Source organism: Talpa occidentalis, unplaced genomic scaffold (genome assembly GCF_014898055.3).
Source record: "Talpa occidentalis isolate TD23 unplaced genomic scaffold, MPIMG_talOcc4v2.1 talOcc4.9, whole genome shotgun sequence".
Classification (NCBI taxonomy): Eukaryota; Metazoa; Chordata; class Mammalia; order Eulipotyphla; family Talpidae; genus Talpa; species Talpa occidentalis.
In genome coordinates this window covers 96,285,424-96,357,512 of record NW_023605305.1, presented here as the reverse complement: position 1 = coordinate 96,357,512, position 72,089 = coordinate 96,285,424, and positions in this window count along the sequence as shown.

Below are 72,089 nucleotides of genomic sequence, written 5' to 3'. Positions count from 1 at the left end.
TGACTTAGAACACCCATCACCCTAGCCTGAAAGGAAGTCTAGTCTTCCTCTGGGGGTCCCAAATATTTTTTAATACTATTCAGGAAACCCCTACATATTCCTCAGCTTATACTGAGGGTTTGCCCCAGCATGTGTCCAATATTTAAATAGAAAAGGAAAATATGGGGTGATAATTTATTCTGACTATAATGAAAATGCTTCCTGGGCTAGGAGGCATGTATTTCTATAATTCCAGGGCTTCAGATAACACCTACCACATAGTAGATGCTCAGTAAAAAATTTGAAAAAATAAATACACTGAAACTTCCATTGGTTGTTGCAGTGAACTTTTTTCACATACTGAGTTACATGCTGGGGACTAGACAAACACATATAGACAATGAGAAACTTTCATCTCTCAATGGATATAGTGTAAAAATAAATAACTTTGAAGAACAAACTGTGATTTCATGGTAAGCAGTGAGTTTCCCAGCATGGTAGATTGTCAAGCAGACTACTGACCAAGGTTATAGAAGGAATTCCTGTTTTGGGAGAGATGCTGGGCTGAATGACCACTAAAGACTCTTCCAAATGTAAAATGATTTAATACACTCTAGATAATCTTGTCTTATTTATGAATAATAACAGCCAAACAGGTCACAGAAAAGTTCCAAAGGAGATATATTTACAAATGAAAAGCAAATGTTCTGTTGGAAACCAAATGTTTTATGATGTTCATAATTAATGAGATTTTTTGAGAAGCCTTCGGGATGATGATTTTGATAAGATAATTTTTAAAGAATGGAATTTAGAGAAGTATTAAATTTCAGAATGTACTTGTTCTTTAATTTAGTATACTTACCATATTCCAAATCCATATTTACAAACAAAATAGCCAATGACTGAATACAACTTGAAAGAAGCTTTGTCAAATCTTTTTTTTTTAAAGATTTATTTATTTATTTATTTATTTATTTATACATACATACATACATACATACATACAAGCACTGGGTACAGTCAGAAGCACGGGAGGGTGAGAGAATCACCAGAGCCAGAGCAGGGAGCAGAGCAGGCAGAAGGACGGAAGTACACTGCTGAGGGGAGCAGCGGGCGGCAGGAGAGGTCTGCGCACCATGTGGGACACTCCTCCGGTGGCTGGGGAGCATGTGGGGATTGAACCGGCGCTGCAGAGGCTGCGGGCAGCTTTGCAACCCAGCGCTCAACCACTGCGCCACGGGGTGGGGTGGGGGGCCTGTCAAATCTTTTTTTGTGAAAGCCCAAATGTTATGACATTGGTCACTATTTGGGAAACTTGATTTTAACACTTCAGGACAAAAATCTCAATTTGTTGGTCTTATAGACTTGGGCCTCAAAATTCATTCATTTCTTCCTTCATTCAAAAAGTTCCTAATTTGAAGGGGACAATAGTATGGTGAAGAGATTGGCCTGTATTGGTGAATGTAATTTAATATATATACATGTTAAGTTTCAGTTATGTACACCTGGAGCTTATATGATATTATAATACAGTGTTACTTCAATAAAAATAACCAAAAATATCCATTGTGGGCAAAGGAAAGAAAGACACAGTAACCATTCAGTGTAAGATGGTAGACTGAGCAATATAAATAATTCCAAAAGGAACATGAGATAATCTATGACCTATTTTAACAGCCTTTTTAAAAAGTTCACTTAATTACAAAATAATAATTAATCATTAAATTAAAAATTAAATAGAAATAGTAAAAAAATCACCCACAATCACATCCTTTAATACATAATTACTGTTAATATTTCCATGATTCCTCTTTAATGTTTTAATGCATGTAATTTTGATGTAATTGTAATGTTGCTATAGAAGCTGTTTTGAAATTGAAAATATTAGTATTTGGATGGACTGGTGGAAATTTCTCGGTTTGGAGTTTAAATCTGATGCCCTAGAGTTTTAATGTATGTGCCTTGGCTTTCCTTTGATATTTTTTTTTTTTAAGTAGAAGCAAAAAGCAAAATTTATTTAGGAACAGAATAAAACTTGGACACCCAGGGAGAGGTCTTGGGGAGGACAGAGTCCTTTGGAAGAGCAAGTGTGAAGGCAGACGGGATTGGGAAGGGTGGGTAGAAGGGGGTCTCCATCTTAAATGGGATCCAAGAACTGTTCGCTCGTCCCCCTCCTGGGGTGCACTGTGCAGGCCCTGTCCCAGGGATGGAGTATTTCACAGGCAGCAGTTTCTAAGCCCTGCCCCCTTCTATGGGATGTTGCCACAGAGTCAACCAGCTCTGCCCTTCCCTTGTGGGGGAGTAGGGATGCATTTCAGGGTAGTATTGCTTGTCCCCTTTAGGGGAATGACATTGTCATCCAGAAACCTGCCAATGAGGAATCACTGCTCCCCCACCTCTTGCTCTCCTCAGGCTTTTATCAGGCTCCCGGAAGGTTGGGGTGGGGGGGCTGCCATTCTCCCCTCTGGGCATTTCAGCTTTAACAAGTGTCTCCTGGGTTCCTGGGTAGAGTCGGCCATTTACTTTTCTTTAGGCACTGTCCTCCTTGCTCTAAATATCTGACAGCAGCAGTTTCCTTAATGACCCCATCTTAACTTGATACACCTGCAGAGACCCAGTGACAGAATACCCTCCCAGTCTCAGGTGTAAAAGATTGGGACCCTGACCTCTCTTTGAGAGGAACATGATTCAACTCCTAATATCTTGAGAGTTTAATTGCCAGACCTTTCAATCACATGAGATGATGATGATGATGATGATGATAAAAGTTCCTGAACTTTTAATTATATGGGATAACCACTTTTATATTTTGACCCAGGCAGGCAGTCATCCAGACAGGATGGATGGATGGATGGATGGATGGATGAGGAAGGGAGAAAAGGAGGAAGGGATAGAGGAAGGGAAGAAGAAAGCAACAGTCATTTGTAAATTTTAAATTTAGCTCTTTTGAACTGAAAAAAATTATAACATATAGGTTGTATTTAAACAACACCAAGGTAGATTTTAAAAGCTAGAACTATATAAATTTAATAGCCAGATTGCAAAACTAGATAACAGATTATTAGCTGGATTCCTTAATGGTCAGAACCTACTGTGTGGCCATTGGCTTTAAGAGCACTCATAATCTTAACCATAGCTAAATAATGATTTGGCTTCTGTTTGTTTAATGGCTGTCTTTCCTGCTGCTGGACTCTAAGTTCATTAATTGGAAGATGTTACTTTCTAAGATTCAATAAAAAATTATTAATCAATAATAAAAATACTAACTTGTACCCCAAACAAAAGTGTGGACATGGCCACTTTAGGAAGGAAAAGCAGAGAGAAATTATCTCAAAAAACTGGAGCTGAGCGCTTTGAGGCCACCATTTGTCATTGATCATTTGTCTCACGGTTCTTGTGGGTTCTGTCTTTCCCACGCACTGAGCTGGACACACTTAGAAGCTGCTCTGCCTGAAGATGCAGGCAGGTGATGGGTGAATGTGCTTGTGCCGTGGGAGGCAGGCCAGGGGCTCAGGTACAGGGCTCTGCTCTCCAGTGAGCCTTGAATGTCAAGTGTAAACTAGCCAACAAAAGAGGGTGTCCTAGGCGGAGAGGACAGGAGGATTAAAGCCAAGAGGTGTGAAAACTGTTGGGGTGCTTGGGATCCATCTCTATGTGTTCCCTAGAGCGGGTGTGTGGCTTGGTGGTTAGGGCATATTCCTAACCACAGCAGCCGTGTTTGGTGGCATTTGTTCCAGGTGACAATGTGCTTTCTCTGCCCCTCCCAGAATGTTCTCACGTGCTAGTTTCTACAAGAGAGGTTCTTCTGAGAACCCACTGTCCTTGTTTCCAGCTACTTCCTATAGCCAGGATCCCAAGAGAGCACCATGTTTCCATATTGATGAATCTCTTCTGGGTCTTTCCATTTTTTTTTTTTTTAAGATTGTATTTATTTATTTATACAAGCACTGGGTACAGTCAGAAGCGCGGGAGGGTGAGAGAATTCACCAGAGCCAGAGCGGGGAACAGAACAGGCAGACTGACAAAGAAGCACACTGCTGAGGGGAGCAACGGGCGGCAGAAGAGGTCTCGCGCCATGTGGTACCCTTGCCGGTGGCCAGGGATCAAACCGGCGCTGCAGAGGCTGCGGGCAGCTTCACAGCCTGGCACTCAACTGCTGCGCCACCAAGGGGAGGCCTTGGGTCTTTCCATTCTTTTGGAGATGGAAGGACTTATTCCCAAAGACCTGAAAACAGAGATGGAAACCCCAAGTCAGGTACCCAGGGCCAGGGAAAGGTCAGTGGTCTGAACCTTGGGGTTCCCAGAATCTCAGAAGTGAAAGGGGCCCATCTGGGCAAGTGATCAGCCTCAAGGACACTGATATCTGAAAACTCTTTGATTTCTAATTTTTTAAAAAGATTGCTTTATTTATGCATACAAGAGCTGGGGGTAGAGGCCAGAGGTGTGTGTGGGTGTGGGTGGGGTGGGTGAGAGGATTCACTAGAGACAGAGTGGGGAGCAGAACAGGAGAATGTACTGAACATTGCTGAGGGGAGCAACAGGGGTGACAGGAGAGGTCTGCTGTGCCATGTGGGTCACCTCCCTGGCCGGGGATTGAACTCGTGCTGCCGTTGCTGTGGATTGCTTCAGAGTGCTGATGCTTAACCCCTTGTACCTTCAGAGGCCCCTGAAAATTCTTTGGAAAAGCCTGCTTGCCCCCAGCTGACTTAAGGAGTAAGGAAGTCTGAGCCAGATTGGGGTGGTTTGTCTTTAGGGTGGATGGCACGCAGCAGGCCTGGGAGAGGCATACCTCAGCTCAACCTGTTGCTCAGGCTGCAAGCTGCCTTGTTTCCCCCCCAGGCTGGTCTGCCTCGTAAAGTGATGCCTGGGTGGGGTTTTATTCACAGGTGAAAAACAATAAGGCCTGACATTCCGTGAGAACATTCTGCTCTCTCTTGGGACATAAAGTCCTTTCTAACTAGGGTTTTATAACACGGCTACCACATAAACTGATTAGTGCCCCAATTTCTTGTTAAGGCTTCTGGGCAATTCCACATTCCAGATTGTTCTGCTTTCACCATCAGCTCAGGTTTCTGTCCCAGTGAACTTCTTGTCATTGCTTATTCTTACTGATGAGCTGCAGAAAGTGGATGATTCAAGGATATCAAACATTTAAAAAAAGCTAACTGGGGAAAGTGGGCACTTGAACTTCCTACCCAAAGACCCCATGCTCTAGTTTTCTCAAGAGTCAGGATGCAGAGAGAGGTTGCTCTGTTATTTATCTCACATCTATTTATATCTCCTTTCCCCTCCTAAGTGGACCCAGAGACTGAAAGGGCCCTTGAGGATGACTGAGCTTACCTCTACATTGCACATCTGAGCACACAGGCCATCAGGGGATTGACGGTTAGGTCTGAGCTCATACAGTCATTAAACAAAGGGGACCAGTCCAGGACTGGGCTTTTCTGACATCAGCTCAGTGCTCGACCCACACCACCCCATGTCACCTCCACCCCATGCCTGCCCTGGGTATATTATTGCATTCCCCTACCCTCCCTGGCTTTGTGGCCAGAGAACAGTAGTATTCTTTATGAAGCTGTTTCTTCAGAAAATTGTTGCCTGATCTTAGCTAAGGCTTATATGTTATAATACAGAATTATTTCAATAAGCAACAACAACAACAATAATCTATGGTGGGAAATTTATTTGCTTGGGATTGTGGAAATGTGTAACAACTAAGCAAGTTACCCTACATGATCTTTGCCTTTGGCTTCCAAGGAATTAGTTGGGGGGTACATATGTTATCAATCTGGACCTCAAAGAACAAAACAAAGAACAAAGCTGTCTGCAGGCTCTAGCAGAGCATGTCACAGAGGTTAGAATTCTCCCACTGATTATCATGTGGAACAGGGCGTCACCAGCAAACTGTCAAATCTTTGGATCTTTGTGGCTTAAATGGAAAAAACCACAAAGCCCATTTCTCCAAATGGGAAAGAAAATACAGGCTTTGCAGTTTCATGTAAGTCAAACCCACGAAATATCCTCTGTAGGACAAGCTACTATAGTGGCCACTGTTTGTGTCACCCATGGGATCCCTGTTGGACTGTACAAATGTTAACTCTTTTAATCCTCAGTCTCAAGTGGTAGACTTTACATTATTTCCAGTTTTAGGAGTGAGAAGTGGAAGACTCTGTTCTTTTCCCAGATCACACAGTTGCAAAGTGGCAGAGTCTGGAGTCACGCTGGCTGACTGTCGCCCTCCAGTCTGGAAACATCTGAACACAGCAGGGACTCCAGGCATGACGGCCTTTAAACTGCTGTCTCCTGCCAGATGTTGGGCTTCTGTTCCCCAAGTTCAGATTCCTGAAGTGAACAGCGAACACCCACCACTGTCTGCCCTCCTCTGTACCCACCCCACATCGTAGCTTCATGGTAGGGTAAAAAGCGAGCAGCAGCCCTGAGGCCTCTACCACCCACTGCATGTCTGGCATTGGGCGCAGCAGCTGTGAGGTTGGACTGGGCACTGGTGTGATGGGGCTGGCGGCACATGGGCTTAAGTTTCTGGTGCTGGGTTTGGAATGCAGCTGCTCTAGCCCCAGGGAGGGCAGAGGGATGCTATTTACCAACATTGAGTCTCTGGACTCATTCTTGTGACCTTTGAGAAATCACTCACCATGGGAATAAAAGTTTTGGAGAAGGCTTTTTTTTTTAATCCTCTGCACATGTCTAGGTCAAATTTATTACTGACAAATAAAACAAGCATACATTTCCCCTCTATAATCTTAAACAGATATTCCAGAAAGAGTTTTGTTCATGTATTTTAGGAGACTGCTTTTGTGTCAGGTTGATAGCAAATTGTGATATCCTGGTAGTGAAAGCCAAGCTTGTTGTTGAGCAATATCTGCCTAACTGTCAGATTTTTATTTTGTTATTATTTTTGTTTAACTTTCATCACACACTCTTCAGAAGAACTAAAGACACTCCTTTCCTAAGGGAGCTCATGGTCTAATGATGTCATTGGTACATCACTAGTTACCATTGTGGATATTTTGCAAATCCAAAAAATGTATAGGTTAATGCAAGCTTTAATCTCTATAAATAAACCTATAAGAAGAAAAGGAGAAGCTATAAACTGTCACAGAGTGTTATTATTCTTAGAGTTTGTTCTCTCTGGAAGGAAAAAGTTCTTATTTATTTTTTAATCATTCACAAAAAACCATTAAACATGATGGGGGAAGAGAGGGTTAACCCTATAGCACCACTTTATAAGCAGCAACGAACACTTGAAAATTATCAAACTTTCCTTTAAATTCAGTAACACTTTGGGTGCTCTTGTGGGTTCCTATGAGCTGGCAACTTGCTGGCCACTCATGGGCAACTGTGGCCTATTTGCTATCTGCAAATCACAGCAGAGCATTCCTTGACTACCTACGGCATATAGCCCATATCATGAGGCAGACTTGGGGACGCCTAGGCCACTGTTTACCTGATTATGTGACTATATCCAAGGCTGCTGGTTTCAGGATAACTGGTTTCGGGATAACTCTGCCTATGATAACATCAAATACTTTGCTGACGCAAATGTCTCTCTCTCTCTCTCTCCTTTTTTTTTTAAAGATTTATTTATTTATTTATTTATACATGCACTGGGTACAGTCAGAAGCGTGGGAGGGTGAGAGAATTGACCAGAGCCACAGCGGGGAGCAGAGCAGGCAGAAGGACCGAAGTACACTGCTGAGGGGAGCAGGGGGCGGCAGGAGAGGTCTACGCGCCATGTGGGACCCTCCTCTGGTGGCCGGGGAGTAGCCAAGGATCGAACCGGCGCTGCAGAGGCTGCGGGCAGCTTTGTAACCCAGCGCTCAACCGCTGCGCCACCGGGGAGGCCCCGCAAATGTCTCTTGAATATGGTCATGATGTCCCCTTCCCCGTCCCTCATAAAACTTTGTGCCCCATACCTATCCCACCCTCCAGACTTTATTTCTCAAATCATTACTAGCCTGCATGCTTTCAATAAATGGCACAAGAACTTCTGCTCAAGGAGCAGAGCCTTGCCTTGCAAACCTGCTCCACGTCTTCCCACCACAAAGTGGCAACGCAGTTCCTGTCGCAACATGCTCTGAATGCACAAGTGAGAAAGAAGTAAAGAGCTGCTAAGTGTGGAAGCTCCGCTTCACCACCGGTCTGGCTGCAGGATGCTGGGCTACACGAGGAGGCAAGCAAATGTTTAGGAGGTAACCGTCCAGCTGAGCCGACTCACAAGGGTCTCCCAGAGCATCTGGAAGCAGAAGTGTGTTGCTTCTTATCATCTGGATTAGCTTGAAACTGATCTGTGATTCAATGCAAGAGGAGCATCACCTCTTCCCCCTTTCATGATGCCCAAGGAAGCTGAAGTCTTAAGCCAGTTAAGCTCAGTGAGCCTCAATGTGCCTCTAGTCCTTACCTTCTCTTTCTTTTTCTTTTTTAATTGAGATAACTTGGTTCACAATGTTGTTTGTGTCTTAGAGGTATAGGATCTCCCGCTTCAGGGGTTGTTACCCCACCACGCCCACCATCAAATCACCCATGGACCCCCACCAGAGTTCATTGCATTCCCGCCTCACTTTGTCCTCACTCCTCCCTCTTTCTTATCCCACTCTGTTGGCTTTAGTCCTACAGTCAGATTTCTAGGGTTAGTTATTAGTTTGGCTTTATCTGCACCTTGTTTTTTTTTTTTTACCTTTATGTTCCCTATGTGATACTATCCGGCATGTGTTCTCTTTCTGACTTATTTCGCTTAGCATAACCCCCTTCAGCTGCATGCAACAAGGATATTTCCTTTCTGATGATTTGCTTTTTGTTCATTTGAAGATCAGCAGCTAAACATGGAAAAAGGAGAAGACTAGATCTAATTATTGTTAAGCTAGAAAACTGAACTTTTGAGAGAATATTTCTACTTTCAAATGTAAATTTGGAAATTTGCCTTTGGGATATACTAGTCATTGTGGAAGAAACAGTTTGGTAGCCCTTCTTCCATTATGTAGTCCAATATGGTAGCAGCTGACTTTGTGTCTCTGTTTCAGAACACCTAGAAAGTGACCTCTGCTCATTGTTATATCTCTAGCATCTGAAGCAGAGACTGTAGAAAAGAGTCAATAAATATTTGTAGGAATGAATGAAGAGGATCTGCCAGGATTAATGTAGGGGTGGGGAAATGTGTTTTTAGAGCCCTTCACTGGAGTTTGAAATGCACTTTTCTGTAGGAGAAAGGCCATATATAGTAATCGGAGTTATTGAAATGATCTCCTTGGCTCCATGTTTACTGTGGGCATTTATGACTTGACCTGAGGTCCTCATCTAGTCTGTGGTTTGGTTTCCATGAGAACATGCATCTGAGTCCCAAAAATTGGATTATAAGTGACCTTTGGAAATAAAAGCCAGTTTTAGTTGAGACATGCCTAAAACTTTGTTCAACTGTGGCTGTTTTTGCAATATATCCACAAATAAGGCATTGCTAGGAAACCCAAATGGCCTTTGTTCTTGTGGTTGGTTTCTAGCAGGAAGGGTGGTGTAGTATCAGGAATGTAGATTTGGATTTTACAGACCATGATGCAGTGATAACTTTTCCTTAAGTGGTCCAGGAAGACCAGAGAATCTTAAGTGGATCAGGGAGGGGTTGTTCTGGGAATGTTAATATCTCAGATGCTTTGGCTGACCATAAATAATGGGACCAGGAACATCACAGTGGGCCTCCAGCAATCACAATTTTCAGTGAGCTGCAGATAAACCAGAGTAAATTGGAGTATTGTCTCAGAAGATCATCAGGTTGAACATCAGCTCTGGGGGATGAATGGCTCATCACATGCAAGGTTGGCTGCAAACCAATGCAGGTTTCAGGGATATTCTCCATGTTGGCTCATTTGGACACCCCAACTTTCTCTCCTGGAGGCTGAGGTTGGTGTGGGCAGGAAGTCTCAGGTGGCACCTGGGTTGAAGCCAGGCTTGCTCTCTGCATAGAGACCCTGGAGACCAGGAGAAGAGGGGGGAACCTAAGATCCTCTGGCCATGAGATGGTGTCATTCCTCTGATGGAAGACCTGGTAGAGGCTTTGAGAGAGTTACACACTAACAGCTCAGGTATACTTCCTGGAGCATGAAAATGGGGCTGCAGGTCTTGGTATGGGACAAGGACAGTGGTGGAAGTAGAAATATGACATTAAGCAACAGAGAGATTAGTATTTGGAGAGGTTATATAATAGGAGCTCTCAGCCAGGATGTGCTGACTTCTGGAACAAAGGCTATATCAGTAGACACTGTGTCCCTTGTCAGTGGCTCTTCTGATTGTGTGCAATTGCAGTGACACTAAGTAGCCTCAGTAGGGGCAAGGAGAAAGCATGAAGGGCACTAATCAGCCTGAGCAGAAAGAATGGCACTGTGTTGACTGGACTCTCCTTTAGGTGTGGCAAAGATGCACACCTGTAGCACCAAGTTCATGTCCCACCAGCTCTGTCAGCCAAGTGCGCAGAGTGTGCCTCTTTCTCAAGAGAGCCAGTGAAAGTTCCAAGACTGATGGTCATTGGTCTAGTGCAGGTCATACTGTATGACTTGACCTTCATTTCCCAAACCTGAGGCAGATAACCATGCTCAACCTTTGGATTGAGATTTGGGACAGAAGTGGTTCCCCAGGGAAAACAGAGTTCTTATCACCTAAGAGGAAGGCATGAGTGCATACTTTCTGACTCTGAAATATGTGACTGGGTGGAAGTCAAAGCCAGAAGGAAGGAAGGACCAGTCACCTAAGACCTTCATGTGGCAGCTGATGTTCCTAGAAAGTGAAGGAGTTTTCCCTGACCTGTTCTAGAACATTTCTTAAGAAGTAAAATATGCTCAAACCCTTAAATCTGGAAAATAGCGGTGTGATTAACAAATGTGGGAACTGGAAATTGGGGGGAGGGTAGACAGGAGGCTAAAAGAAAATGCTCACATCCTCTCGACAAATATAGGCAGAATTACTTAGCAGAAAGGAGGAAATGAAGCAATAACTGAACTCACAACAATTTTTTTTTCCTGGTGAAAACTGAAAAAGCTGCTGCCTCTGCATTGATATATAACGAAATAAAAACCTAAGTAATGTCCATTATTTTGACTTAGTTAGATGACAGCAGCTTTTTAATTTTCTCCTTATCATTTTGATAGGAGTTAATTCTATATGGCGATTAGATGCTTCTCCATCAGGTAAAGTCTTTCTCGTTCTTCAATAGTAGCTTTTGGGGGAATACTTCATTCACATGGGAAGAGAGCCTTCTCTCCTTTTTATCAGCTTCTCTGCTTTTGTTAGATACCACCTGTCATGTTGCACAGTGACTTTTCGAAATTTTATATATATTTTACATCATTCTTCGTTTTTGTACAATGTATGTTTTCTCCTCTCAGGTGTAGTTCCTGTGAAATTCCCACCACCAAGTCACCCATGTCCCATCACCATAGTCCCCTGTGCTCTTCCCACCCCTGTTTTGATTCTTCTCCCTCCTCCTCCCCTGCAGAATGTCTCTGATTTATAGTTGCTTGTTGATTTTGATTTTTAATTTATTATAATTACTTTTTTTCCCTGATCCCTTATTTGGTTCCTCTACATTCCTCCTGTAAGTGAAACCATTTGATATTTTTCTTTTTCTGTCTAGCTTATTTCACTGAGCATAATCCCTTTCAGCTCCATCCATGTTGCTGTAAATTGCATGAGCTTATCTTTTTTGATTGAGAGTAATATTCCATTGTGTATATATACTACATCTTCTTGATCCAGTCATCTATTTTTGGGCATTTGGGTTGTTTCCATAGCTTCCCTATTGTAAACAGTGCTGCAATAAACATAGGATGCACTGTGACTTTTCATTTGTTTAAGAAGCCCTGTCAGGTAGAGTTGTGAGGTTTGAGATGCATCATTTGGCTCGTCAGCATCTCAAACGGGAATAATAGTTCCTTCCACAAAAGGGCACTGTGAGAATGAAATTAAATGAACTGATGGATGAAAAGCATTTAGTATGACATCTGGTGCATAGTGGGAGCTTGGTAAATATTCACACTTGAGTGTATATTCTTATAAAAATAATAGTAATTATTATTGATATGTCCTTTACTGGATGGTGAGCTCCTTGAGGAGGCACTGTTCTGAGGTCATAGTATGTGCTCTATGTATGTGGAAAGAAAAACAGAAAGAGAAAGGGTGGAAGATAAGGGAAGAGTAGAAGAAATGGAGGGAAGAGAAGGAGGGAATTATGGGAATGAAGCTGCTGGCTCAGCCAGATTTTGCCAGAAGCAATAGCCCATGTAGCCAGAACTAACCTACCCGGCTAGAAAGGTTTTTAGAAACTTTTGTTCTACAAATGAGAAAACAGGGATGAAGAAAGGTGAAGGAACCTGTGTCAGACCACAGTGTTGACTGAGGTGGCTCTGGAATACAGGTTCTCTCATGTTCTGAAATACAGCACACCTCACACCTCTGCTATCTTCTGGGTCAGTTTTTGTCCATTTTCACAAGCAGATGCCCCGGAGATCATATGGCTTGATAAACCTTGGCTGATCTCTGCCCCTTCCCTGCCATTTCTCATCTACCCCCAGATGGAGACTGAGGGATGTCTAAGCACTTAGTGGGAATTAGTTTTTAGAATCTTTTTGATGTCTCCTCTGTGAAAACTAGTCTTCAGGTAGTAACTTGGTCCTGATCTTCATCTAGTACTCCCCAAGGGACTAACCCCCAGTTACAACCATAGTATCTCTGGCTCTAATTGCCAGTGACGAGGCCATTAAAAAATCACTGTGTATGCTCTTCTTAGATGTGAGTTTGCCTGCAAGGATTGCTGCTTTCCTTGGGAAATGAATGCACTGAGTTGACTTAAGAGCCAAAACAGGGTATCTGCCACTCATACTGGGGGAATATCAGAAAAGAAACCCATTCCTGTGTTTGAGAGGATTTGGATTCTCCAACTGAGTCAAAACTAATAGGGGTACTTGAAGAGGATGTGAGAGTGAATTTGAGATGATAAGAGGACAAGCCCAGACATTCAAATGTATTTAAAAATTCAAATATATTTAAAAATATTTCATCACAGGCAGTGTACTCTCATGTATCATCCCAGGATACATTATTCCACCAGGGCATAGGCACTGGCCCTAATGGGTAATTCACATCTGGGGGGGAAGCAAACATTCTAATGAACAACTCTGTATTCCAGAAGCAGCTACTATGAGAGTTTCTATGATTTTTTTTTCTCATCAATAGCAGAGACTCTACTAGTTGGCATAATTAATGTTGAAAAGAGATTTCCTTTAATGAAATCAATGGCTTTTTAATAATCACAATGGATGCCACCAATGGGATTTCATTAGTGAGATTGCTAGTTGTTAAGATACACATATTGTCTAAAGTATTTGAGTAGCTCCATGCCCTTCCTTGAAAAAAGTACAAAAATAACTAGCCAGTCCTCTATTTCTTAGTGATACAATTCTGTGTTCAGATTTAAATCCAATGATTCTAATTGATTGATGCCTATTTAATTGAATTATGCTCCTAGAAATTTACCATATTTTTCTGAAATGATGATGTGATGTCAGGAGCTGTAAAGCCATGCCTTGATTATGTAGGACAAATATCAACATGCTAAGTATATTAGTTATCTGACATCCCCTAACAAATTACCTCAAAATTCAGTGATTTAAAGCAAATTATTTATTATGCCCCATGGTTTCTGTGAGCCAGGAATTTATGAGAGATTCTGGCTCATGAATTCAGATTCTGGTTTCTGGAATTTCTCGAGTTGTGATCACCTGTTGACTGGATCTGAAGGCTAGTCTTGGGCTGGAGGACTCATTAATCCCACCACCAGGCTCCCACTCTGAGACCTCATCTAATTCTACCTCCCAAAGACCTTACCTGAAAAATACCTTCACATTTGAGGTTAGGGGGTCAATGCAAATTGTGGGGGTGGATTGGGACACAAACATTCAGTACACAGCATACTTGGTAAAGAGATAGAAAACAGTTAGGTACTTGAAACAATCATTATGCTACTGAAATAATCAGCCTTGGGAACACTTCAGGATATATTCTTTAATCGAACAGTACATTTTCTTCATTTATTTATTTGGGTTTTCTATTATGGAGGCTAAATTATATTATTTTACATAAAAACTAGAGTAAGAGAACAGGGTTCAAATTCTCACAAAGTTACTTAGATGGCAAGTACCAAAGCACTTAATTACATCCATTAATCTACACATGTTTATCAATGACCTTCAATATGTCAATCAGGTACTATTTGAAATACTGGGATGCAATAGTGTATAAAATAGACAGAAATCTCTGTCATTATGTAGCTGACAATTGACTATTTGTTCTGTGGGTCCCTCTGTGTGTGAGAGTAGCAAGTGAGAAAACAGATAAATCATTGAAATGATGTGAAAGGTGAGGAGTGCTATGGAGAAAAATTAAGCAGGCAGAGAGGCTAGCGTGCCTGAGGAAGTCCTCACTGAGGGTGATGTTTGAATAAAGACTGGAAGGCAATGAGTAAGTAAAAGAATCATATGCAAAGTCCCATGTGGAGACAGACTGGTTTATATGAGGAGCATTAGGGAGACCAATGGAACTAGGCTACGGAGAAGAGTAGGGAATAAAGAAAGAAAGGTTGTGGTAGCTGAGAGCTAATTTTATCATGATAAAGGATGTGGTCTGAGCTTTTGGTGAGAGAGTTAATATGCTCTGACTTACATCTTGATGGGATCACTTTGGCAGCTGTGTTGAGAATTAGATTGAAAGGAGGCAAGGGTGGAAACAGGGAGGTTAGTTGGGAAACTATTGAATGAATTCAAAGGAACTATAATGAAAGTTTAGCAGCAGTGAAGGCTGTAAGAAGTAGTCAGATTCTGATGGATTAGAAGTGGGAAGGGAGAGAAAACAGAGGTGGCAAGAATGACTCCAAGGTTTGGGGCTTGAGCACCTCTGAGAATAGTATTTCAGGTTTTTGTTGCTGCACAACAAGCTGCTCCTTAACTTAGTGATGTAAACAATAGCAGCATTTATTTTGTTCACAAGGCTGCAATTTGGGCAGGCTCTGAGGGATCAGTTTGCTTCACTCACTCTACGTCAATTGAGGCAGATCCAAGGTTGGGGGCTGGAAGCATCTGAAAGTTTGTTCACTCACATGTGTAGAGGTTGATGCCAATTGTTGGTTGGGGTTGTGAATCCATATGTGGTCTTTCCATGTGGCTGCTTGGCTTCCTCACAACATGGTGGCTGGGTTCCAAGAGTCTGAGGGTGAGTGACCCCAGAAAGAGAGAAAGCCAAGTAGAAGGAATTTTATGACCATGCCATGGAAGCTCTTTACCATATTATATGCATAAGGGAGTTACTAACTCCTGAGTAAAATTCCCTTACAAGAGCAGTTATGAGCTTGAAGAAATAGACATTTTTTAATTATTCATGCTAGTCACAGTCTATAAAGTTACTTAGAACATTGACTTAATGATTACTAACCCATTGCTCCGAGGGCCAACACAGACTTAGATTCCGTGAACCTCTGGCTACAACAATATTGTCAACCCATCAGTACATATGCTTATTTTATTTTATTTTATGCTTATTTTATGTTTCTGTTTAATGATACCTTGTTTATCATGCGCTGTTGATTCATTGGCATTAAACTCACTGCCATCAGCACTGTAATGCATGTCTGAATGAAGTGGGTCTTATACCTGCATTTTCTCCATAAGGTAGTTTTTTTCTTGGGGTGAGTAATGCTAGACAACCCTTCAGCACTACACTTGGGAGCCATTTTAAACAATGACATCAATACCAGAAACACGAACATACAGAAACTATGACATTAATGACAATGAACAGGATGTTTACAGTAGGAGCTCTGAGACTAGAAGGTAGAGCCTCCTCTAGTTTGGCCTCCATTGTCTTGCTCAGCCTCAGCTGGGAATGAGTGACTCCAAATTTTTGCTGTTCTGTACATGTCTGCTATTAACCATGAAAAGAACTGAGAATGTCCAACCTGTGATCACAAATAAATTTTAGTAAGTAAGCAAATTTGCAAATACAGAATCTGTGAAAATCCAGAGGATGATTGTATGTAACTCAACTTAAACTGAGTGTAAGGGCTAAAGAACAATGATTTCATAGGTTTAAGGCTGTGCACATGCATTTGCAAGAGGTCATGTCTTCACCACATTTTAATGCTTTGGAGCTTAACGCCTAATATAAATTACTCTAAAATTATAGTCTGCTTTGATTTCATTAGCTTGAAATCAGATATTATTTGAAATGGCTTAACATTTCTGACTCTATCCTTTTTGCTCAGCAGCTTTTTCCTATATTCCCACTAATTGAATACTATGGACATTGAAGTCATTGAACAGTACAGAAGTTGTGGTTCCCATTTAACAATCTTGGGGAAGATAGGTTCCTGCAGCAAGAGGTTCAGAGTCTAATTTTCCTCTGCACCAAGTCCATAGCCAATTCCATCTAGAATCCCACCATAGTACAGAGGTGTTTCACAGCACAGATTTCCCCCAAATTATGATGAGGTTACATCCTGTTTAACTCATCTTAGATTGATAAGATTATAAATCAAAAATGTATTTAATGCACCCAATCTACCAAAAATCATAGCCTAGCCTGGCCTTAAACATGCTCAGAACATTTACATCAGGCAAAAATCACCTAGTACAAAACCCATTTTATAATAAGGTGTTGAATATTTCATGCAATTTCTTTTTTCTTTTTTTTTTTTTAAAGATTTATTTATTTATTCATACAAGCACTGGGTATAGTCAGAAGTGCGGGAGGGTGAGAGAATTCACCAGAGACAGAGCGGGGAACAGAACAGGCAGAATGAAGAAATACACTGCTGAGGGGAGCCGCAGGCATGGCAGGAGAGGTCTGCGCACCATGTGGGACCCTCACCGGTGGCTGGGGATCCAACCGGCGCTGCAGAGACTGTGGGCAGCCTTGCAGCCCAGCGCTCAACCGCTGCACCACGGGGGAGGCCCAATTTCTTGAATACTATTCTGAACACGAAGTGCAGTCTGCAGAGTGTCACTTGTTTACTCTCATGACCTTGTGGCTGCAGGGAGTCAAAGCTTCCTGCCACAGCCCAGCATCGTGTGTATCGTACTCAAAATTCAAAATACGATTTCTACTTAATGTGTATGACTTTTGTACCACCGTAAAGTGCAAAACTCATAAGCTGGATCATGCTAAGTCAGAGTGGCTGTACAGGCTTTCATTAGCTCATCAGTGGCAATTTGCAGATATTTCCTGGGAGATTCAAAAGCCCATGTATGGGCCAGGTAGGTGAAAATTGTTAAAAGTACAAACTAAATAACAAAGCAGCCCTGGAATATGGAGGAGAGGGCACTGAAGGAAAACAAAACAGATTTGGCTTTAAGGGAAAAAATATCCTGAACTTCTGGTTTTAATAAGTAATTTCCCAAATATCAAAATTAAGTTAAACTTAAAGAAGGTAAAAAATAAACTGAAATGTGAACCCCAATGTCCTTTAAAAGTGCCTTTATAATTTTACATGGAACATTTTTATTTTTTGTATAGTTAAGGAAAAGCAAATTCATCATCTTTTCTGGCAGCCTCCAAGTATTTGGTTTCTAATTCCTAAGGGAGTCATTTAGCTCACTCAAGAGTAACCAGGCTGCCCTGCAAACGCCCACTGCCTACTTGGAGCTGGAGAATTCCTCTGAGAGGCTCAACGGCCCCCTCAAGGGCATGGTTCTGACCGTCTCTGTTGGAGGCTGCTGCACTGCATGTCCAAGCTAGACCCAGGGCCTCCAGGGGAGAGAGCGGTGCCCCCTTGCCAGCAAGCTGATCAGCTTTCCCCTGCCTTTCTCTTTCCCTCAATTGTTGAGTTTTTCTGCCAAGATAATGTCCTGGCTTGTGCACATGCAGAAAGCAAGGCAGAAAATGACTCCACTTTGTTTTGCCTGGAAGTTAATCTGGAACTCTCAAAGGAGCAATTAACGTCTGGTGGAAGCAACACCCTCCAAATTCAGCAACCCCGCATTCTGGGGGCCAGACTGCCATTGACCTCAACTTTCCCAGACACAAAGGATTTTGGAAAAAAACGGAAACATAATCAGAAAACCCATCCATTTTTCTCAGATCACAGGGCCAGGCAGATGAAGGAGGAGGTCCCAAGGTTGATATGAACATGGCCTAGGATACTAGTTTTGAAGGAGCACTAAAACCCCACTGGAATAAATGGGAACAGCAATGTCAGTTAACACTGGTTTTCTCTTTGATTGTTCCTGTGGAAGTAAGCACTACCCTGCTGCAAACTTCACTGTGGGGTCTTCTCAGTGAAGCTTTCCCTTTTGTCACCACCACCCCACCATGATAGCAGGGGGCACTTCAGGCCGGATCTCAGTGCCCCTGCCCCTGTGTGTACAGGATGAGATTCAAGTTACATTTCTGTCAGCTAACCTGCGAAACCCAATAAAGCATGAGGATGCTATTCCTTGGGAATAAAGGGTTCATTTGATCCTTTGTTATCTAAATGATAGACTCCTTAGTATGCCTTACATTAAAGTGTGCTTAGGCAACTACCCATCTGAAGCCATTTTCTTATTATGATTATAAAGAAAGTATATAATTTTATTTGTAGAAGCTTCTCACTGCCGGGCCTCCCTGATGGCGCAAGGGGTTAAGACACAGTCCACATTGGCCAGGGAGGAACCCACATGGCACCGCAGACCTCTCCTCACTCTCTTTCTGCTCCCCTCAGCAGTGTACTTTAGTTGATCTGCCTGTTCTGCTCCCCACTCTGTCTCTGGTGAATCCTCTCACCTCCCACACCTCTGACCTGTACCCCAGCTCTTGTATGCATAAATAAATCTTTAAAAAAAAAAAGAAGCTTCTCACTCCCACCAGTCTCACTAATGGAGAGTGACATCAATAACTATCCTAGGGTTCCCTTGTTAGGAGAATAGATGCTCGTGGGTCCAGGTGCATATGCCAGTTGAGGAATAACAGCCACACACCAAATATGAGAGCAAGCAAGTGTGGATTTACTGAAGCAAGAGGAAAGAACTCCTGACAGCAGCAGGGGGGTTCCTAGGAAGGAAGCCCATTTACTCCAGCCCTATCTGTGACTATATACTGTCAGACTTCTGTTGCCCAATGTGCCTGATTATTAATTAGGCACTAGCTGGTCAGGAAGTTTAGTGCTGGTTGGTTTTCTGTTCCCTGATTATCCTGTAACTGGATCTTACTCTAGGTGGTGGCTAGCTCAGCAATATTTCAGTAAAACACTTCTATTTTCCTGGGAGCTGTTTTGTTCCTTCTGTTCATATATTGTTTAAAATCACTGTCCTGTGTCTCAGCCTTTCCTATTCCCCATGTCCTTCTGGTCTCAGTTCCTCTCACCTGTGTCTTGGTCTGGCCCTTCTTGTTTGACTGCCTGTTTAACAACTTCCTTTCCCTTTCTCAGGGGTCAGGGATGGGCCAGTGTGAACAGACCATCTGGTCTACCAAAGTCCAGTGTTCTGGCGAGTGCAGTCTTGTTCTCAAGCTAGGCTTCCCAGAGCAGTCAGTATAGATGAACAGGTCACTTTGTTTCAAGCCAACATGTGCCTAGGGAGGCAGCAGAGAGGTGGGTTTGTCAGGTGAGCTCTGGAGCCACTGCCTGGATTAGGACCCACTTCTCTTCTTTCACCTGCCATGCAGTTCTGGGCCAGTTCCTTGCTCCCTGCTCCTCAGCTTCACACCTGCAAACTGAGAAAAAAAAAGCTATCTTTTAGAGATGCTGTGAAGTGAAAATGAAATAGATTGTAAAGCACCTGTCAGTGTCCCAGCACACAAGTGCTTACAAATGTTAACTATTGTTGTGATTATACTATATATTATATTATATCATATCTATCATATCATATTATATTATGGTGATTATTAGTACTGAAGGTAATGACAGTGGTGGGGTGGGCAGTCCTGTGAGAGAAATAGCAGCACAAAGCTATCAAGAAGCAGTCAAACACATCCTTGACAGCTTAAGAAAGTGGGAATATGTGGGATTGTGTTCTTCCTTTTGAAAACTGTTTTTATCAAAATAGATTTTACTTTGCAAAGTTTGGGTGCCTATCGGGGAAACTCTCAATTATCTGGTAAATCCAAACAAATGAATTTCTTGGAAAAGGGAGGTGAAGCTCTGTATGTACCTTCAAGGTTCTGTGGATCTTGCAAGTTCCCTCTCTGGGACGCCACACTGTGCAGAGGCTTGGGTGGGGCAGGGGATCTGGAGGGGCCTTTGGTTCACCAGGCCCTCCTGGGGAGGCAGAGTAACAGGCTGCAGACACAGGGCTGTGGAAAACTTCCCTCCAGACCCTGGGGCTCCAGAAATGTGTTTTAGATCAGTGTTAATAGAGTCTGTTTCTAAAGCTCTTATTTCCTGTTATTTGGTTGCAAATTTTGCTGAGTCATTTGACTCATGAATTTTCTGAAACAGTATTGACATGACTGGGGGAAACTGTTGTGTATCCACAGCTTGACTGCTGGCATACATTTTTGAAACTCCAGTCAACCAATATTCACAGATATTAACTGGTATAAAAGTCTCATTGAGAGTTAAACAAAGTGTTTATTAGATGATTAAAATGAAATTTGAATCCAGGAAGCTGTCTGACAGATTTTATTCTGTGAGAACTGTTCAAGCAATTACAAATATGATTTTAGTTTATATAAATAGGAACAGTGAGTCATTGACATCAAAAATGTATTCCTGATGGTGGGGAATAACATTTCATTTAAGTTATTTTGAACTAAATATATGTTGATGCTATTTTTAAACAGAGGAGTGCAATGGGCTATCTTTTCTCCACTGCATTTTATGTCACATTTTTGTTGAAAATCAATTGACCATATACATGTGTGTTTATTTCTGAACTTTCTATTCAACTGATTTGTGCATCTTTATGCAAATTCCACACTTCCTGGAAGCAGTCATTTTGAATTATGTCTTAGCATCTAGTAGCATTAAATTTTCCAACTTGTGTTTCTTTCTAAAAGTTGAGTTATTTTCATGTTTCCTGGTCTGGTATGGGCTGACTGTTTAAGGGGTTATGTCTTTTACAAAGTGTACATGTTGAAGTCCTAATCCTCAGTATCTCAGAATGTGATTCTATTTGGAGATAGATCACTTAAGGAGGTAATTAGGTAAAATGAGGTGAGAGGATGGGCCATTCTGACAGGCATCCTTAGGAGAAGAGATTAGGAACACAGCACACAAAGGAAACAACATGGGAAGATACAGGGAAAAGTTGGTCATCTATAAGTCAGGGAGAGAAACCTCAGAAGAAGCAGCTCTGCTAACACATTGATTTTAGACTTCTAGTGTCCAGAAATATGAAAAAATTCTTTTCTGTGGTTAAAGCCACCTGGTCTGGGGTATTTATTATGGTAGTTCTAGTACACTAATACAAGATCTTTCACATTTCCACATGGGTTTTATAATCAGTCTGTCATTTTCTAAAAAGTGCCTGTTGAAATTTGGATTAGCTGTGCTGAGTCTTCTAATCCATGAACATGGTTTATCTCTCCATTCATTTAGTTTCCTTTGGTTTCTTTCATTAGTATTTTGTAACATTTGGTATACAGATACTATGTGGGTTTTTGTTTAGTGTATTTGTATTTTATCTTCTTTAGAATGATGACAAACAGTATTGTGTTTTTAATTTTGGACATCCCTATGTTTGCTATTACAGAAATGTGATTAATTTTTGTGTGTTTATCTTACAGCCTGTCTTCCTGAACCCCATTTATTCTAAGAACTTTTCTTTTTATAGATTCCTTGGGATTTTCTATGTAGATAATCATGTCGTCTGCAAAAAAAAAGGGACAGTTTTATTTCTTTCTCCCCAATCTTTGGAAATTTTACTTATTTTTCTTACCTTATTGTTGTATATAGAATTTCCAGAATGACATTAAGTAAGAATGATAACAACAGCTATATCCCTTATTCCCAGTCTTGGGAACAAAGAAAGAATTTGTCTTTCACTATTAAGTACAATCTAAAAATATAAGTTTTTCACAGATGCCCCATATCAAGATGAGGAAGTTCTATTTCTAGTTTGATGTGAATTTTTTTGGAATGTTTATTGGATTTTATCAAATTATTTTTGTTGTGCCAATTGATAAAGTATATTTTCTTTGGGAGTCTGTTAATATTAAGAATTGTACTGATTAGTCTTCAAATATTAAACCATCTGTTCTTGGAGTTTTCTTTATGGAAATGTTTTCAAACACAAATTTAATATCCAAGCCCACCTAGTGGGAGTACAACTGGTCGACCTTATAAATCCATACCAGTTGATGAGCATGTGATTTCATGAACACCACTGCCCTTGACTCCCAGTGTCCCTGCATTTCCTGTCTACCATTAGGAGGTAGGTTAGTCTCAATCTCTGTGACCTCATGATCCTCCCAGAAATTATATCAGAGGAACTGGGTGGCTGATAGCTACCCAGCCAGACAGGCCAGCAGACAGCATGCCCTCAGCTCTGCTGCAGAATCTTAGACACAGCTTTGTGCATCAGGCCCATACACTACCACTCCTCACCAAACCCAAACCCCAGTAGGCTTCTGTTTACAATGACCCTGGGGTCACTGTGACTTGAGTTTTTCAAGGCTGAAATTAGACAGCATGACAGACTGTTTCGTAAGTGTGTTTTAGTCTGCCCACATTTAGACCTTCTTATAAGAAAAGACCATTCAGTTGTTTCCTCCCTCTCTTTTGATTAACTTGTAAACAGCACATTGTGTGTTTTGCCAAGAGAGGAAAAAAAATTCCAAGCCCAGAGGATCTCTTCTCAACTTACTGCTCAGCACACAGTTTCTGAATAAGTTTCCAGGGGCCCAGACTGAGTCTACCAGTGAGATTACCCACAGTTATTCAGAAAGATTTGGAACTTGTGACTTTGATTTGAAAACTACCATTTCTCTCTCTTCCTATTTTGTATCCCATCACAAGGTGTGAAATGCTCATGGTGTGTGTGTGTGTGTGTGTGTGTGTGTCCATGCATGTTTGTATTTAAACTCAAGAGCGCATCTATTGTTTTGCCAGATGGTGAAATGTCATGATAAAAAGGAGCTTGTGGACAGGCAAGCCCCTGCCTCAGTGTATTGGATAAACTCAAATCCAAATGCTTCAATGTGATACAAGTGACAGCTACAGTAACCTACCCCCCAATTTTCCTTCCTACTCACATTCTTTTTTTTCTAAACTGAACATTTGTTTTTTAAAGATTTATTTGTTGATACAAGAACCGGGGTACAGGCCAGATTCTCAGGAGGGTGAGAGGATTCACCGAAGACAGAGCGGGAACAGAACAGGCAGACTGATGAAATACACTGCTGAGGGGAGCAGCAGACATGACAGGAGAGGTCTGCCGTGCCATGTGAGACCCTCGCTGGCCGGCTGGCTGGGATTGAACCAGCGCTGCAGAGGCTGCGGACAGCTTCACAGCATTGCGCTCAACCGCCTGCACCACCAGGGGAGGCCCCCTGCTCACATTCTTATTCTTTCTTCAATCATCTGCCAAATTGCTTCAAATTCTTACTTTTAGCAGCAGCACTATGTGCATGTCTCCAGGAATTCTGGTGGAAAAGGATGGCTGCTGTGGGCTGGACTTCTCATTAACCTGTTCGTTCCCATCCTGTCAGGAAGTACTTTTTCACATGGTATAGCAAAGAAACTAGACTCTAGAATAGAGATAGAATGGCACCTAAGATAGGCAAGTTTTGAGCAGAGGTGAAGCAAAAGGTCTCACAGGGGTCATCTTAGGAAGGAGGCTAGGGAGTGTGGAGCCCTGGAGAGCAGCTGTAAGGAGAGACAGTATGAACATGGTGGCAAATGTGTGAATATTCTGCCTTATCCCAAGCAGGCCCTTTCTGGAATGGGGCATGGAATATGCCTGCAACCTCCTGAGAGCAATGAAGTAAAGACTTCTCCCACCTGAGGCTGCTGTTCGGGAGCTGCTCCTTGTATATAGATGAAGCAAGAGAACCACAGAGACACCGCAGGGGCTTTGGAATGGCAGAAAGGGCACTGGGCTTGGAGCTAGATGAATTGCCTCCAGGTCCCATTCTGCCATCTATTAGCTAGCCTCAGTCTCCTCATCTAATGACATCCAGCTTCTCCGTCCTCCCCCTGGATAACCTCAGGCACTCCTGCAAATGCTTTCAGGAACAAGTTTAAAACATCTAATGGGACCAATTTTGAGTTTCTTGTTCCGAGGGTGAGATGGGTCCATGTATTTTCTTCTCTCCCTTTCAGACACCTACCTATTCACATGTCAGTAAAGGTGTGTGAAAAGGAATAAATCCACAGTGGTGCAGAATGCACCATCTAGGGAACTAGCAAGAGTTTTTAATACCTTTTTGGAAATAGAGAGCAAATGGGATTGAGTTGCCAAGTAAACCACAGTGGGTGGGGGACAGTATCAAGGTAGGGGGGAAAGCTACAATGGAGGGGCAGCCAGATTCCTGGGAAGGAAACCATCCTCCTGGGAGGTCTGAAAGGGCACCACACCCAGAACTGACAAAGTGGAAAGGAATAGAAAGTAGATTGGAGATGAGGATGATGATTGGCAGGGTGATCTCTAGATCCTCTGAGACAGTTGCTTACCCTCACTCCCACTACCTCCCCACCAGGGGCGCAGAGTGCAGGCCAGCATGATTACCTTCAGAGGCTAGTCTGTTCTTTAGTGGAATTCAACAGTTTACCTGCAGAGATCCTCATCTAAGGACCCTGAACTCCTTGAATGAGGGTTGACCTTTCAGAGAAATTTTCTTTGTTTTGCAGACTCCTACTTACCCATATGGCAGAAAGGGCAAGCAAGCTCTCTAGGCTTTGAGGAGGGAGTGTGGGGGCTATGGGGGGCATCCCATCAGCCTCATTTCTACCCCTGCAACCTGGAGTGAGCAGTGCATGTCCATGTACTCTACCTGTTGACATATACTCGAAAATGTGATGGGACAATCAAGCACAGCCAGAGTTCTTGAAAATGAAACATTTCAGTAAAGGGCTGGAAGACAAAATTGAAGATACATTCCAGATTGTTGAGCAGAAAGAGAGAGAGATGGAAATATAAGGGAAAAATTAAAAGACATGTAAGACGAATTCAGCAAGTCCAATATTATCTATTGGGAATTCCAGAAGCACAGACCACATGAAGGGAAAATATTATCAAAGGAAAGACAAGAATTCTCAGATTGGAATGGGTGACTGAGGATTGAGCAAAAAGAATTTTAAGATGGACCTGCATATGTTGTGATAAATTTAGAATACAAAATATAAAGAGAAGCATCTCAATACTTTCAGAGAGTAAAGATAGAATGTCATGAAATAATAAGAGTTAACCTGGCCTTGTTATCAGTAACATTTGTGTGTTTTTTTTTTTTTATTAAAGTAACACTGGTTTCAACACTGTATATGATTCAGAAGCACGGATAACACTTCCTTAGCTGGATGTTAGATATGATGCCCAGCACCCCAGCACCCACACTCCTCCACCAAGTGACTGGGGTCCACCCCATTTGCTCTCCACGTTCCCCTTCTGGTAGACTCAGTTCTACAGTCAGATTTCTAGTATTTTGTTTTGCTTCACTTTGTCACTTCTATTTTGTTTCTCTATATTTCACATATGAATGAAATCATCTGGTATTCATCTTTCTCGTTCTGACTTATTTTGCTTGGCATAATTCTCTCCACATCCATTCATGTTGTTGAAAATGACAATGGTTCATTTTTTTTTTTTTACCTTGTTAGTAATTTTGGATGCCAAAATAGTAACCTAGTGGAGCAAGATATTTGTGTTACCAAGGGAATTTAATTTTCCATTTAGAATTATTAACTCAACCAAAGAATAGAAACAGTTTTTCAGAACCACACAACTCAATTCTTCACTTGATATTTACACAATTGATTTTCAATTTTTAGAATTAATTTTGTTGCCTATCGACAAAGCTTTAAATGCTTATCCATTGCCTCAGTCTGTTCCAGCTGCTTTAACAAAATATCACAGACTGGGTAGCTTATAAATAACAAAAATTTATTTCTCACACTTTTGGAGCCTGGAAGTCTAAGGTCAGAGAACTCGCATGATTGGATTCTTGGGAAGACCCTTTTCTGGGTTGCAGATCCCCTGCCTACCACAAGGCAGAAAGGGCAAGAAAGCTCTCCAGGGTCTCTTTTACTCAGGCATTAATCCCATTCATGAGGTCCACCCTATGACCTAAGCATCTCTAAAGGCTCCAAAGCCATCACATTGCACATTAAGATTTCAACATACGAATCTGGGAGACACAGACATGCAGACCATATCACTGAAAGATTACGTGCGTAGTACTCTAGTAAGATAAGAGAGGAATCCAAGAAACAGGAAGTCATGGGATCCAAGAAATATTAGACATAACTTATGGGTGTAAAATTTAGAAGCGTGGCAGCAACACAGTGTCTAAAGGGAAGAGAATGAGGCAATAAAGGCCACCCAGAAATGAATGGTGTTTAAGAAATTAAGTGATCTTAGTGATATGGTAATTAGGATTTATGTGCCTGTCATCAAATTGTTAAAAGGAAGTAGAAACTCGAAAAAAAAGCAAAATGCAGAGGTAAAATCCTAATGCAAATAAGCAGCACACTAAAAAAGCCATGGTAGTGAGAAGAACAATAACAAGAAAAAGAGGATTCATTTGACTTTGACCTTTGAATCTCCTCTTTTGAGTGGCTCAGGATTATTTTCTTTCATCTTGACACTTCAGTAAATAGTTGTATAGAGACAGCATTATAAAATAATACATATGGCGTTATAAAAACTGCTTACTGGTACTCGATTTTTAGAATAAAATTTTAGGCAAAGTATAAAAGGCTTCACTTGGGTTTCAGAATATAATGACTTTTGCAAAGCCAATAAATATAGAAAAGTATGGGGAAGTTACAGCAGAAGAGCTTAAGGAAGTCAGGAGAAAGCGTGGGGAGAAAGAGTAGCGGGCTAATTTCCGCATTACATAGTGAGGAGTCCAGTGGAAATTATGAAGGTGGGAAGAGTCAGATGGTGAGGAGATGAATGAGCCCCATGAGGATGTACTGTTGAAAGTTGACAAATCAAGAAATAGAGGTCTAATATCATTTAGTATTTTGTGGCAACCACTGAAATTAAAATCAGAATTGGCTAAAGCTAGCTGTGCATAGGGAAAGGAGCAGGGTCGGGCAGGGGATGAAGGGTGTTGAGAGTTATATACGATCTGAATGTAATTATCACCCCATGTAGGTATTACTTTTACAATAAAAGTGGAAGCAATAATATTATTACCAAGCAGGGGTGCTGGTGAAAACAGACCCTCTTATATTCTGTTTGCAAGAGTGAAAATTGAATTGGTTCAAACTTTTGAAAAGACAGTGTTGTAATATTTCAAAGAACCAGGCTCTCCCTCTGATAATAATATTGGACTAAATAATATTAGGCTAATAATTTAGTGCAGTGGTATTGGATTTAAAGAAGGACTATGTAGAGCAGCAGTTGGAAAAGCCAACAAAAGAAGAGGCAGAAGAATACACAAGGTTTCCCCTCATGGTACATGAGCGTGAACGTGGACACACATGTCTCCACGTCCTACCACCAGTCTCACGTACTGACTCAGATGGAAACATCACCGCCCAGCTTCTTTGAGTTCTCCTGTCTCCAACTTTATTTCTTGATCATGAGGCTCAGATGGAGGACTGTCTCTGTGGTTTCTTCATCCTCACATGACTCACGCTGGTTTACTCTTGTGGAAGCGACTAACTTGAAGCTGGGACTTTTCTCTCCTGCCAGAGTCTGGGTGAACCACAGCGCTCCAAACCCGTGGGTGTTGGTCAGCTGCTTGGAGGCATGCCCTGGAGTGTTTGTCCTTTCCTGTGGTTACTCAGAAGAAGCCCTGTCTGTGTCCCACAAGTGGTCAGCCTGTTAGAGAGGCGGCCCTGTGGCTGGTGGCTCACAATCGCTCCCAGGATCATTGCCGATGTTATGGGAAAGAATATATTCATCCTGGGCAGCCTCAGTGAGGCTATCTGACTTGACTTGAGCCAGGTTCTTCCCAGGATTTGGTGATGAGACTCCTGGGAAATAACTTTGGTCAAACTACATTTTTGTAGAACATGATGGTTAACACATAATTACTCACAACTGCTCGTGATCAGTTTCAGTTGATAAAAGCGATGCTCATGGATAGTAAGTCAGTTGTCCTAGGTCATTCAACTAGAAAGTAGGAAGGTGCGAATTAAGATCCAAATCTTCTGATTCCCAAATTTATTTTCCACACACAACTCCCTACTATATTTCTAAGGACTATTCCTAATGTGACAGCTGTTGTAATTAGACAAGAAACTCTGCTTTGCTTCAGAACTTTTTAGAAAGTCTTGTTCTATATGGTGATATCCAGTATCTTACTTTGTTGCACTTTGAATTGGATCCTAAGTGTGCTACTTAACTACCCAGTTAGGTTATTATACTTCACAAATGCCCTGGGTTAAGTTCATATATCTCTGAATTTGTTTCTTCATCTGTATAATGAAGATAGTAATTCTTAATGCCAATAAAACCTCACCAGGATTGTTGTGAAGTTTAAGTGGGACAATGTACACACACCAAGTGCTAAAATAAAATAAAAGCATTTACTTGGGGTCTTAGATTTGTAAATCAGGGAGTGTACACTCAAAATGTGTGCTGCTGGGGTTTTGTTTAAAGGGGGTTTAAAGGAAATAAGATGGGGAAAGAAGTATAGAATTGCAAAATCTAAGATTGGTTATCAATTACATTTCTTACAGTCATTGGCTTTTCGTAAAAACAGCCTTGGTTAACAGGGAGAGAAGAAACATTCTTTAAAATTATCTTTGCATTATCAGGGGCCATGTCTAACTGGAAAGCTTTTCTTGCCAGTCAGTAAATAGTTTTTGTTTTGTTTTCTTTTAAGTTAAAAGTACAGCAAGATGGAGTCTTGACACAAGATGGAGTCAGTCCCATCAGCTGGAACATCCCTTTTCACGCCAGACAGATAAAAGATAAGTCTGAAGGCATTTAATTTCACAATATATGTAGATCAAACTATCATGCAATGGTAGTTTAATTAAACTTTACAGTGACCTATATTGATCATTTCTCAATAAAGCCTGGGGGGGAAAGAAGTTCACAATATCCTAGGGAACACAGATGTGACGTAAATAATACTACAAGTGTAAACACAGAGAACTGGGAGGAAACCTAAGTCATTTGCCTGGGGTTACAAAATGACAGATGTGGGACTTGTCTTAAGGTCTTCTGAGTCTCCAGTAAGTCTTTGGTCTTGACACACACACACACACACACACACACCTCGGTCTTGATACATGCACACACACACATACACACACACCCCTATAATCTCCCTTAGCTTCTCCAGAGATGCAAAAACAAAACTGAAGAAAGTTAGATGGGTAATTTATCCAATGGGTGAAGTATGAAGACTTTGTTGAAAGAGTGGTAGAGACTAAGATATTGAATGTAAGACAAGACCTATCTGAGACAGCTGACTTCAAAACTACCACTGAGCTGCTCTTGAGGTTTGTAGTTCTATTAAAACCCACGCCCCTGTAATCAGCTTTAGTTACAGAAGAAGGAAATAGAAATCTCTTGTGGTTGGGATAAATCCCTTTAAATATTGCCAGGCCTCCCTTTCCTCCCCCTGAAGCCCGGAGTGAGGATTTCTCCATTTATGGAGGCCTTCTTGGGTGCATGGGAGTAGTGGCCTACCAGCAGCAGGTAAGTATGAGGGAAACTTTGCTCCTCTAGGATTCACATTCCTCTGGTCAGCTCCCTGGCTGCCTTCCTCCCCCAAACCTGGATGGAAATATGAAGCCACAAAATACTGGTAGTTACTCATTCTGATGAGTAACTTCAACAAGAGGCTGATTCCAATGAAATGTCATTTTACAGCTTGTGCTTCCACTTCCACTTCCCCAGGAGACATGCTTTTTGCCATCCGGACCTGCTTAAATGGGTCTCAACCCCATTTAAGACAAAGCCAGCAGTGCTGGCTCCCTGGGAGGTGGTGAGGGAGGTGGCTCAGCAGGAGCAGAGACTCAGTCACTCCCTCAGTCACTCCTTTCAGGCTGAGACCAGAGTAATGGGACCCGTGCCAGTGACACAAAGTACTCACACAGGCCAGGTTTTTGTTCCCAGGGGATGGAGCCAAAGGTAAACATGAAACCTGATTTGCTTACGACATGGAACCAGAAAAATCTTCAAGCTGTCACAGGCCAATCCTCTCTCCCCCTTCACTTGCCTGTGCTTCCAGGAGCTGCAGTCAAGTTTACTTAGCCCAGTGCTCTATCATGGCCACAACCAACTGGACCAGCGTGAACACGTGACCTGGGCTAGGCCAATCACAGTCTTTCCTGGGCATTGGAAATGGCAGCTCACACTGGAAGCTCGAAACTATAGTGGTTTGCTCTGTGTTAAAATTACCCAGGGAATTTTGAACACACACGCACACACACACCGAAGTGTTTATACGTCCTTTTCTGTGGAGCCTCCTACTGCGGCTAGGTGTGGCCAAGTGTGTTAAGAAGCAGACAATGCGGTAGACCTTCAGAAAGAAGTTGGAATGACAATCTGAGACTCTTGGAAAAGTAGACAAGTGGTTTTGAGTCTGGATTCTTTGCTACCTGCCCTCACCCCTCGTCCTCTTTCCTGGGCAATGAGCTTCAGCCAGTAACAGTACTTTTACCAGAAACTGTTAGCAGAAATAAGGGAAGACTCAAACACTACATTTTAGAGAAAACAGGAAAGTGAAATTTATCTCTTGGCCATAACCATCCTTTCCAACATAAGGGATTTGTGAAGTTGAAGTTCCAGAATAAAGACAGGAAATGATCATAGCTGCTTCCAAACATTCCCTAGAAAACCATAAATCTTTTTTCCAGGCCTATGCCAAATAGCAAAGATCATCAAATGATCAGCAAATACTTCTTCTGACATCAGTAGAATGTCAGAGTAGAAGGCAATTTCTAGAGACTAATTAGAAAATTGGAAAAGAAGACCAAAGGTAAAAAATTAAAAGAACTGTAATGATCAATTGTAAAGGCAAAAATAACTGTAGTATTGATTTAAGTAAGGTTATATATTGCTCTCAACCTTTTGAACCTCCAGTCTTTCATCTACCTTCTTTGGCTCTTTGCCAAAGTGAAACACACACACACACACACAATACACACACACACACCCCAATTCTTTTCCAAGATACAATATGTTTTGGATGTGGGAAAGGACTTCCTGAGTCTAAGAATGTTTAGATGCCAACAAAATAGAGGAATATAAAATGAAATCATCTTTCTTATATTTGAGGGAACAAACTTATACAAAAATTTACCATTTTAGTCCACAGGAATGCTTGTTATCTGATTCTGACCTTTAAGATTAAAACTAAAGAAACACTTTGAACATTTAGATATTAAGAAAGACTGGACAGTCTGCAGGCATTCAATTTCACTTGAACATTCTGCCTTCTAGTCTCCTTCTGGGCCTCGAGTCCATCTTCTACCTTCTCTTTTAACTCTTTGCCTAAGAGACTGACCTTCAGGGCTTTTTGCCCTCAAGGCTGCAGCTGGATTTGGTCAATAATAAGCACTAGCAGAAGGTCTTCCAGAAGAGCTGGGTCAAAGTGAGGCTGGATGTAGGGTAAATAATTGTCAAGCTTTTCTGCCCTCCCACCATAGTATTGATGATGGATCCCTGCAATCCTGAATGCATGCCTGATGGTAGACCCCTAAAGTAGGGTGTGGGCATATGTAGGTGGGATACACCTGGGCTAAGACTGGGCTTATAAGGGTGGCATCACAGGGACGCCAGCAGAGCAAAAGGAGCAGAGAAGCAAAGGCCACGAAAGAGTGTTGGAGAGCCCAGGAAGAGTGAAGATTCCCCGGGGGCTGGGAGGACTGCCAGCCTCCCAGCATAGGCACTCCCCCTCCCCCACATCCCTGCCTGCTGTGTACCTGGTAAATCCCAATAAAAGCCTGAAAAGCCACTGAGTGCTCCAGGAATTCTCCTTCACCTGTCTGCATAGAATCACAGAGATCCTGCTCTGTGCCCTTGCTGCCCCTACATTGGGTATTATCCCAACCTTATGGTTTGACAGTTGCTGTATTCTTTTAGGAAGGCTACAGTTCCCATCATGTGACCTTTCCTAGAGCTACAGTTCTCAATGGGCTTGGGGAAATACACTCCCCCACCCCTTACACGCACACCTTCAATCCTGGAGGTGGTGACAGACTGTTACCAGAATTCCAATAGCTCTGCCCAGACCTTTGTAATTAGCCCTTTAGTCAACTCCCCTGGGTCAGCCCTTTAGTGTTTAGACCATCTGTCTCCAGCTGGCATTGAGGAATTTCTGAAATTTCACTCAAGATTTATTTTAACAAAAAAAGTTTTGAGCAACTACTTCAAACAAGTGATAAATGCTTAAGGATGTCATCATAGTTCCTAAGCATTGTTGAGTGTCTGTTGGTGCCAGTTATTGGACAAAGAAATTTATATAATTTAATTATCACAACAATCTGTGGTAAAAGTCTTTTTACCAATGGAAATCAATGTTCATTATAGTTAAGTACCTTGATGAGTCCACATCACCAGTAAGTAGGGGAGGCAAGATTCATACTCAAATAGGCATCATATTTAAACTTATGTTTTCAATTTCTCTTTATGGACTCTTAAATACACTGATAATTATGATAGGATGTTCTGGGAAATAAATAAAAACAGAGGAGAAGGGAGGACTCTATAATATACCAAGAATTGGGTGCATAGAACTGGCTGTTTTCTGAAAGTAAAGTCTAGTAGGGGTGCAAACATACACAGACAACAAACTGGATAACTAAGCTTAGCAGATGAACTCAGGATGGGGGAAAAGTATGGATAGGGGAACATTCTTTGCACTGTTATGTGGTAAATGTTTAACAAATGGTCCCCCATGCCCCTCCAAAAGCCTGATTTACAGTATTCCAATTTCTGTGGTGTAAATTCTCCCAGCATGGCTGATGTCAAGCCACCAATATGATGCCATTGAGTGGCATCGTATTGGAGTTAGGAAGAGATGTGCACAACTGGCTCTAGAGAGGCAGTGGAGCCTGCTGCATTGCACCACTGAGCTCATGTGCAAGGGCATGTAGGGGGTCTACAAATGTAAGATGGGGTAGGACACAAGGAAACATGGGTGGTGGGAGGTGGGTTGGAAACAGGGATGAGGGTAGGCAGAGAGGAAGTAGAGAAGAACTTGGGGGGTGGGCTCTGACTGAAAGGCTAGATCTGCATTGTCCAATATGATCCCCACACATCTTGACTTAGTGTTTGAAATGTGGGTGATCCAAATTGAGATGCTGTAATTATAAATGATATACACTGTATTTCAAAAAGTTAATAAAGGAAGAATATAGAATATCAAGTAATTATATTTTATGTTGATTATATATTAAAATGATAATATTTTTAATATTTGGGTTAATTGCATATTTACAGTTAATTTTCTCTATTTATTTTTTACTTTTTAAAATATGGCTATTAGAAAATTCCAAACAGCACACATGGCTTACACTATATTTTTTAGACAGCTTTGGGCTAGTTGGGCTTTATCCAATAAACAACAGAGTGTAGTAGAAGAGTATTACACAGATGTGGTCTGTTTCCCATAAAGATCCATCTGGTGCCATGTGGAGCTTACTGATGCAAGGCCAGAGGTGGAGGGGAAACTTAAGAGCATGCAGGCCAGAGGGATGTGGAACCAGATGGAGGCAGAGGAAGTTTAGGAATGAAGAGAGGGCATATTGACCAGGCCATGGTAGTTGGTTGGATGTGAAAGGGAGGCAGAAAGAGGAATTGAGGATGACATGATACCTAGGTTTCTGGCTTACAGTGGTATTAACAGAGATACAAATACAGGAAGACAGATTTATTGGGGAAGATAGTAAATTCAGTGTCAGATATGATACTGAGAGAATTTAAAGGTGTCCAATAGGCATCTCAGTACAAGTGTCTGGAATCCTGTTGGTACCATCTTAAAAAGGTACCCCAAAGTATCCATCACCTACCACCCCTGCTGCTAACAACCTGATATAAGCCACCATAATCTCTCACCTGGTTTGGTGCCATGGCCACCTACCTGGTCTCTTCATTCATGCATCTTCTCAAGTCTCAATCATCAGAATAATATTGTTAAAACTCACATCAGAACGTGGCATGCCTCCCTCACACTCTTCCAGTGAGATCCATGATACTCCAAAGCCATGCTGTTGTGTAGGGTGACCTATGGCTCCATGTGACCTGACCCTCCTGCTCTTAGCTCCAACCAGTCAATGACCCTGCCTGACCACATTGGCCTCCTCCCTGTTCCTACAACTCACCAGGAACCTTTCTGCCTCAGGACCTTTGCACCTGATATTCCCTCTGTCTTGGAGTTTCTTCCCTTGGATTTATGAGGAGTTGGCCTTTCTTACCACTTTCAGGTCTTTACCCAATTACTCCTTCTCTGTGAAGCCTTTCTGCTTACTCCATCTAAAATGACATCCCCACTCTGTCCTTCCTGCCTGTTTTTTCATTAGCTCTTTCCACTATGAATCATACCATAAATGTTACTTAATTATTATGTTTAATGTCTGTCTCCCTCATATGAAGCAGAAATGTTGTCCTATTCTCTGTTGTATTCCCTATATCTGAAAGAATTCTGGTACCTAGTATAAACTGAATTAATATTTATGGAATGAATGAATAAACCATAACATATCAATGGCATGAGTACAGAAGTCTTAGGAATATACATACATTTGGAATCACGGCTCTGCCACTCATTATTGAAACTTGGGTTGGTTATTTACCATCTTTGTGCCTTAATTTTATCATCTATGCAGTGCAGGATGTGGGTTTAGTGGGAACCGAAGGAGATGATATGTGTAAGACTTTGACATGTCTGCCATAGCAAACCTTCAGTACACATTAGTATTTGTTGAGTATTAGCAGAGGAGGAGTGTTAGACAATCAGGAGCAAAGCTGAGTGAGGGCTGATTTGGGGGTGAGTGTGCTCCCTGGAGGAGTGAACTGACCCAGCAGTTGGGGATAGGGGGATGGGCTCTCAGACCCTCCCCTTGATGGGGAGCTGGGAAAGGAACTGAACTTCAAAGACTGAAGGGGAATTTTGGTGTCATCATCAGCATACCAGTGCCAGGATCCTGAAGGATTATAGACACAAACTCTTCCCAAGCCCTCTCAGGAGGAATGACATGGTAGGGTCGCCTGTGAGAAGCAAGAGGCCGTGAGAACACAATTGCATGGCAGGGTCCCTCAGCTCAGTGCCTCCCAACTTGAAAGTCCCTTATGAAAGAGCTGGAGCCTCCTTCTGGGCAGCAGTAGATAATGGCTCTAGGTCATCATCTGGTGAAGAGTAAGAGTAAGCTTTGGTCTGCAGGGGCCTGAGGGATCTGTGCCTGTGGAGGAACTCAAATGCTGTGGAAGGCTGGGCCCTGGGACACCACAGGTCAGGCAAGGTGAGACCACAGAGGACTGGAGGCCTGCGCTTTCTCTCCAGACCTGGAGTGGCTCTGGTTCTTATTGCTCTGAGCTGTGCTTTGACTAAGTTCTCCTGGTGGATTTTTCTAGAAGACTTCCTAGGCACTTCTGAACCCCAAGAGGAATTTGGAAGAAGTCCATACTCCTCTGCTCAGGTCCAGGCCCCAAGGTTTAGGAAGCCAGGCAGCAGTTATTTCAACTAGAGGAGACTTTGTGGTGTTGTGGTGTCGCTGTGTCCCCAACATGAATCTGAGGACTCCAATACTTTCTGGAATAGAGTAGATGAGCTATCAAATCCTATAGTATAGCCCCAGGTCCTCTACCTGACAGCTGCAAAGTTTATTGCATGCATTCTCCATCCTCAATAATATATATTGCATAAAAGATACATAATATCTGACAAATCATCATAAGGAAATTCTATGTAACCACTGCCTAAATAGTGAGGGATCACCCCCTCATCATCCCTTTCTGATTTTCTTTTATTTTTAAAGATTTATTTATTTATGCACACAAGAACTTGGGTACAGGCCAGGGTGGGGGGTCGGGGGGGTGAAAGGATTCACTAGAGACAGAGTGGGGAACAGAACAGGCGGATTAACTGAAATACACTGCTGAGGGGAGCAGTGGGTGAGCAGGAGAGGTCTGCTGGGCCATGTGGGTCACCTCCCTGGCCAGGGGTCAAATTCATGCTGCAGTGCTGAGGGTAGCTTCATAGTGCTGTGTCTTAACCCCTTGCGCCATCAGGGAGGCCCCCTCTTTCTGATTTTAATCCCGTGCCTCCCCTAAAGGTAATTACTATTCAGATTTCTGAAACAATAATTTCTGAAACAATAATTTTTTTTCTTTTTTTAACAACACAGAGTGGTGCAGTGGTAAGAACATGGATGTTGGCGCCAGGGAGTATTGATTTGCATCTTAGTTCTTCTACTCCCTTGCTGTGTATCTTTGGGAAAACTACTTCTCCTGTCTGTGCTCAGTTTCTTCATCTGTGGTGTAAGGGTAGTGACAGAATTTAAGCTGATAGGATTGTTTAAAAGATAAATAAGTTAATATATATGAAGTGCTTTGAAAAGTGTCTTAGACATGATAGATTCTCTTCAAAGTAGGCCACCTAATTATACACCCCTTTGCAAATATGATCCTGTCTGCTAGGGTTTAAACTCTCTAATAATAGAATCATATTATAAAACCAACCAGCCATCAATTGACCAATAGGCACACAAGGCTGTGTGAGCGAAGCAGCAGTGCTGATGGAAGGAAAAGAACATGTCAGTTGCTGAAGTTCTAGATATGGGAGAAACCCATGCAGTGGATGCAGGCCAGGAAGAGAAAACCCAGAGGTGGCACAGGCAGATGATGGAGATCTCAATAGAGCTGTGTAACCAAGAGAACACTACCTGGTGCAAGGAGGGTATGGGCCTCTGGAGACGAGGCATCTTCTCTTTTCCCATCATCCTGCACTGCACACGGAGAAAACTCAGTTCTTGGAAATTCCAGCTTCCTTCCCAGCATGATGGAGACCACTTCCCCTCCACTTTCCAGGTTGCACAACCCCAAGCGTGCAGCACCGCAGGTCACTGTGCTGACAGGAAGTGTTTATGTTTCAGAGCAGCCCGGACTGTCCAAAGCCAGGTGGCTGGCTGACTGGAGAATCACAGGATTAGGGAACCAGAAGCCCTGACTGCATTCTGGGCTCAGCTAAATCAAAAGGGCTATGTAATTTAGCAAACTTACACTATTACAATATTGGATTGTCAGAAAAGTCATGAGGCTTTTTTTTTTTTTTTTCCTAAAAAATACCTCGTGACTGTTCTGACAACCCAACGGAGTACAGGTAACCCTTGAACAACACGGTCTTAAACTGTGAGAGCCCATTTCTATGTGGATTTTTTTCTATCCCCACTCTGCATTTGTGAACTGCTATTGTTAGTCACTGACTCCATGGTCGCAGAGCCCGCAGATAGGAGGGCTAAGTTATCCTGGGGTTTTTAACATCTCCCCCCAAGTGGTGGTTCTCTTGCCCTCTCTGTTTTATGCAAGAGGAGATGGAGGTTGGAAACTCACTTAAGCTTGCAAGGCTAGTGAGTGAAGGAGGCCTGGCCAGGCGTGCTCTTGGACACTTGGGGACTTCAAGAGCATTAACACCATGCCTCTGACTTTTTTTTTTTTTTAAGATTTATTTTATTTATTTATGTATACAAGAGCTGGAGTATAGGCCGGAGGTGTGGGGTGGGGGTGGGGGAGGGTGCTGGGGAGGAGAGGATTCACCAGAGACAGAGTGGGGAGCAGAACAGGCTGGATGACTGAAATACACTGCTGAGGGGAGCAGCGGGAGAGACAGGAGGGGTCTGCTGCATGATATGTGGCTTAGCTCCCTGGCTGGGGATTGAACTTGTGCTGCAGTGGCTGTGGATAATGTCATAGTGCTGAGACTTAACCCCTTGCGTCACCAGGGAGGCCCCACCTCTGGCTTCTTTGGGGAATTTATAACATAAATAAATGATGGTGCCAGACAGTGAATAATGAATTTCTCAAAGTGTGATTCAAACTGGAGTGTAAGGGCTCTGGCAGCTGAGGGGGTCTTACCTAGTGGAAAATGTATCATCTTAAAGGAAGAGCAAACCTTCATAAACATTTGCAGAAAGTTACTTCTCTTTTAGGCAAGAGTCGGACATACTCATCTGACGGGCAAGTCATCACCATCTGGCTCCCAGCTGGCCTAGCCGGCTCAACCCCAGCTGGGCGCCTGGGCCACTGGTGAACAGGCCTCATTTCCATGAAAGCATAAACACTTAGAGGGTGCATTTTACCCCCACTATATAATATGCTTCCTTATGTTGAAACATTTTTTTCCATGGGGCTGTGTCGTGGGATGAAGAGAAAGTTTATCGAGGAAGCAAAGCCCAGGAAATAGAGGGCTAGCTGGGATTGTGCAGAAGTCACAGAGTGGGCCCAGGGGCAGAGCCACCATGCACGCTGAGGCTGGTGTCTCCAGCTGAAAAGAACTAATGGTGAGCCGAATCAGGTAAACTGGGTTTGAGGCCATGACACAATGGAACAGAATCACTGGAGGCAGTATTTTTAGGGGTTCACTAAGTAAGTGGGGGAGTGAATCTTAGGTTGATTTTGACTTGCCATTGAGGCAGCTCAGAGCCTGTGGAGAGAGAACATCTGTCCTGGGATTCTTGGTTTCTCACTTTCTCTTTCCCTCTGTTGGTCTTCCCCAGGGCTCCATGCCAGCTCTGTTGCTCATTCTAACAGTGCATGGTAATACCATCCATTTCCAAGATTTCACTGTTCAGCAACAGGCTGACAGACTTCTTCAGAGGTCAAGCTGAGGGCTGGCTCATAAGCTTTGGAGCCCTGAATGTGTCTGCCTTATGGGCATCTTCATTCCAAGTCCCCTCTTCTTGACTACACTTTCCCCAAACCTGCTTCTCCCCCTATGCTTCCTAACTCATGGATGGCACCAGCATTCCCCCTTACCAAGCTCCATGTCCAGATAATCACCATTCCCACCTCTATAATGTCTGCCCAGTCTACATGTGAGTCCTGGATCAGGTCCCAGCTTCTCCTTCCCATAGCAGCCTTTCCATTAACCCTGTCTCCCAGTTTTATTCTCCTAAAATCCACTCTCCACATAGCAGCTAAAGGACTTCCACAGCACAGATAGGAAGTAGAACTTTCTTAATTAAATCTCCTATAAAGCTGTCAACTGCTTTGGGGATTTACCCTAAATTTCCGTGTAAACCACTGTTCCTGAGTGGGACCTGATTTATCACACCAGTGGTCTCAGGCCTGGCTCTCACAGGAATCTCCCTATAGAGTTGTGTTTCTCTGAAAACAACAAGGGCTGGCAGAGGTGAAGTTGTTCAGTGAAAACTACCTTCTCTCCCTCCACTGTACTCTACCATATTTCTCAATTCAGAACATCCTGAGAGGTCAACAAGCTATTTCTAACCCTAGTGCATGAATGTAACCTGCTTCCAAATCAAAACAAAGAAAACAAAATCAGAGATAAACACAGAAGATAACCAGGGAAGCACATTGGGGCCTTTCTTGCTCTCCCTGGCCAGAATAGACAGCTTCCCTGCTGGTCCCTTCCTGAAAGTTATGAAATTCAAATGATGGGCTTTTTTTTAACTTTTTTTAGTTATTCTTCCCTTTAAACAATCAGCACCTTGAGGAAAACGTATCTGTCTGCATCTTCTGTGTATCTTCTATAAGTGTAGACTGTCTATGCAGTCTACAAATAAATAAAAGAAAACCAAGTGCCTTAGGGAAGAGTTGACTAGAGATATAGATAGATAGTTTGCAAAAGAATAATACAGATGGCCATTAAACATGTGGCAGAGGCTCAATCTCCCTTGTAAACATGAAAACTGTTTTGAAAATGTGGGGAAAATAGTCTGATGTAAGGCTGGTGAGAATGTAAACTTATAGAAACCTCTGGAAGACAATTAAGCAATAATAATTCAAAATTTAGAACTTGCACAATCTCTGACCCAGTAGTTCCAGGAATTAGCTTTATAGGAGTAATCAAATCAGGGTACCAAGTGAATATGAAAGAATTTAATTACAGCACTGTTAATAAAATAGTTAAGATGCAATAAGTTAAACTTTTATAGTAGTGATTTGGTTAAATAAATCATGATATAGTTCTACTATGGAATATTATGCAATTGTTAACAGAAGAGAAGCAAATCCTTAAGTCTCCGTGCTTTTACAAGGAAAGATGCTCATAATAGTGTAAGTGAGAGAGAAAAATTACAAAGCATTTTTTATCCATCTGTCTACTCATTCTTCCTTTCATTCAATAAGAAAAAAAGTGACAAAATATTTATCAAATAATTAAGTCATTATCACTGGATCAAGTTAGATATTTTAGTGATTTCTACATTCTATTTCATATTTCAAAGATTTTATAATGAGCAGCATTATTTTTATCAACAGCAAAACAACAGATATTGCCAATCTGGGGGAAAGATTTTCTTCTTATTGTCTGAAAGAGCAACTTAAGAGATTATCTCTGCTTGCCTTTAGGGAACACTGCTACATGGGCCATTTCTCTTTACAGGGATCTGGGCTTCATGGGTGAGTCTTGGAGGCACTGCCTCACATCACTTGGAAACTGTCCTGACTTCTTGACCTTAGTTCTTTACTTACTCCTAAGAAACCACAAGGCAACATTTTCACAGTCCATTCCTGCACCAACAAAGGGGACGAAATCACACTCAATTTCTATTTATAGATGCATAAGAATTGTGTGGATAAATGAAATCTAAAAAATAATAAATATGTTAAATAATGTTTAAATAATTAAATAATAGATTTATGCATTTATTTCTTTTACCTACACTTCTCCCAGCCATTTTTTTTGCTCTTGTGACCAAGACAAAATAACTGATTTCCACTTTCTTGTTTGTTCTTCCCCCAAAGTACTCCTGATGTGACTTGTTCTTAGAGAATCTTGTTGGTTCTTATTGATCACAGATATCTTTTCTACCTAATCACAACAGGCAAGGTCTCTCCTTTGTGAGGATTTACCTGAAATAGTACAGACTTGTTTCCTTCCCATCCCTTGGCTGACTTCTGCATTCCTATGCCAGTTTCTTCCAGGGGGCTGTCCTGCCTTTGTCACTTACACAAGACTCTTTCTCTCAGGGTCTGATTCAGGGCAATGCAACCCCTTAGAGAGATGGGGTAATAAAAGATCACATTCATTGAGTGTACAGCACTGTGATGAGAGCTTTTACAGGCCCCGGCCCTCTTAATCCTCCAGAACCTGGTCAGGTGAAGTGGGTATAAATATAAACTCTTTGCAAAGCTTAGCACTTAAGGGTCTAGGCCCTGGGTATTGTCTTGTCATGGAGGGGCTGTTGTGTGTTCATTCTCCTAGGGATCTCTCCAGAGGCCTACATTTTCTTCATCATCCCTCCCCCCCCCCAAAAAAAAAGCAGAGAAATTCCGTTTTTTGCTACTAAAGTAATACTTTATGAGCACCTTTTTTAAATTAAAAAATCCTCTTCTCTGTTTTCCCATTTGCAAATGTAAATGAGATAATTTAAAACATATGGGAACATGTAAGGAGAGCGGAAAGTGAGAAAATTCTCACTTGCCACCCATGTGGCTTCTGAGGTTGCTGTAACGCCCTTGACTCACTGGGGCTGTTATTGGTTCCTCCTGGGCTTCGGGATGACACACCTGGCAGGCCTGGGAATGCCCTTATAAGGCAGCAGCCGGCAACCCAGCCCGCCTCCCTGGCCTGCACTCCATGAGACATGAAGCAACGTCCCTGGACAGGGAGGGGCAGAAACAACTTGCCCTGAATTCCCTGCAGCCCCACATAGGCGGCCCTACTTCCTTTACTGTTGGTTTGAATGTGAGGAATTTAACTGCAGGAGAACATTATGGAGGAGGCCATTTATTTCTCTGCTATTCATTTAGCACCCATGGATTCAGCAGCTGCCTGGGCCAGGCACGTTAATCTCACCAGGTCACTGCTTACAAGAGAGAAAGCAAGATCCAGTTGTGACAAGATCCAGTTGTGACAAGATCCAGTTGTGACAAACTGCATGGATTCCCAGGATCCACAACAGCTTATTTTATTTTTTACTTTTGTGAAGTCCTCAAAGTTCAGGTCCCAGAACTTGGGAAAGGGAGGTAGATGGAAGGGACATTTAACATTTATTATCATGTCCCAAGCTTGGTGCTTCACATACGTTACTTAGTCCTCATGGCGACCTATGAAATAGGCGTTTGGTGTTATAGTAGAACGTCCTTGACATGTCTGCCCTGGGTTATCTCGCTTCTCTTAGGCCCACAGTTAGCCAGGACAAGACCTATTGGGTTTTACATTTTAACCATAAGGGTGTCTTCTGCGTCCAACTAAATTCTTAGCTTCAGCTTAGTCATTAGGCTTCCTTCCAGCTCAGATGCCCAAGCAAACTGCCCCAGCCAATGGTGAATGCATGACTCCCTGGACTGTGCCCTCACCCAGGCTTCCCACAGCCGCCTGGAGGACCTGGTCAATCTCTGACTCCACCTCCCCAGTTTACCCCCATAATGACAGGGGATAGAGAGGCACCAGCACCTTCCCCAACTCACATTCTGAGCTCCTGGTTTACCCCACACTGCCTGCATCACTAGCCTGCTCAGAATTTACTTCTCAGCTGATCAAGCTGATGCCAGCGGTTGCTAGAGCTCTGCCTTCTTCGGACAATAGGCGCTTCAGACACAAATGTCTTTTGTCCCTGGCTAGACGTGGTGTGTTCTTTCCTAGCTCCTGTTTCATACCTCTTAGCACACCTTTATCTCTTACACAGCTGGGAAAACATTCTACTGGAAGAACTAGAAGCATAGCTAGATGGCTCCTCTGCTTTGAAATGCCACCCATCTTCTGCTCTCTCGGGCTCCTCATCTTCTCCCGCCCCCTATACTCTGGCCACACTGGTTTCCTGGCTGCTCCTTAAACACACAAAGCCCAGGTTGCCAGATACAATACAGAATCCCAGCTAAATTTACATTTCAGATAAACAAGTTTTTTCAGTAAGAGTATATCCCTAATAATAATTAGAGATCATAAATAAATAAATAAATAAATAATTTTTATCTGATATTTAAATATAACAGATGTCCAATTTATCTTTTCTTTCTTTTTGTTAGATCTGGAGACTCTACACCAAGCTTATTCCCCCCACTGGGTTATTCTTGCCTGTCAGTGACGGGATTCCCTTCCCACTGGGCTGTGGTCTCTGAACAAATAGACCCCCTCCTCCCAATACCATCTCCCCTCCCCTTATTTCCCTCTTGGTCCTATCCTGCCTGATTTCACTTCACATATTTATTTTTTGTGCATTTCTCCTACAATGATTCTATCCAGTCAGGGATGCATGTCTGTTTTGTTCATGGCCATTCCCCCAGTGCCTGGGATGGGGTCTGGCACAAAATAGGCACCAAGCCAGTGTAAGCACCTGACATAAATCCTGACCCGGCAGGTACATGAGAAGCTAGGGCTGTGGATGCTGTTTCCCCCTCAGCCATGCTTCTCCTGGTCACAAAATTCACTTTTACTACCTCTCAGTTCATGACCATCTTTCCAAAAGAAACAAAGTGTTTTTTTGTTGTTCTTTTTAAATAATTACCGCAGAGAGTTTCTGGTGTCCATGATAGTGATCAGAGAAGAATAAGGACATGTGCTCTGGGCACTGGGGGCCATCCTCCCGGCAAGCAAGTGACCCCATCCCTTCCCCCAGCCCTGCTGTGTGAGTCACTTCCAGCCCCCCATGTGGGTAAGTCGCACACTCAGGGAGCATGGGAGTTTCTAGGAAATAGTTGAAGCTGCAAGTGTTAAGCCAGGTTAGAGTGTCATGGGCCCAAATCATTCAGCACACAGGAGGGGTGCAGCTGTGATTGCAGGGCGGGTGGTTTTGACTCTTGGGCTCCATGACCCCGTGCATCCTTTAACCTCTCAGCCTCATACTCAGCCTCGCACTCTTCCTGTGGAAAATGGGATGATATTTCCTGGTCTGTCTTTCTTACAGGTTTGAATGACCAGAAAGTGAAAGGGGATGACGAGGTGCCTGGCAGACCTCAACTACTACATAAAGCCCAGGGTCACCACGATGTCATATGCATTGTCTATAGCGGAAGAGGGTCCCGACTGGCTGCCTGGATCACTGGCTCCAGGATGGGGTGCCCCTGGAAATCTTGGTGTCACCCATACCCTGAACCTCATAGACATACACCCTCTTCCTGTCGCCAGGATAAAAATACCACCCCATGATGTGTCCCTGTAGGATTAAAAATGACACCAGGCCCTTGCTCCCCAGAGCTCCACTACTGAATTGTCTGCTGAGGCCAGCGGTGTCTGCCAGCTATGCAAAGACAGGAAATCAGCACAAGCTCTGAATAAACATCTCTGCTTTTTGCTATATTAGTAAATGGCTGCATTTTTCTGGGACTGGACACCCCACGTGAAATGTCCCACGATCCCCAGCACCAAAGGGCAGACCTAGCCAGAGCAGGCCCTAGCCCCTCTGACTCCATTGCTTATAGGGTGTTCTCAGGTGACAGCACTGTCCCAGGCCAAATGGTACAGACAGGCAGGGTGAGGAGGAACCAGCGCTATGGCATTAGCCTGTATCTGGGGACCTGGCCCAGCCTGCTAATCCAAGAATCTCTGAGAAGCAACTTTCCTTTCTCTCTTCTGGATGCTTCACTGGCCAGAGGCGTCTTCCAGCTGCAACAAACAGGATCCTTGCCTCAGGCTCTGCAATTCCAAACATTTGTGAAGCAAATATGAGCCAAGTGACTACATATGTACTAGGTATTAGGAATGTATCTGTAAATAAAACAGGTCTAAAATTTTCCTTCCTTCATGGAACTTCCATCCTGGAGTGTGTGGAGGTGAGTGGGAGGGACAAAATAGAAACAATACATAACTAGATTAGGAATTGTCTTAGTAGGTGATAAATACTATGGACAATTAGCAGGGTAGGGAGGTGGGTGTTTATGCCAGGAGGAGGGAGCAGTGAGTTCCCCCTTAAATAGGGAGCTCAGCACAGACTCAGGGAGAAGGTCCCCATGGGTAGACAAACAAAGTGAGCATCTGGGTGAGAGCATTCCTGGCAAGAGGAGCAGCCAAAGCAAAGGTCCCCAGGCCTTGGCCACTTGCTATGTTCCTGCAAGAAGGAGACAGGTGGTGGAGCCCAGGTAATTTGGGAAGCTAGCGGGCCAGGTGTAGGGAGTATCCTGGCAGGAGGCAGCAGAAGAAAAGAGGATCCAAATCAGTTGATGGCAAGGGCTGATCCCTACATAGTTTTGGAAAGTCCTAGGGAAAAAAAAGTAAAGTTATAAATACGAAACTAGTCACAGGGTCTTGGAAATGCAAGTCAGAAGCCCTGAAGATTAGGCTCCTCATCTACAACTAGAGGAGCAGTGGGTCTGAGGCTTGTGACATCCACCTCGCCAGAGTTTGCACAGATAAAAATGGGGACAGAGAGAGGTGTCAGGGGGCTACAGTGTGTCCCAGCCTTCCATGTGGGTCAGGATGGGTGAAAGGAGGCAAGGACAGAAGGACAGCCTGTCTCAAAGAGCTTACAGCCCCCTCGGAAAGTAGGATAGAATGGATCACTCATTTGGACTGAACTATTATTGCTGGCAGGATCTGAAGACTCTGTAACAAGTGAGACTCATTGGGGCCTGGAGGAAGGGACCTCTAGGCAGTTGTAGCTGAAAGCACCGGACAGAATTTCCACTAGGAGCCAAGGGAGGTCAAGGACAGTTGTCATTTATAACAGAAACATTTTGAACATTTGTCTGTAGCCAACATATGGCAAAGAGATAACAGCCTCAGTCCCTAACCAATAAAGATATGCTGTCTAGAGTGAGAATCAAGTCTGTTATCATAAGTGTATTATCAACTGGTGAGGACCTCTGAGGCATCCATTTAAATAAGCTTATTTGGAAATAATTATAGACTCCAAGAAAGAAAACAAGTACAGAGAGGTCCTGTGGTTTCTTCACCCAATTCTCTCCAGTAGTAACCCCTGCACAACTACAGACTCATGGCCAGGAAACTGACATTTGTACAAAGCACACATCTTATTCAGGTTTGTTTCTTTTGCATGTGAGTCTGTGCAACTTTATCACATCTATAAATCTGTGTAACAACAACCTCAGTCAATGTACAGGCTGTTCTGTTGCCACAAAGATATTCTTTGTGCTATATCTTTACAGGATCCCTACTCTCTAGCTGGCTACTATTAGGTTTTGAGAATCCTTTATATATTCTAGTCCTTTGCCACTAATGTGGTTTGCAGATATCTTCTATAATACGTTTTTCATCCTTCTCACAGGGTCTTTGGCAGCATAAAAGATTTAAATTTTGCTGAAGCATAACTTAGTGACTTTTTTTTTAAATGGATTGTACTTTTATTATCACGTCTAAGAATTTTTCACCTGACCCTTGGTCCTGAAGATTTTTCTATGTCTTTTCTAAAGTTTGTAGTCTTATATTTTAATCTCTGACCCTTTTTGAGTTTATTTTGTATAAAATATGAGGTTTAGATCCAGTTTCTTTTTTTGTTTCCATGTGTCCAATTATTTCAGCACTGTCTATTTAAAAGATTATTCTTCTTCCATTGAACATCTTTGTTCCTTTTTCAAAAATCAGTTGGCTGTACTTGTTTGGATTTATTTTTAATTTCTCTATTCTGTTTCATTCATTTATAAATGTATCTGTCCCTCTGTCATACATGTTGTCAGAGTTACTCTACCTCTGGATTAAATATTAAAATCATGTAACGTGATCCTCCCAAGTTATTCTTTTCTAAAATAATTTCAGTTATTCTAATTTCTTTGCCTTTCACATACATTTTAGAGTAATCTTCTCTAAATATACAAAAATTTTGTTGGTGTTTTCATAGGAATTATGTTAAACTTATAGATCCATTTGGGGAAAATTGACATCTTCACTAGATTGAGTCTTCTAATCCTTGAACAGTTTTCCCCTTTATTTACATTTTAATTTTTTCATCAGTATTTTATAAATTTTAGCAGGCAAGTCCTGTACAAATTTTGTTAGAATTATGCCTTTATGTTGGTGGGGGGAGGGCAGTGTGGGAAGAGCCATGTGAATGTGTTTTTATTTTTGGTTTCCACGTGATCACTGACAGTATATAAAAATATAACTTATTTTTGAATATTGGTCTTGTAGCCTGTGACCTAGTTAAATTACTAGTTCTAGGAAGTTTTTGCTTGTTTGCTGGGGGCTTTCTTGTTTATTTGGGGGTGGTAGGTTTTTTTGTTTATTTTTTTTTATACTCCTTTGGATTTTCCACCTAAATCATTATGTCATTTGAAAATGAGGAGAGTTTATTTGACCCTTTCTGATCCATGTACCCTCATGGGTTGAGTATCAACTGTGAGGACCATCCAACGCAAAAGATAGATTTAATCCCGACATATCGTTTCCCCGTTCACTTCTAGATTATTTCTCCACATCCATGGTGTGATCAGAGACTCACTCTGACATTAGATCAAGTAATTATTATTAGGAAAAAACATCTGGAAATCATAAGATAGCACATTACAAGCCAAAGGGGGAGGATCTGGGGAATTTTCACACCACACCGCCTCCATGAGCAAGGGTTACTGAAGGGTGACTCTGGGTACTGTTTGTTCCCTTAGGTGAGGGCCACCCAGGCCTCAGGGCTGACCTTCTCAGCACCCACCCAGAGAAATAAGCCACTCCTTCCCAGTACTGCCCAGAGTCAGGGGTGTGAGGGAGAGGGGCCCCTGAAGGCAGGCCGGGAATGGAGACTGAACCATTGTCTGAGGAAAGGGTGGAGGGAGGCCTTCAGAAGTTGGGGAGGATCTCTCTTCATCCTGGATCCAGACAGGGTTTGGGCAGGCGTGGGTGGGACATCATTGCTTCCTTTGCCTCTGAACTGAGACACAGATTACACAGGGTCCAGTAGGACACGGACTCAGTTGTGGTCAGAGAGAAGGAAAACAAAACGATGCTTTTGTCCCCAGTGGCGACAGACACGGTGAGAACTGAACCCTTGACCCCACCCAGGAAAGCAAGCCAGGGCTGAATGTGTAGACCCCAGGATCATTCAGGGAGAAACGACATTCAGTGAAGGGATCTTGCACAAGTAAATCTCTGCAGACACAAATTACTCACCATTTTTTAATCACACTATTTACTTTTTCTGATGAAGTGTTGCACAATTCATGGCTGGACTATACTGATATATATTGTGTGCAGTGCGTAATAACCACACCTGCTCAAGATATATATGTTTAAAGAAGCTAAAACAAAGGGAATGCAGTTCTCCCTGATGCATGCATTGCTAGAGAGAGGCTTATTTAATTTAAAATAATAGTTTCACCCACTTTCTGTAGTGAGCGAGGTAAAAAGACTTTTTTTTTTTTTAAAGCTAAGGCTATCTTGAAAATGGTGAATTGGAAGAAAATTTAAAGTCGAAGTTTAGTTAGTTAGGGTAGTAAATTCTTACTGTGTTGAGGGTTCCTGCAACTCAGTTTCCAGCGTGTGTATGGAGATATCCCCACACCAACAAGTGATTCTTGGATATCAGCAGGGTAGCCAAGAATTCAGCTCAATTCTCACACTGCCTATTGGGAGACTGCATCAGATTCCACAGGTCAAGGGCTAGTCTTCCAAGATCAACCCGTACTTTGGACACCAGTTGCAAGCCCCCAGCAGTCACCCATGCTTCTGACCAATCAACTATAGATCAGAGGTCCCCATGACCCCCTTCTCAGACTTCAGCTGCCCTTCACAAGCCCAGATTATTATCTGTGCTCCTACAGATTGGCTATAAGTCAGAGGTTCCCCAGACATGCTGGGAACTTATTATAAGAAACTGAGATTTGTTATAAGAAATTGGTTCATGTGATTATGAAGGCTGGTAAGTTCCAAGATCTGCTGGGTAAGTTGGCAAGCTTACCCAGGAGAGTTGATGGCTTTGTTTGCATCCAAAGGCCACAAACTCAAGACAAGTTTCAGTTTAAGTCTAAAGACAGGAAAAAAAGTTGATGTCTTCTTCTGAAGGCAGTGAGGCAGGAAGGAATCTCTCTTACTTGGGAGAGGTTCATGTTTTGTTCTATTCAGGGCTTCCACTGACTGAGCAAAGCCCATCCACATTAGGGATGGCAACCCACTTTACTCGGGCTGATCAATTACAATATTAATTTCATCTAAAAACACCCTCACAAAACACCAGAATAATAACTGACCAGCTACCTTGCCATTCCAGGCATGTTGACACATAAATAAATCACCATAGCAACATAGGCAGAGATCAGCGACAGATCATTTCTAAAAAGTATGAGATTTTGGAGTCAGTTTTTCATGGCCTTCTCAACAAGGACTGGCTTTTCTTATCTGCCAGCTCAAGGGGTGGTGGGTTGAGAAAAAGTTCCTTACCCTCTTTTTAAATCTGAATATTTTCTTAAAATCACTGTAATGGATCTCATTTGCTGTGTACTTACCATGTGCTTGGCTGCTCAGCAAACATCTTGCTTCATCTGCTCACTAATCCTAGCCCTGCTGAGTCAAGGGAGGAAAGGAGATTTTCTTATCCAAGGACAAGAAAATCTGTGCTCAGCCCTGTTTACAGTACCTGGAACACGCTAGGTGTTCAAGAGTCTTTGTTGAATGATGTAAAGTCTCCCACTAAAAGCCAAATAATTCCTATGTGGTAAAGAAAAATTTCAAAACCTGATCATCTGACCTCAAAGATAGTGGACTTTAGGGAAAACTAGTGAGCACCAGCAAAGAAGAGGGTATGTGGAGTTTGGGCAGTCAGACCTTTAACATTTTATCTGACTCCTCCGCCAACATGACTGAGCCAGAAAAAATTCCAATAATTCCAACAAAGCCTGTCAGCATCTAGTGCAGCTCCTTGAGAGTGACCTTGAGCAATTAAGCCACATGTATTGGCAGATGTTAGTTCTCGTTCTGGTTGACTCAGAAATTCAACAGCCCCATTCCTGGTATGCTTTCAGCATAACTTTCTCCCTTTTATTAACTCCCTTTTATTTTATTATCTAGGAAGATGGGAACAGTGAATGTTTCAAAGTTATCTGGTCTCCCTTTAGTTAACAGTGTTCAGTTGGTGGGGGCAGTGCTGGGGGAGGAGAGCTGGTTATTGATTTTACAAAAATTGTGTTGTTGAACCTCAGTGAGATGTTTTTTAAGGGGGCGAAGAGTTTTTCTAGTAATTCATTAGCTATATTTGGAAGCATGTTAAGTCTTGTAGTTCACAAGGAACATTTTGAAGTTTCTTAGTAGTGATTCATGACATAAAAAGGTACCTTAATCACCCTCTGAGGTTCTTCCCAGCTTTCAGTCTCAGGAACATTGGGCTTGACCATTCCTTGCTTTCACTTTCCTCCCCTTTGCCCTGCTCTTTTCAAAGGCTATGGGGAAATGGTTTTTCATCTTCAAAGAAAACATGTGAATTTTAAAGGAGGAATTTTGTTATTTCCTCTGAACCTGTCAAAGACTCAGTAAGGAGATCTCAAAAAAGGACAAATTGATTCCTTCAGTTATTTCAGACAGTTGGGGATAAACAGTGGAAAAGAAGGCAAGGTAGAAATAGTTTAAGAATCATCCAGGCTGATTCTGTAGGGCAGCTGGAAATAGCCTATTGTTTAAAACTGTATGAATCATGCTGTACGAGAAGTTCAATGTTGCTGGGAGGGACATGATGAGGGGCAACTTGACCTCCAACCCAAAACTGGGAATTGAAGTCAGAAACTTTTGTTCTGGGTCATCTCTCACCAGCACAATGTGTATACTATGATGTTCCACTTTCAAATCACATCTGGAAGACAGCCTGGCCTCCCCAACAGCATTGTTACCACCCTTGTCTGAGCCACTGCCATCTATCTGTGGGGTTGCTACAAACGTCTGCTTCCTATTGATTCCCACAGTCTGTTTTCCACACAGCTGCCCAGTGAGCTGTTGAAAGGCCCTGTCACCTTCTAGCTCTAATCTACTGAAAAGTTACCTGTGATTCCCCACAAGTCTCAGAGTGAAAACGATGGTCCTTCCATGCCCTCATGATCTGATCACAAAATATGCCCCTACTTCCCTCCCTGATCTTTTCTACCCAGAGATCAGGTCCACAGCAAAGTCTTAGGCTTCACTTCAAGACTTAGGTTGGAAGTCAAAGCTTCACCTTCTAGGAACTGCCTCTCACTTAGCTTGCAACTTCCTGTCCTCCAATCTTGCCATGTTTATAGGCAATGGGTTGGTTTCCTGGGGCCTTGCTCTCCCTGTTGTGTGGTGTACTCCAGTCACTTTGGTGCCCATTGCATTTCCTCAAATGCTCAAAGCTATTTGCCTCAGGGCATTTGCACTTGCTGTCACTTCTACTGAAATTCTCTTCCCCCAATTAATTGCTTGGCAGGCTTCCTTATTTCCTTTAGGATTTTACTCAAGTGTTTCTTACTTAAGGAGACCTTCCCTGACTGCTATTTACAATTACAAATCTTCCACCCACCCACACTCCACCCTTACTACTCCTTTTCTTGGTTTATTTTTCTCATAAGCACTTGTATATGTTATTCATTATATTTTACTAGTCCATGGGTGGAAAATTTTTTGGTCTGTTTTGTTCACAGTCGTATCCTGAGCACTTAGAAGTACACTTAGCATAATTTAAATACATATTACACACTTAAGTGAAGAAATGAATGAACAAGGCATTAAAAGAATAACTAAAGTATACCCAGCCTTGAGCTCCATAAGCATGATGTGAAGGCAGGTTGCCTGCTCTAAAGAAATTTCTAATCATTTCGGAAGGCAATGCTAGGAAAACTGGCAGTTTAGTTTTTTTTCTGTGAGACATGGAGACTTGCCTTAAAATACTCTCAGAAACTGAGTTGATTGTAAGGATACCTATGAATTAAAACTGGTGGAAGACCTTACACCAGTAAGAATGGCACACATCAAAAAAACGAGCAACAACAAATGTTGGTGAGAACATAGTGAAAAGGAACTCTCCTACATTGCTGGTGGGACTGCAAACTGTCCAACCACTATGGAAAGGGGTCTGGAGTTTCCTCAGTCTACTAAAAATGGTGCTACCATATGACCCGGCAATTCCACACTTAGGGATCTACCCAAAGGACACAAAAACACTGATTCAAAAAACCACCTGTACCCCTATGTTTATTGCAGCACTGTTTACAATAGGTAAAACCTGGAAACAACCTAAATGCCCAAAAATAGATGATTGGATCAAGAAGATGTGGTACATATACACAATGGAATATTATTCAGCATTCAAAAAAGATAAACTCATGCCATTCACAGCAACGTGGATGGAGCTACAAGGAATTATGCTCAGTGAGATAAGCCAGAAAGAAAAAGAAAAATATCACATGGTTTCACTTATAGTAGGAATATAGGGGAACCAAATAAGACATCAGTGTAAAAAATATACTAATAGTATAAAAACACAACAAAGCAAAAACGGACAATTATAAATCAGAGACGTCCTGCATGGGAGGAGGAGGGAGAGGGAGGAAGGGAGGAGCACAGGGGAATGAGGTGATGGTGCACGGGTGCACTGGTGAAGTAAACTCTATGGGGACTACACCTGAGGGGGTGGGGGGAAGCAAATATTGTTTAAAAATGAACAACTATGTGAAAAAAAATTTAAAAAACCTAATTGATTAAAAAAAAAAAACAACCTGGTGGAAGAACCAGAGAGCCAGAGGAACCCAAGGCATCTCAGGGAAGCTCCTCCTGTGCTTCTCTCCTATGGTTTCCAGCTCTGATGTCTCATCTCAAGGTCCTGTTGGTCTTCCTTCCCTGCAGGATGCCTACTTCCATCCCTCTCTCTTGTCCAGGTCCCACGAGCTGCTCTGCCCAATGTTCAATGTCTCCCTGTTGGATTCACTCCTCTTGGGTCACCGGGCCCACCCTAAGGTGAGCTGCCCTTGGCAGGATCCCATGGACAGAACAGCCTCATGCTAGTTCTCTGAGGGGAGATGCAGACTCCAATCAGCCATGTACAGGACGTGAATAATATAAAATGGTTTAGAATTTTTTAAATTTTTACATGGACTACTTGCAACTATAGAAAAATTAAATGCATCAATAAGAAAAAATAGCCTAAAATCCTAACCACTATCAATATCTTGGTATAGGCCCTTTTCCTTGCACAAAAGCTCCCCCTTTTATAAACATAGTATTACTATGGATATTATCTTATATTTTTGTTGTTATCACTTAACCATATTTCATGAACATCATTCCATGTTGTATCTAGAGCTCTGTTGGTTTTTAACTATTGAATAGTGTTTTATGGGTATATTATTTTAGTTTTACATTAAATTATATATATCATAATTTATTCAACCAGTTCCCTCTTCTAGGATACTTGGGCTGTACCCAGTTCTTGATATTCTAGAAGTGCTAAAGGAATCGTTTTAATATAAATTCACAATGATATAATTCGGAGAAGCAGAATATCTAGATTAAAGGGCATAAACTTTTTGGAAATAATAACAGCAAACATTTATTTGGCATTTCACCTGAAGCCAATTACTTTACTGTAACACTCAGAACACACGTGAGGTAGACATTGTTATATCATCTTGTGGATGGAGACAGTATATGGAGACGCAAGGTAAAAACCTGGATGTCACCCAGCAGGTAAATGGAAGTACCAGAATTTGAATGCAAGAGCTCTCACTCAGAGCCCTTCATTTCTCTATGCCGCTGCCTCCCTGAGAGTGTAGGAAGAACTTTTCATAAAAGGATAGGATTTGTGAGGCCCTCATAGGACGGGTAGCCTGCCACAGAAGGATTCCTTTCCAATAGATCTCATGCTACCAGAGGACCAGCCACATGCTCCTGGTGGCCACTTGTCTTTATTTAACAGAAGATCTCATGAGAAACCCTGGCCCCTTTCATGACTTTGGGTACAGTTAAGCGGGTTCATTTTTGACACTTTAAAGGTAGCATTTGCCTGCTACCCTCTTGAGCTCAACCAGTAATCTCTTCATTAAGAAAATGTTGCCTTTACATGGGAGAGGACTGGCAATTTGGTTGGAGAGATCACTGGTTTGTCTTAGTAACCTGTCTTTCTGGAAAATTACTAGCCCATACCAAATATTATTTAAAAAAAAAACACTTAAAATTTTAACACAGGGCTTATATGACAGAAGGGACAAGAACTGGCTAAGTAGTTTCTATGAGTGACCAAGTAGAGCTCGCTGGGGTGGGGAGGTCAGGAGCTGTCGGCAGCCCTCAGGTAGTGAGTCACAGGGTGGTCAGGTGTGTGTTTGGAAAGGATAACAAGTCTAGACTTCGTTAAATAACTGTCCTCCAGCTATGGGCAGCCATCAGACCCAGAAAAACAAACATGTCCTTTTACCTGCAGACAGTTTATGACGATGTGGAAACTTCACCTGAAAGCTCTGGGCCTCCTCATAGTCCCATATGTTCCCAAGAAAGAATTGGTTGAAGTGGTCTGACACCGAGTTGACAAATGAATCAGAGTATCTAGAAGACTGTTCCCAAGAAACACAGGAAGGTATACTGGAGAGTGAAAATTTACCCTTTCTGGACTTTAAAGTCATTTTTAGATCTATACATTAAGATTTTTATACAGAGAAAAATCTAGAATTATTTTGCATTTGCAAACATACACTGGCAGGTCATGCACCAGGTTTGTCTTTGTTTTCTGCTCAGTTTCCTAGAACAGAGGTGCTCTGTCCAGTGTGGAGAATGAGGAAAAGGGACAGCACCATTGAGACAACACCCTGCCCTGAGTTTACTGACCACCCAGCTTCTTCCATCCTACCCGGTCTTCCAGCCTATTGTACTTCTTCAGACATGTGGCTAGATTCCTGCAGGGAATGCTGCTAGATTGCCTTCCTTCCAACCTCCCCATCTGAACCTCAATTCCATACAGTATCCCTTCCTTTGAAAGTTTCCAGTGCTTCCTGGCAGCCTGGGTCAGTCCCTAACTTCCAGAGGGAATGTCATGATGAAATTAAGTCAATCTGAGTGACCCTGTTGCTCTTGCCACTAATGGATTAAACTTGAACATATGAAGCAATTCTGGCCAGTTAGAAATGAGCACACCAAATGTTTCCAGGCACCTACTTATTCTACTCTGGGGTTGGTTGGACATTGCCAATAAATTTCACAAGTTTATTGCAATAGCATGTAGTATTATCTATCCAAAACTGAACTAGTAATAATAGATGACAAGTGAATAATCTGACTCTAAAGCTCACAAAATCACAAAACCAACCATTCAAGGATGGGCAATGCCATTTGGATTAAGAAATGGAAATCTTTATCCAAATGGTTATGAAATTTGGAAAGTAAAAAAAAATCCCCTGATTTAGCATCATTTTTATACACCTCCTTTTATTCTATATTTAATTCATACAGAACCTAGACATCTGATATATCATCATCTTTGAGCTATAAGGTAAAGAGACATTGCCTAATTTAATGTCTAGTAAAATGACCCAGAAGCAACTTTTTGCCCTAACGGGCTCTAGAAATCTAGTCTATTATATTCATGATCTGGGAGTATGAAGGGAGGTAGATTTACTTTGGAAGACAGCTAGGGAAAAAAACCTAATTATAATAAAGTAAAAATCAAAATCAATAGGCAACTGTAAACCACAGACATACTGCGGGGGGAGAAGGGAGCAGGATCAAAATAAGGGTGGGAAGAGCACAAGGGACCATGGTGATAGCTCACGTTGAATGGGTGGTGGGAATTTCACGGGGACTATAACCAAGATGAAAATGCATACATTGTACAAAAAATGAAAATGATGTAAAAAATATATAAAAGAAAGAAAAAAATGAAACTCCTCCACCCCCCCCCCCAAAAAAAAAAAAGAAGACAACTAGAGCTGTGACTTTTGTATCAGGTGGCCAGGAAGTTCACTGAATCTGTGATCATCATCTCTTAGTTCTTTCGACCTAAGATTTAAAATGAACAAATGGAACTCGGTATCACAGATTTTGCCAGCAGCCAGCACAAGGGCTGGGACATGTATATGCTGGTAGAAATCAGTGCATATTCTTTCCTTAGGGGTTGAGGAGAAAAGATTAATTGGGGGCAGAGAGGGGCTCAGAGTTTCTGTGCATTAAATAAAGGACTCTGTCATTATTTTCTACTCAAGTCTGGTGCCCTGGATAGGCTTCACCTTCAGATGGCAGTTCCTTCTTTTCCATCATGCTCTGTGGCCCAGGAGGCTGAGGATTTGCATCAACAGGCTCCTTTGACCTCTGACCTCTGGTTCTGTTTGCCAAGAAGGGCCCACAAGAGACTGGAAGGTGGAGGATGGAGATGCATGAGGAAGGGGTGGAGACTGTGGTCAGTCTTCATCCCCCCAGCTCCCCTCTAGACCATAGGTTGGTTATTTATGGCTGCATTCTTTTCCCTAAGAACAATCCCATTTGGCAGCCCTCTCCTACATTCTATTTTCCCCAGATTCCCATAACCCCTGCAGGTCTAGGGGTGGCAATATCTCACAATATTGTGTCTTGGTGCCTCCCACCCTTTGGGGATTTCCCTCCTCACATTTGTAAATGGCCCCTTCCTTCTCCTTATGTTAATTACTCCTCTAACACATGCTATTGTTCTCCTATTGATCCTCTGGGTCATATCTCAGACATCCAGATTCTGAGATAAAAATAAATGAAAAAAAATAGATTTAATTTGTAAGAGAAAGCTTTTTCTTTACATCAAAAAAATAATTTACTTATTAGGACAACATTTGACATTTAATTTTCTGAACATTTTAGCTAAAAACTGGTTTCATTTCTTAATCCCAATTGCTTGACTGTCCCTAATTCCTATGTGACATTTGCTGAACTCTTACAATTGCAAAATTTCCAGACAACTTGCCCTCTCCTTCCTTTTCTGAAGAATGAGACATCTCTGAGTCCTTATCATTGAAATCTGACAGAGAAAAACATCATTGGCCTAGGTTTCTGGCTATGAAAGTATGAAAAGACTAAATCACATAGTAACCAAGAGATTATCAACAGTTCAGTTAACTACCACCAATGTTTATTAAAAGCCTGTCATATTTAGGGTCTGGGGTTCAAAGATATATAAAACATATTCTCTGACCTTGAAGAACTGATGGCCTAGAGAAGGTGTTCTAGACCTCATGAGAGGAAGAAAGAACAGGAAGTCATTCTGGAATCATGAATTTGTGGGAGATTAGCAAGCACAATTTAGGAACTAGAAGTAATTGTGAAGTTTAAAATAGAAAATGATAGCAGTTTTTAGCCAAAATATTCATATAATAAGACCTCTCATTTTACATATACTCACACAGATATACACACACTCTCCCCTGGGTATGTCCCATGTATACATGAGATACATGTTAATGAACATCTCTTTCTCTCTCTCTCTCTCTCTCTCTCTCTCTCTCTCTCTCTCTCTCTCTCAGTCTCTCTCTTTCTCAGTCTCTCTCTCCCCATTCCCAACCTATCCATCCATCCTGGGGGCTCTGTTTCTTAGTAGACTCCTGATGACCTCCAGTAAGCACTGTCAAGGGAGCAGGAGTGGGAGCCACGGCAGAGCAGGGAGAAGGACAGATGGGACAGAAGAAGCAGAGATGTTGGAGGCAACATGTACAGATCAGCTCATGAACATAGGCCCAGAGGATCATTCCTGTAGGTCACAGGACCAGAAACCAGAACAGGAGTTGAAGTGCCGGTTCCCCCAGGGTTAAAGAGGGCACTTCTTTAGCATCCAGCGTGGGGACTTCAGACAACCATTTAATGTTTTCTCTGGATTCTTCTCTCTGGAAACCTGAGCTTTATAAGATGCACTCTTTCTTATTGATGTTTATCTTCTCTCTGTTTATTTACCTGCTCTCTTGGAGCTGCCAAGAAAGTCTGTGGCCTGTGGCCACTTTTTCTCAGAGTGGAACAAGGAATTGGAAGCAATGGAATTGAGCAAGGAGGCCTTACAGTAAGGCCTTTTGCCCCAGGAGACTCCTCAAAGCCTCATGAGAATTGGCCCACCCACACTGCCCTTCCATAAACGGAGCATTCCCTATTAACAGCAGCCCTGGAGGCCTTTCTGCAGCCCTGGTTGCTCTGCAATTTCAGTGGGCCCACATGCTTCTCCTGAGGCCTGTCCCTTTGCCAAATGGGCATAGGATCTCGTGGCCGGAGGGATAGTGAGAGATGCGTGGGCCTGGCAGATGTCCTTTCTGACAAGAGAAGCAGTATAAACTGCCTGAAGATTTCAAAATCAGGCAAGAAAACTTCTGCACCAGCATCCCACTGTCCTCAGCTGGAACCTCATGCTGGACATTGCTCAACAGCTCTGCCAATCATGCAGAGCCCCATCCTGAAACCATGCAAAAAAACAGAATCTTATCTTTACCCGATAGCCTGGAAAAGCCTGCTTTCGGTCTCTGTCTGGGTGCTTCCTGCTTTCTGGGGTCAACGAGGCTGTCATGGTGGCAATGCTGAAACACAGGTTCTATCTCTCTCTCTCCCCTTGAATGTCAAGCTCCTGGACCTGCCCCTCGCAGTCTGGCACAGGGCTGGGCAGAAACTGCAGTGAACTGAAGGGGAATCAGGTGGGTGAAATGAAAGTAGATTCTCCTCTATATGCCTCTGGGGTTTCCTTTCATGGTATTACTGAAACCAGGGGTCAAAAGGTCATCTAGTTCATGACCCAGAAGATTCCAGAAGACTGCAGGCACCAGGGTGAGGCAGCCTGTGCTCTCCCTTTGTAGCCCACACTGGCTCTGGGTCACAGTTTCCAATCACTATAAAGTAGGAGCCCCCCAGGTCCCTGTGATGGTGGACCCTTCCTTGCAGGATCCTTCTTCCTGCTCAAAGCTGGCTAGTAACAGCCCCCTGAACTTTTTGTGTGTACAACAGTATTGAGGTATCATTCATATATCATATAATTCGCCTTTCAAACTGTACAATTCAGTGGCTTTTGGTAAATTCCAGGGTTGGCAACTATCACTGCTATCTATCTCTGAACATTTTCACCACTCACCCACACTCCTTTGCTTCCCCCCCCCCCAATCTTCCCCAATCTCCCAACCACTAATCTGCTTTCTGTCTCTACAGATTTGTCGAATCTGAACAGTCCATATAAAAGGAACCATCCCATAACTGCCTTTTCTTGCTGTCTTCTGTCACTCAGCATAGTATTTTCAAGGTTCACATGCTGTGTAGTGTGGATCAGTGCTTTGTTCCTTTTTATGATAGATAATATTCCATTAAGTGGCTGTAACACATTAATTTAGCCACTCACCATGGGCATTTGTTTCCACTTTTGAGATATTATGAATAATCTGCTATGAACATTCCTGTACAAGTTTTTTGTGGGAACATAAGGTTTCAGTTCTCTTGGATATATACAGAGGTGTGGAATTGCTGGCCATATAGTGAACTCTATATTTAAACTTTTGAGGGACTACCTGCCTTTCCCAAAGCACCATTCAATGCACCATTTTATATTCCTACCAGCAATGTATGAGCATCCCAACTTCTTTACATCATCAGCACCCCTACTTTATCATCTTTTTCTGATGATAGATATCCTACAGGTGTGAAGTTGTATGTCATTGTGGTTTTAAGTTGCATTTCCTTGATTGCTTGAACCTTTGTTTTTGAGAGTTTAAACCTCTTCTAGAACTTTAAATCTTTCATCTTTCAACCTAAACTTCAGTTGGTTCTTTGAAAAAATTAACAAAATAGACAAACCTCTAGCCAGGCTCACAAAGAAAAAACAGGAGAAAACACATATAAATAGGATTACAAATGAAAGAGGAGAAATCACAACAGACTAGTAGAAATCAAAAGAATAATCAGAGATTACTATGAGCACTTACATAGAAACAAATTCAACAACCTAGAAGAGATGGACAAATTCCTAGAACAATATAATCATCCAAAGCTGGACAAAGAAGAAACAGAACACCTAAACAGACCAATTACAAGGAGTGAAATTGAGGCAGTAGTCAAAGCACTCCCCAAAAACAAAAGCCCAGGCCCAGACAGCTTCACAAATGAATTCTACCAAATGTTCAACAGTGAATTAGTGCCTATCTTACACAAACTCTTTCAAAAATTTTGAAATATAAGGAATACTACCGAATACATTCTACAAAGCCAACATTACACTAATACCAAAACCAAACAAAGACAACTTAAAAAAAGAAAATTATAGGCCAATCTCCCTAATGAACACTGATGCAAAAATCCTCAACAAAATCCTTGCCAACAGAATCCAACAATGCATCAAAGGGATAATATACCATGATCAAGTGTGATTTATCCCAGGGGCACATGGATGGGTCAACATAGGAAAATCGATGAGTATAATCCAACACATCAACAAAAAAGAAAAAATAAAAACCATATGATCATATCAATAGATGCTGAGAAAGCATTCGACAAAGTCCAACATCCATTTATGATGAAGACCCTTGAAATTCTCGGGATAGAAGGAACATAACTTAACATGATAAAAGCCATATATGACAAACCCACTGCCAACATTATTCTCAATGTTGAAAAGCTGAAGGCCTTTCCTTTACAATCAGGAACAAGACAATGATGTCCTCTCTCACCACTGCTCTTCAATGTAATACTGGAGGTCCTAGCCAGGGCAATAACACAAGAGAAAGACATACAAGGAATCCAAATAGGGAAAGAAGAAGTAAAATTATCACTATTTGCAGACTATATGATAATATACATAGAGAACCCTAAAAACTCCACAGAAAAACTACTCAAAATAATCAACCAGTTCAGTAAAGTAGCAGGATACAAAATCAACACACAAAAATCAGTAGCCTTCCTATATGCAATCAATCAGAAGAAGAAGAAGTCAAGAAAACCATCCCTTTTATAATTGAAACAAAAAAAATCAAATACTTGGGAATAAACCTAACAAAAGAGGTGAAAGACCTATACAAAGAAAATTATAAAACACTGTTAAAAGAAATTGAAGAAGACACAAAGAAATGGAAAGACATCCCATGCTCATGGATTGGAATAAGCAATATTATTAAAATGGTCATCTTCCCAAAAGCAATATACAGATTCAATGCTATTCCAATAAAAATCCCAATGACATTCTTCAAAGAAATAGAACAAATACTGATGAAATTCATATGAAACCACAAAAAAAAACCATGACTAGCCAAAGTCCTACTGATGAAAACAAAGGAGATATCACACTTCCAAACTTCAAGCTATACTACAAAGCCATAATAATTAAAACAGTTTGGTATTGGAACCAAAACAGACACACAGACCAATGGAACCAAATAGAGAGCCCAGAAATAAAGCCACACTTATATGAACAACTAATCTTTGACAAAGGAGCAAAGAATATGCAATGGAACACGGACAGTTTGTTCAATAAATGGTGCTGGGAAAACTGGACCTCCACATGCAAAAAAATGAAACTAGACCACTATCTCTCATCGTGCACAAAAATCAATTCAAAATGGATAAAAGAACTGGACATAAGACCTGAAACCATGAAATATACAGAAGAAAATATAGGTAAAACACTACAAGACATACATCTCAAAAACATCTTTAAAGACTCATCACCCAAAGCAGTGATAGTGAAGGCAAAAATAAACACCTGGGATTACATCAAACTGAAAAGCTTCCATACAGCCAAAGAGACATTAACCAAAACAGAGAGACACCCCACTGATTGGGAAAAAATCTTTGCATTCCATTCAACTGATAAGGTACTGATCACAAAGATATACAAAGAACTCACAGGGCTCAACAAAAACAAAATAAACAATCCAGTCAAGAAATGGGCAGAAGAACTCAAAAGACATTTCTCCAAAGAGGAAATGCAAATGGCCAACAGGCATATGAAAAAATGTTCAACATCCCTTATCATCAGGGAAATGCAAATCAAAACCACACTGAGATACCACCTTACACCAGCGAGAATGGCACATATCAAAAAAACAAGCAACAACAAATGTTGGTGAGGATGTGGTGAAAAAGGAACTCTCCTACATTGCTGGTGGGAGTGCAAAATGGTCCAACCACTGTGGAAAGCTGTCTGGAGTTTCTTCAGTCTACTAAAAATGGAGCTACCATACAATCCGGCAATTCCACTACTAGGGATCTACCCAAAGGACACAAAAACAGTGATTCAAAAGAACACCTGTACACCTATGATTATTGCAGCACTATTTACAATAGGTAAAACCTGGAAACAACCCAAATGCCCAAAATAGATGACTGGATCAAGAAGATGTGGTATATATACACAATGGAATAATATTCAGCAATCAAAAAAGAAAAACTCATGCCATTCACAGCAACATGGATGGAGCTAGAAGGAATTATGCTCAGTAAATAAGCCAGAAGGAAAAAGAAAAATATCGATGGTTTCACTTATAACAATACAAACCACAATGAAGCAAAAACGGACAATTACAAACCAGAGACACACTGCAGGGGAGGAGGAGGGAGAGGGGTGAGAGGGAGGGAGTGAGGAGCACAGGGGACTGTGGTGATGGTGCATGGGTGCCTTGGGGAAGGAAATTCTAGGGGTATTCAACCTGAGGGGGTGGGGGGAAGCAAATATTGTCTAAAAAAAGTAAAAAAATGATAAATGTTAAAATAAAAATAAAAATAAAATAAAAATGGAAAAAAAATAAAACAAAATACTTCAGAGTAAGGGGAAAAAGCAATAGATGAAACATGAATGGCAGAATTCGGATAATGGGATATAGAAAGATTCTCTGCTTTTCTCTGTAGTTTTATACATGCATGACATTTTTCATATTGATAATAGTAATAATAATAATAATGAGGAGGAGGAGGAGAAGTATAGAAACACCCTAAGATCTGAATGAAAAGTGTAAACTGAAAGATTTCATAAAACATTTCGGTCCCAGACTGCCCAAGGCTGTTCAACTGTTTGGTTGAAATATTCTTAGGTTTAACACTTGAAAAATAATAACAGGTTCAAACATATCTTATGTTTGAATTTTTAACCTAAAACATACAGTACCTAAAACATACATTTTTAACATACATTTTTAACCTAAAACAGACAGTATCAGCCAGTCAATGTTTTGATTCTGGGTTAAGGCTTTTTTTAAGTCTGGGTTCTTTTGATCAGTGTATGTGTGGTTGTTTTTACATAAACTACAATCATAATATCTCATGTGCAATTTTAAGCCTGGCTTCTTCAAAATATAACAAGAAGCGATAGAAAAACAAAACAACCCAAGTGAAGAATCACCCTATATTTTTATTTTTTTTCACTCACCAACATTTATGCCATATACCAAAATTGACTGCAAATGTTTTTAGGAATTTAATCTTTGTTTATGTCTTACTAAGCACTTGATTTAGTTTCCATACTAACCACTCTCTTCTTTGCATTTGTATTTAATTGAGTTATATAATACTCAAGTAATTATATCACCATAAGTATGGGGGCTGACATAAAGGGGTTGGGGGGCAATGGCAGCTGGTTCTTCAGTGGTGCCTGGCTTAGCTGGTGGGAGTAGTGAGTATGGGGTGCTCTCCTAGTGTGGGGCACAGGTGGGATGCATGGTTAATATAAGACTCAGAGAGGTCAGTTTCAAAAAAAACAACTTAGGAGATAAGAACAAAATGGTGGTTACCAGAAGGGAAGGGGAATGGGTAAATCAAGTAAAAGCGATGAGTTATGTGGTAATGGGTGGAAACTAGAATTTTGGTGGCGATCATAATGTCATACATACCGACGTTGATTTATAAGGCTATACACCTGAAATCTATACAATGATATCAACCAATGTTACTTTATTTGAGAAAAAAATAGCTTCTTCTCTACTTGGAAAAATCTGATATAACTCTCTGAACTGTTCATCTTATATCAAGTTCTTTGAGAGACAGGTACCTGGTGAACAAGCATGCTCAGTGTGGGGCCCCACAGACTGAGGTTCAATCCACAAGCTGAAAGGTGGCCTGGGCTGGAGGTGGCACACAGGGCAGAGACAGGGAAGCTGGGAGACAAGGCAAGGACAGTGGGCTTGGGGATCAAGCAGTGTTGGCTGCTGCCTTTTCTCTCCAGGGATTAAATTTGCTCAACTGGTTCCCACAACAGACTTATGCTGGGAATGGGGGTCAGAGACTAGATATTAAGTCTTCTGGAGTGTTGCAGCCTATTTTTCAAAACTCAGTTTGTCTCCCTGGGGTGAGCCTGGGAGTTGCAAGTGTTTGTTTCCTGCTGCCAGGTGGCTTGGCAGCCATGTCCTTGCAGAACAGGACGTGCTACTAGTGGGATCAAGAGAGACAGTGGTGATGAATCATGGAGCATCAGAGTTGGAAGGGACCTTAGTGGCCCCTACTCCAACTGTCCCATTTTACAGATGAGGAAATTGAAGTCTAGACAGAGGACCTGGCTTGTGACTGATTGAACCCAATGAAGATCATGGTCAGCAAACACAAATATGCTAATTATGTATTAACCCCAAACTTCTGCCCCAAATTCTCTGAAACTTAGAGGGATCCCGTATGGCAGGATAATAACAAGAGGAACAAAGTGGTCGTTAAAATGCTGACAAGTTTACTACAGAATGGAAGAGACACTCGTTGCAGAGTGAGAAGGATTTCCCATGACCTCGTAGCCCATGCTTTTACTTTGTAGCTGAAGACACCAAAGCTCAGAGTGTGCAGCGAGTGAATTATCTGAAGCATGAATTAGGAGAAGCAAATACATTTTTATATCCTGGAAATTCATCAGTGAACTATTTAATATTCAGGCTGCTGAGATTCCCATGTTATCCCGGTTCATTTCATCTCATGCATCGCTACCTCCAGTGCCTGTCACAGCACATAGTAGGTTGTTGGCAAATGTTCTTTAACTAAAGTATGCAGCCTGTCATTCGTGTTAACACAGCATGAAATGAAATATATACCTATTCCCTAAGGAGATTAAAAGGCAGGTGATGGCCACAGCTGGTTGAAGGGTAGGGACGCTTCCTGGAGGAGGTGGCATTGAGGTTGGCCTTAAAAACTGCATGGCACTTTGAAGGCTGGGTTATGTAGTTGGAAAGTGGGAACAATGTGTTAAGGATGCAGAGGGAGCATCCAGACATGAGTTGGGCATTTCATTGGGGCAGGGCAGGAAGGTGGCACTTGTCACTGAGGGCCTAGAATTCTGTCTTTAATCCTTCAGGAGATTCTGGAGATGAGTTAAAGGGTGAAGGGGTGGGGAGATACAAGATTGATATTTAAGAAGGAGACCCTGCAGGAAGCTGACGTCAGTTAAAAAACAAGAATTTTCCCCATTTCATCCAAATGCCCTGGCTCTGTGAAGAGGTCAGAAAAACAATGGGGATTTCTTGGGAAATGATTTCAGGCGATTGAAGCTGTCAGGGAGATAAGCATCCTTGTAATGGTTCTGGTCTCCAAGAATCATTCTGGCTTAGGAAGTATAAGGATGCATAAAAATTAGACACGCTGGATAAAAATGTTGGCTAAACATTCTCAGTTCAGAAAAGTTCAGGCTCAGTTCAAATTTGGGTCTGAGATTTGAATCAGTGTTGATTTTATCCGCACCTGTTTGCCCCAAGCCTTTAGAAAAAAGGTTGTTTGTATCAATTTGGATCATGTTAATGGAAGAAAGACTAATGGCCATTTAGTGAGCATCTCCTATTAAGCACTCTGTTAGACACTCGTTTATATTGTCACCAATTTTTTCAGCAATGTTGAGAGGTAGGTCTCCTTAGAGGTAGGTGATAGCTATGGTTTTTGTCTGTCTGGTATCAGTGGCCATGTGGCCCGAGACCGGCTGGTTGTAACTGTTCACACCCATGACAGAGTTTTCCTTACACAGACCCCTGGGTGCTTAGCTCTGCTGGGGAAAGCTGGGTCAAGGTGGCTACTGGGACAAAGGCAGCTCAGTCCAGCCTGTGTGGCCTTTACCCCTGGTGTGGAGCCTGTGAGCTCACCTCAAACACCTTCCTGCTGGTCTCAGAGTTGTGTCCAGGGGGGAAGGGGAGGGGGTGTGAGCTGTTGCTATCTGACTTCACAGAGACACTTTGCTCCATTGCATAGCACAGAAGCATTCAGGAAGCCCTCAGAGTCCATCTATTTTGTTTTTTCCTGAGAAATGTTCAACCCAGCAACCTTCCCATCAGTGACGGGGAGTGCTAAAATAGTTTAGGGGTGACATTTGTCTAAAGGCTGGGGGAGGGTACCCAGATGACCTCTCAAGGACGTTTTCAGCTTTGAGTTTCCATCAATTATGCTTTACATTTGAATGGAAGATTTCAGAGAAGTTGCCCTTTGCACGCGCGTTGAGATTGCGTGTTCCTTTTGCTGAGGGGCAAGTGTCATGAATGGTTCTGAATAAAGAGCCACTGACCAGACCATTAACTCATCACCCTCATTGCTCCATTATCATCTTGTTCACTATATTCAGGTCTGTGGAGGGTAAATTTGAAGCAGTCATTCCTGGAGCTGAGACACCCTCACCCTCTGCAGAGCAGAGCAGAGCAGAGACCCTGCCGGCAAAGGGTGCTTCGCACACCACCATCAAGGGGAGGGGCTAAAATCAGCCTGCTTGCTGCTTGCAGAGCTGGGTGCCAGGAGGCACTGGATTCACGCTGGAAGGCAGGATGCGTTTCTCCAGCTTCCACCAGGGCACAGCAGTGGTTAGCTTCTCCCTGCCAAGAGCCTACCCCCACCCCCTTTTAATCATTTTCCCAACTGAAGAAAAAAGGAGCTTGGGGCCTCAGCATGAATGACTGCCAGGATTTGGGGCACACCCATATTGGGCAGGTTTGCTCACAGTCCACGGGGCATGAAGGCTTAATTTGTTTTCACATTAAATAGGCTGGTTGGATATGACAACTAAATTTCTCATTGCCATGTCAATGACAAAAAGGATTTGGAGCACAGAGGGGGAAAGCTGGCTTTGTGTGTGTGTGTAAATACAATTTTCCATGCAGAAAGTTCACAGAGTTTACCTGTAATCTTAGATCACAATCAGACAAAAAGGTTAGCTCTGAGCATGTTGAGTTTATTGAAAAGCTTAGAATGAAACCAAGAAGGAAAAACACAATTTTGTTTTCCTCTTATTTGTGCTTACACCAAAATGTACACATTACTCAACAGCTTGATGGTAATGCTACCTTCCTACACTACAAGGAAGATGAAGGTGGGGTCCCACCAGAGGCACACAGTCCCCCAGGGCTCATGGCCAGAACCTCTTGGTCACTATGAAAGGACAGACAGATCCCATGGAAGGGGCATGGCAGGCACTTATGGTAAGTGACATCTATGGCATAGACACATGGGGTAGTGAGAGCAGTTAACACATTTGTGCCCACAAACCCTCATTGAGAGTAGGACAGGAGGAGTATCTCTAGAAATGCCAGATTTGATGAGAAAAGGACTTAGCCAAGAATTGCTTTTGAGATCCATTTGATTTAATAATGTTAGTGACAAAACACATAAGTCTAATGTCAAGAATGGACAAGCTAGCCTGAATTATAGTAGGTATCACTTGCTTGGTGGAATTTGTGCAATACTGCCTCTGAGTTTAACATTACTTTTACTGAAGAGTATCTTTCTAATGGCAAGGGAAAGCAGTAAATCACTAACATCTTAGTAAGAATAAGTGCCATCTGGAACCAACAGAACAGAAGAGGGGTCTGGGAGTAGTTTTGGGCTTGAAATGATGATGGGTGTGACCTGGAAGTGAAGGAGAAGGGATCCTATGGCTAAGTTTGTCCCTATCCTACAATCTCAACTTTTCCATGAGCTTGTTCTGGATTAAAAGGGAGGGTTATGTCTAGTATTAGCCTCTGTTTTGCGGTCATGTGTTGGGATATATGGATTTCCTTGTTTCTGCACAACAGGGGTGCCTCAGACTTCCAGACATAAACAGTGAATCCCACAGCCTAATGTTCCTAAGTCGGTTTGGATTGCAGGACCCCACTGGGATCAGTCAACAGCCAGTCTTCCTAAAAACCAAGCAAGCCACCCAGAGCAAATCTGTTTTGAATTCCAAAGCTAGCATGAAGCATCTGAGAAAATAAATGCAGGCGGAAATAACTGTTAGTGGGACACAGCTGCTGTATTTGCTCTGTGGGGTTGGGTATCTAGAGAAAGCCTTCTTCTTACAAACAGAACAGTCTGTAAGATCTGGAGAAAAGCAGCAGAATAGTCAGGGAGTCTGTTTCTCCAGATTACCTGAAGTTTGTCGTCCAAAGTGCTTTGTGGCCCAAAAGATCTAGGTCACGTGGCAATGCATCCACCCAACCATCTATCCATTCATCCACTCCAACCCCACCCCCACCCCCCACAACACTATCTGACACTCACTACACATGCCAGGCTAAAGACAGCCACGGACACTCATCTACGGGCTGGGTGAGCAAGAAGTAGGTAGTTCTATTTGGTAAAGGAAATAGCTGACAGACATAAGCCCAGGCAGCTGCAGCAGAGCCTGGAGATGCAGAGCACAGGCTCTGGCATTAGCTGGGCAGTAGTGGCAGAGGGGAGTTTTCTAAGGTCATATGTTAGAGGCCAGGACCAGGCTCTGGGGCATCTTACAAATGCCCCCGTCACTGGGTGTGGAAGGAGTAAGTTGGGATGGGAGCAAAGAAGCTCAAACCTAGGTTTTTCTCAATCTGTTTATATTCATGTATCCAGAGGTTTAGCAACAGCTCAAGTCAAACGTTATGGCAAAAAGGGGCCTTGTGAGGAAAGCCAAGAGATGGGGAATGTCTCCAGGAAGAATAGAGGGGAGCAGGCCAGAGACCTGCGGGAAAGAAATCCTTAAAGCCTTTCAGAACTCCCAAGCCTGTGGGGACTTGGCGTTTCTCCATTAAATATGCCCAAGGAAGCAGAAGCAGTTGGAAGAAAGACAAAGGCCAGGTAAAATGCCCAGGGCTTCCACAGTCAATGTGGTGACTTCAAACCCACTGGAATGGCCGGGAAAAGGTGAGGCCCAGGTCAGGATTCAGACAGCTGGCCATACAGGAAGGCCAGACAACACTCTCCCTGGCAGGGGAGAGTGGTGAACGCCCTAAAGCCATCCCAGAGTGCTTCCTTGACCAGCAGGCCTCTGGAACAAGGGGTCAGAAGTCAGCACCCGGGAGGATACTGTGGTTGGAAGAAGTTCTGCCCATCCTGGGATCTGCAATTAAATTTCTCTGAGACTTTCTGGAGATGGACGTGTCACCCCCTGCAGTAGCAGTGAGACCACCACCTAGCTGTCTCCATCTCAGACAGAGGGTGCGAACCATGTAAAGCCTGTGCAGACTGGAGACCTGGAGCAGGGAAGGAGGGATTGCTGAGGACTTCTGCCTGCTGGCCCTGAATTGGCTCTGGGGGAGAGACGGCTCATGGGAGAAGATGATGGCTCTCTCTAGGCTCACACAGCACTGCTCAGTGCTTTAGGACCAGACACTGAAATTCTGGTAAGGCCACCCCAAAGATGCTGGGACAAACTGACCAACTTTGCCCAGAATGTGCCACAGGCATGACACTCAGAGAATCCTGCCCTGCCCTGTAACATGAGGGTGACTCAAACACCAATTCGAAGACCCAGGGATAACATAAGTCACTCCTCAGACACCTGAAAATTCTGAAGAGGCTTATTCCTGGTTTGCCCTGGCTCTGAGTTTCTGCTTTTACTGAAGCACTTGTTTGTTTCGCATTCTTCCCCTCTTGTTAATTCACATTCTTCCCCAGGAAAGCCTGGGGCAGGCTTTCTTGGGGTGGAGGAGCTGCAGGGTTGGGGAGAAAGAGGTTACATAAGAGCAGACCAATGACTTCAAGCAGACTTCCAGATTCGCAGCAGTGCCAGTCTCTCAAACACGTGGCTTGTTGTCTTTCTTCTTTCTCCAATCCCTTTAAAATTAATCTTTCCTGATCACCTCCACCCTCAAGTTTCTGTTAAATTTTAAGTCAGAAAAGCTTAATTATTAATTAAATTAATTTGAATGTCCTTGTTTTTAGCTAAGACATGATTCAGCACCTCACCTTCTAACCCTATGTGTTTACCAATGTCTGTTCTTTGACAAAGTTAATCCCCTTTTATTCTTTTTTTTTTTTTTAAAGATTTTATTTATTTATTTATACAAGCACCGGGTAGTCAGAAGCGTGGGAAGGTGAGAGAATTCACCAGAGCTAGAGCGGGGAACAGAACAGGCAGACTGACAAAATACACTGCTGAGGGGAGCAGCGGGTGTGGCAGGAGAGGTCTGCGCGCCATGTTGGACCCTAGCCAGCGGCCGGGGATTGAACTGGTGCTGGAGAGGCTGCAGGCAGCTTTGCAGCCCAGTGCTCAACCGCTGCACCACTGGGAAGGCCTAAAGGTAATCCCCTTTAAGAGAGTTAGATGATTTTCTGTCTTGTCTGCTAGGCCTGACTAATGGTAGATGACAGTAGGAGAAAGACTCAGCGCTTTTATGCCAACATAGGAAAAGCTAGGACTTCTTTAGGGCATGTGAAATGTATGAATCTGACTCAGGAAGCAAAGCTGAAAGAATAAGGCCCTCCTCCCTCTACCTACATGGAGGACTGCTCCATTTGCAGGTGAGAGGAATCATGTGCTTGTTTTACCTTCCCCAAAGATGATGGAGGAGTGACCATAGGCTATGGTGCTGAGTGCTCTTTCTAGATCAGATGCTGATCAAAGCATCCAACCCTACACCTGGAGATTACTCCTGACAAGGGCATTTTTTTTTTTTTTTAGTAAAAATAAAACAAGAGGGCCTCCCTGGTGGCACAGTGGTTGAGTGCTGGGTTGCAAAGCTGCATGCAGCCTCTGCAGCACGGGTTCGATCCCCGGCCACTGGGGCGAGGGTCCCACATGGAGCGCAGACCTCTCCTGCTGCCCGCTGCTCCCCTAAGCAGTGTACTTCGTCAGTCTGCCTGCTCTGCTCTCCACTCTGTCCCTGGTGAATTCTCTCACCCTCCTGTGCTTCTGACTGGACCCAGTGCTTGTATAAATAAATAAATAAATCTTTAAAAATAAATAAATAAAAATTAAAAAAAAAAAAAAACAAGATTTCCCCCTCAGTGGCAAAAGGGCAAGAAAATGGTCAGAGTAATTGCTATGATAGAAAAAAGGAAATGCAATTATGTCCCCTGTCTGCTCACTGTCCACCCAGGAAATATACAAGAGACTAGAAACTCATGAGTTGTTGACTGGCCCTATCATGGCTTAACACAAACTGGCTCTGTGCTGAATTCTTTGGAAACATGATCTTGCTTGATCTTCAGGGGAAATTTTCTAAGATTTCCCAAGAGATTTATCTCCATTATATGCATGAAGAAACCTAGACTTGGAAAGGGGAAGGGCTGTGCCCAGAGTCTTAAAGTCAGTGAGAAGTAGAGGTTGATTTGAACTCTGTTTGCCCTCCTCTGAAGCGCAGTGGTTTTCTATTCTTGTTCCCAAACCTACTCCCAATACCATAGTGCCTGCTTGGAGATGTGAATAAAGCTGAGAAAAGGAAAGGAAACTGCCTACAACTCTGAAGCATGCGCACAGGAACAAGGACACTGAGCTCCAGGGGTGTCTGCTTTTGTAATACTTAGATATTACACTTGGTTTTTCCTTTGGAAAAACCCTAACCTGGCTCAACTCAACAAAGGGCAAAGATATATTTTTTTTGGTAAAGATTTATTTATTTATGCATACAAGAGCTGGGGTGCAGGCCAGAGATGAAGGGGGTGAGAGGATTCACCAGAGACAGAGTGGGGAACAGAACAGGCAGACTGACTGAAATACACTGCTGAGGGGAGCAGCGGCTGAGACAGGAGAGGTCTGCTGCGCCATGTGGGTAGCTCCCTGGCGGGGGATTGAACTCATGCTGCAGAGGTTGTGGACAGCTTCACAGTGCTGCGTCTTAACCCCTTGTGCCACCAGGGAGGTCCCAAGGACAAAGATACCTTGTCAGGAGTTTTGCACCTGGTGAAGAGGGGAAGAAGAGAAGAGACCCATAGGAAGA